This window comes from Corvus moneduloides, chromosome 5, assembly GCF_009650955.1.
Source record: "Corvus moneduloides isolate bCorMon1 chromosome 5, bCorMon1.pri, whole genome shotgun sequence".
Classification (NCBI taxonomy): Eukaryota; Metazoa; Chordata; class Aves; order Passeriformes; family Corvidae; genus Corvus; species Corvus moneduloides.
The window spans coordinates 10,107,177-10,177,957 of NC_045480.1; the positions used below are offsets into that span (position 1 = coordinate 10,107,177).

Below are 70,781 nucleotides of genomic sequence, written 5' to 3' on the forward strand. Positions count from 1 at the left end.
AAACACATGAAAACACAAAAAACACCATATGTTGGCATTGTTTTGTATCATCCCTGAGAAGGGGAAGAACAAGGAGAGAGGTTTAGGCTCTGACTGTTATTGGGGAAAGCTGAATATAGGACAAAAGGAAAAAGTGAAGATGAAGAAAAAAGCCAAAGAAGGGTAGTGCACAGACCTAGAGGAGAGAGAACTATAAATGAGCTAATAAGGACAAAATTTAATTTATCACTGTTTCCTGGCTGTGTCTGCCTTCTCAGTCTCTTGTCCAGCTCTCCTGGGCTACTTGGTGCTCAACACCCTTGTAGATCTCAAGCTCCCCTGTCCCACTGCCTTGGAAAGAATCTGGAAACATGAGTGCCACATACACTTCATGCTCTGGCCTCACCACCCTCCTGCCTCCAAGCATCAGGGTGCACCTTCACCTGTGAAGGTCAGCTCTCTCTGAGCATGGTTTGACTGCTGATTTTTTAAGACCGTTTTCCTCTTTTTGTTCTACTTGTGATACACAACATTTTGGAAGTGATGTTGTCTGTGACAACTCATCATAAAGACTACTTTTGAAGGGTATTTTGGCACACAGGGAGAATAAGGTTGCATTTCCCATGGACCTGACCAAACTGAGATGGTGCCACTGGCAACAGCTTAAAGCACCTTTTGAAAGCAAAGCAACACACTTTAAATTAAGTTACACATTGTTAAAACTAACCCTTGCCCTTTGCTGAACATTAGCATTAGGAGGTTTGCCCTGGGAATCCTCACAAGCAAGAGGTCAATGTGACAGGAGAATCAGGAATCATTTGCAGGGAATCCTAAGCTTGCAGACAGCAGCCTTAAGTGTAGAAACAGAAGACATGATTGTAGAGTGACTGAAACTTGACAAGTTCAAAAAGCCTTCTTCCTAATTTAGCAGGCAAACAGCACAGAGGTAAAGACAAAACAAATACAATTTTCAGAGGTACAGTGTGCTAGATCCATGTCCTGAGTATGGCTGAGGAATACTGTGCAATGTGAACCAGGGGTGATAGGGAAGAGCTGAGTCCTTGGCCAGCCAGGTAGGTCCCACGAGGTGAGTATGTGCATAGCGTGGTGCTGTGGGGCTGTGACGAGAGGTTGTGGCTGCAGTGATACTTTACCCGTATGTCTCCCATCCCCAGCAGTATTTGAAACATCATTTATGTTTCCAGGCCCTTTCACAGCCCTTCTCCAAGGTTAGTTTAAACACACTCAGCAAAGATAACTCATCCTGCGGTGAGAAGAAGGAAAGGATCAGAAAATGCTCCCAGCCATTTTGGTGTGTCCATGAAATGACCCTCTTGATCTGATTGCTCTTGACTCATCGCTTTCCTGCTATCGTCTCTGTCGACAAGCTCGGGGAGACAGGACCGAGTCTCGTTGCAGAAAAATAGGTGAAAAACCATGGCTCAGCAAGTTTGGTCTGGAATCGTAAAACCAAGTGATAAGTTAATTCACTGCAAGCAATGCACATCTGTGCTTAACAGATTGCCCCTTCCTGAAGTCAGAAAAACTCCTTGTGCCTGTGTTTTCTCCTCCGCCTGCCGGTGCTAATGGAGAAGTGATATTCCTGTTGCCATGGCTCTTTCCCAACAACTGCTAGATTTAATCTTCACTGACTCCCCAGACTTAATCTCCATTCTGCAGCAGGTAGGAGTTAATTTTACAATTGGGCAAGACAATTTAAGCTACAGAGATTAATTTCCAGTATCCGGCGTGGGAATGGAGGAGCAGGGAGTGGGATGTGTCTCAGCTCCGGGAAATTTGGGGAGTAGAGAGCCATATGCTCACAGCTCACCTGGGGCATGATGTCAAGGGGATACATCTTGTAGGCTGTAGAGTCAGGCGCCTCCAGAGGACAACTGGAGAACCACTGCCTGGAGGGTCTTAAATCTTGCTGTCTACCCATGGGGAGACTTACTTCCAACCCAGAGACCTAAATATAAAGCCCAGACATAGCATGAATACCCCTCTTTATCACCCTTAGATTTGAGTGGTTTTAATAATTTTTAATAGGAAAACTAAAAAAAAAAAATCCCATTTTTATTTTTGTAAATACACAATGTTTTGATTTCTACTGCTTTGAGGTGATGATAGATACCCAAACGTTCCCAAAAGAACATCTGTTGGGAAAAATGCAGCAATATCCCGGCAAAATGGAGGTTTTAACCATTTATCTTTTCTAAATAGGTAAATAGCTTCCTCACTTTCCTATGCAATCCCATTGTTGAATTTCTGGTGCAGTTGCAAATAACAGCTGTTCTCTAAATCCTTATTCCTGTTATAAAAATCTAATAAAATGTTTGCCGAGATAATTCAGAACCATGTGAGACACTCATAGAGGGCACTTATCATTCCACTCTTACCTTGATAGGCTACAGAAATACCTGAGTAGCATCTTTTCTGGCTCAGCACATTTTTAAGAAAACCATCAGATGTGCTTTCTTTTGAAAATCTGCATTAGCTCTAAAAACCTTACTGGATGGCCTAGTTTCCTGTGGAATTATAAAAAACCCAAAATTGAGCCTTGGGCAGAATGACCTTATTCTTTGCATTCTTATTCCCTGCAGCTCTTCCTTATGCTTTTTACTGCTGGGATGTGTTGGATTGCAGTCTGCATCAGTCAGTGGATAAAGTAAGGAGCTGAGTGTGAAAGCAGTAGCCATGTGGGAGACTAAACCTTTCCAAGACATAAGCTCCCATCAGCACGCACATGGTCTGTCCCACCCATCCAACCTCATCTGTTTGTCTTTCTCACAACTTGAGCAGAAGCAGGAGCATGTGCCCTGGCAGCTGCTCAGTCTGCTGGGACATGCAGGTTCTGTCTGACTCTTCTCCTGCCTAGGTCACTACTTTAAATCATCAGGCAAATATATCAAGGGTGGCTATCCATATCCTCAGCTGCAAAATAAATTATGTAGGTGGGTACCTGTTATGGATGGGAAAGGTGAGAAGACAGGACCTGCCTCCCACCATCTCTGACTCTGCTAGAGGGGACCATCCAGTCAACCTAGCCACCTCTCTTACATACTGAGGGCTTTTTTCCATGGGACTCAAACTCTGGTGGAAAAAAGATGGGCCACGGAGCTACAGAGTTTTTGCAAGGTGCCTGGCTTTCACTCCCTCCCATTGGAGCTGCTTCACTTTGTATAGGTGATTAAATATTCATTGGGCCAGGGAGAGAAAAGCAAGAGATTGAGTCTATTGCCCAGTTGTTCAGGCGCTCACCTGGGAGGAGGGAGATGCAGGGTCAAGTCCTTGCTCCAAAGATGATTTAATTATTTATACAAAGTGCAACAGCTCCAGCAAGAAGGACATACATGCCAGCAAGGCTGATGGCCCTCTCCTGCTCTGCACAAAACCTCTTACCTTTTAACTGTGGGGTGGCTTGGTGCACGTTTTCTCCTTGCCAAGAAAATGTTTCCTGTTTGCATTGTGATTTGGTAATTTATTGACCCTGCTCCCCGAAGAAGGGCTGCCTTGGGCACAGTGCTCCCTGGCAGAATTCACAGTTCATGCCCCTTGCCCGTCAGTGGCTCATTTGTCATGAGAGTTAAGAATTAGCCTTTTGCTGTGCCTCACTCCCTGGAACCTCGGCTATCTTCCCCATCTGTGCAGAGGAGGAAACCCCAGTGGCTGCAGTGAGGGCCAGGCTCTGAGAGGCAGCAGGGAACACAAATTTCTGCAGGGTTTTCCAGGGCTCACAGGAGCTGCTGTGAGGTGGGGGCAGTTAAAATAAAGAACTTCCCTACAAGAAGGAAACCTGTAAAATTCTCTCATCCTGTTTGTTTCTCCTGAAGTGTTTCCATGTGGATATTTTACACCTCTAAGGTCAGTGCCACTACTGTTATTTTTTCTCCCCGCTGGCACCATTATATAAAATTCACTGAGATGGAAAACTAATGTTTTCCCTTGCAAGGGCAGGTGGGAATGGCCTGGGTTGTGTTATCCTCAACACACAAACAATCTTAATTTCAGTAGCATCCTACAGACTTTAAAAGTGTCAAGATTAAGGCAGAGATTAAATAGCCTATTCTGCTTTACAGGAAGGGTCTTTATATAAACACCTGGCCACTAACACAGCTAGATTTCCATGGGACCTTTAAATTGAGTATGCCACCCTCAGCACACGGCATTGTTTCCATTGCGTTCTGCAGTGAATGTCATTAGGTAAAAAGACAAAATACAAGTGTGGTGTTTCAATTTACACACGTGGTTGTAAATGTAAAGTCATCCAACTCCTCATTTCACACATTTAGTTTGTTCTGCTGCTATTTGTTCTGTATGCACAAAGGAAAAGTTACTTAGCACAATAAACCACAATTCTGTACAACTATTATTTTTTCAATCAAAGCCAAACATAACAAGACTTAAAAAATAGCTATTATAAAATATTTTGTGATTATACTTACTATCAAAATCTGGTTTTGTTGATTTTGACTAATGGCTTACACACTCAACAGAGATGGTATTGTTTACTTTCTTACCCAAGTTTACATTTATTATTACTGCTAAGTTTTGTGTTAGTACATGCTGTTTTAAATTAAATGAATACCCAAATACTGTTTTGAAGTTGCTAATGGCACCATATGTACCACATTTTCTTGCATGCTATTTAAAGAAAAACTCTTAATTGTACTACCATTGCCCGAGGATATTTTTGTGGTAAGCAATTAAGATTCATTTTCCTGTTGATGTAGAAAATCACTTCATGAAAACACTGGAATATAATAACTTTTGTCCAATTTATGCATTCTTGCTTTGATAATTTGTATTAAAGGAAAAGACAACTATTGTTTAAAATCTGAGTATCTTAATAAACTTTTAATTTTTATTGCTAACTGAACAGTTCCTTCTCTATCCATAAAACAGTGAATGTAACAAAATTTAAATATTTGCTTCTAAACTTAGCCAGTGAGTCTATTTGTCCTCTGGTTTCACTGCTAAGAAGTCCACAAAAGGTGTAATATAGGCAATAGAAACCCAAAAGTTGGCTGAAGGAATTAGCATCAGGAAAACAATGAACAATCCTTTAAGTTCATCCAATATTTGGGAAAAACAGAAGGCAAGAACCTGTGCTGTTATCAGGGAGGTGAGGAGCCAGCTGCCCTGGCAGTGTCACATCTGCACCGTCAGTACAGACACCCACACCCAGCCCTCGTTTCATGGGGGTCGACACTCCCAGCTGCTGCTCGAAGCTGTGGGGCTGGTGGGAGGCAGAAAAGGGTCCTTGTTCCTCGCCAGGGCTGGACTCATCCCTGGGTTTGCAATGGCAGAGGAGGAAGAGGCTGGGAGCAATTCCGTCAGTCCCACACTTCAACATTGTTTTGGAGTGATTTGTTCTTCATGACAGGGTCAAGCTGCTGTGAAAAGGTTAAACAAACGGGCTTTGTAAGCTCCTTTTAGGGGAAAGCTGGTCAGAAGGCCCCTTTAATCAGCGATCCCCTTTAGCCCTGGGAAAAGGCACCAGCCAGACTCACTTGCATGGCCATGGGGAGCTGGGGTGAGGGTGGCGTGGAGGGTCCCTGCCCTCCTGCGGCCGCCTTTGGTTGGAGAAATTGAAATCCTGCGAGGGAAGGTGTTTGACTGGAAGTGCTGCTGTGCCTCCCCCTGTGCTGAGGTGCTGCCACAGAGGAAGAGGAGGAGAAGGAGGAGGTGGAGGCGGAGGAGGACATTCCTCTGGGGCTGGTGTCTAGCCCAGCATCCCTAATGCTGTCTGCACCCATCCTGTCAGGAGGGTAATGAGGGGAAAGTTCCCAGACTAAAATTAAAAGCACCTCGATCTTCAGAGGAGGCTCATAATAGCAGCCTCCACCTTCCCTCTGCTGTGGCTGCAGGTCTGGCACTCTGCTGGGAGAGGATCCCTCATGGCTTAATCCCTGCAGGCAGGCAAGTTTTAGTTCAGCTTCTCCTGACCTGTTTTGAGGTGTACCCAGTGCAGTACACATCTGAACTGCAACTTCTTGGAGATGCCCTAGGGCAGGCATGGTTCCTCCTTTATTCACAGGGCAGATTAATAACTAGTACTGGCTCTGCTCTCCTCCCAGGGAGAGTGGCAGCAGCCAAGGGTGGCTTCATTTCTGCTGTTGTGAGTGGGGGAGGCAGGAGGAGATGGCACTGAGGCTCCTTAGCCCAATGTGTTATATGGAAAGGGTGGGAAGATGCATGGCAAGAGCTGAGCTGGGCAGCAAGGGTTCTGTGACACTGCTCTCTCTGTCCTCAGGGCTCCCCTGCCCTTCATAGCTGAGTCACTTGTTAACTTGGGCCCCTGTCTCCTTCCCACTTACCCCATGAAGCAGCCTCCTTCCCCACCCTCCATCCCCAAGGCTTAGCTGTGAAGTGCCCAAAATCCACACACAGGCACGGGCTGTGGCTCCCTGGAGCAACATTTTCAGGAAAGCCCAGGAGCTGTTATGAGCAACCCTGCCATGTTCCTGTGCCAATTCCAGCCATGCCAGGTCCCTGTCTCTGCCTGCTTCCTCTGTTACATCCTTTCCTCCCTCACCTTGTTCTCTTCAGTTACTTTCTACTCACCACAGGATAATATGACAGTGATTTTCCGCAATGACTCCAAGCTTATTTGATTCCTGCTCTTCAGTCTGCCACTGTTTTGTCCTTCTCTCCTTACTACATCCACCATCCTAATTTTCTTTTCCTCTCTCTGCCTCACCATCCACCTGTTTCACTACCTTTTGTTTTGTGTACCCTGCCCCCCTTACACCGCAGACAAATATGAAAACAGAAAAAGTTACCACCTCCCTGCTGTTTATTGCCGTGCCCCATCAGAGGTGCCATTAATTGCTTGTATGAGCACTCCTAATCTATTCCAGTGCACAATAAAACAAATAAATGGAGTCCAAAAGTGAAACTGATCCCTCCCTCTCCATTTCCATGAAAAGGACCTCTGTGATCAGAATTTAGAGAAACAGTACTGTGCTTCCTACTTTGAGTTCTTCTCCCAGTAATTCTCTTGATTATTGAGATAAAAATGCAGCTCTCTTCCCTATCAGTTGGTCGATTTTGCATCCTTTCTGCTCCCACTGAGAGCATTTCTTAGGCAGTAATTTCAGTATCCAAAAGCCGGGTAACAATTATTCAAATAAAATAATAAAGGGGAGAACGAAAAGCTTAATACTTTTATTTAGTAACATAGTGAATTTAACAGCCTAATCACCTTCTGTGCCACTCTGATCTCTGACTGCCACACAGCTCATGCTGAAATAGCCATAATATTTCACAGAGATGGAATGGATGTGGTAAGAGGCCAATCTTGTGATACTTCTTCAAAACAGAGAAATGGACATGGTAGTGCCTGCCAGATAAGTACTTGGTACTGAGCTACTGAAGCCAGCAGTGGCTCTGCCAGTGGTTTGGGTGTGAATTAAAAGCCTGAATTCCACATGAATCAATGCATTTCTACCACCACAGTTAATCTTCAGCTGAGTTTAAACTCCATCCTGCATCAGCTGTCAGCCAGCTGAAGAGTTGCCTTGCCTCTAGGGGTGAGATGGTTTTGTAGCAATGAAGCACTGAAAGAGAAGTCAAGAAGTCATCCAACCATACAGGCCACTCTCCCACCATTCCACCCTCTGCATTAAAGTTAAGTAAATCACTTTAGATAATCTCTTATAGATATTTATTCTGATCTGCATTTCTGTAGCACAAGTCCTGGGATTTCTATCAAACCCTTTTCCTGGATACCCTCTTAAGAACCAGACTCTGTTTCTAATACTTACCCTGGTTTTCTTTGCTGCAAATTTAAGTGATTTCTCATTCTTCCTCAATTGCTTATAAATGATTACCAGCGACTTTGTAGCCACATTTTACATACAGAACACTGTTGTCCCCTGTCTTCCTACTCTTTTTTTGCTTTTCTTTTTGCAGTTTAGACAAAGGCACATCTTTCACCCCTCATGTTTTCCAGATTTCCGTTATCCTCTAGAGTCTTTCCTGTTGATCATTATGAGGGCAGCAAAGCTTCCCAACTCTGCAAGCAGCATGTCAAAATGCCATTAGGCTGGGAGCTGTGAGGCACGTACCTTGGAAAGATAAGCAGGGAGGGAACCAGTGCTCTGGAAATGAGTTGCAGCACTAAAAGGATGTGGCTTCTGTGAACAATGATAATGAAGAAAAAATGGAATCCCTACAAAAATCTGCAAATCTGGGGCAGCTATTCCCCAGAGTGACTCAGTGAGTGTGATCACACCACAACTCAAGACACCTTGTTTTCTCTGTATTGGGAATTTGGATTATTCAGCAGCCCCTGGGCAAGCGAAGACTGATGTGATATGGCCAAGGTAGGAGAGATGCACTTGGACTGTTCGAGAGCAAGTGTGTGGCCAACCCTGCTTAGCATCTGCATATCAAATCTCTTAAAAGAGGGAGAAAGGCTCTTAAAAGACAGATGAACTATCTCATGACCAGAAATAATGTTGCCACACACATCATATAGATACTTTCATCCAGATGAGTTACACAAATATTTTTGCATTAAGCTTAATTTTCTTTTCCTCATCAATAAGATGTAGATACCGCAAACATACAGTTCTACTAGTGGGGCATGGAATTGGTCCTGTAAATTATCCATAATTGCATATAGGATCAGATCTGAATTAACTCAGCTTGATGTTCAAACCTAGACCCTGAAGACAGGTGGTTTATGTTTTGGAGTACCAAAGCCTGGGCAATGAGTTCAGTATTCTCTAATTTTTTCATGTGTTCTTAATAATAATTGCTTGTAGGTCTGACTTTCCCAAAACATAATCATAAAGAACAAATTTGCAAAGTTAGTTCCAGCATTTCCTCATGCTGAAGAACTTTGTAGGTAAGATTTCACAGTGATATTAATGAATTCCCAAGCAATCAAAATTGATTTCAGAGGCTTAAATAACTTACAGAACTGGAAAAGCTCTGAAATGCAAAACCTCCAAGACGCTCAGCATATGAACAGATTTGCATGTCCCCAGTATTAAGGTCCATTAACAACCTATCACGTTGCCAGGAGACAAGCAGAGGTTACAGCCTACCTGAAAAGTGACCTCTGGTATGTATCTCACAAAGTTGTGCAAGCAAAAACAATGTTAATTTTTGGCAATAATGATATTCTAGATTTGGCACGGAAGAGTCAGATTAGCATCTCTGTTGCTGCAGAAATTATAGTTAGGTGCTTTTTTTCTAGGAGGTGGGAAATTCTGTCAGCAATATATTGATATGAGATTCCTGATAAAAGCCAACTCAGAATAATATCTCACCGACTTCAGAAGACTCCAAAAAGGGCAAAAGACACCTCATCTCCAAGAATGGAAGGATCTGGTGTATGTTTTAGTCTGGTTGTCCTTTATACATTTTATTTAAACCTGTGTCTTTTAAAAAATATTGTCGATGTGATAATATCATGTGAAAGAGCAGAGTACAGACACAGACACCAGCACTTTCTGGGTATTAAAAAGCAAAAATTCAGAGGAGTGATATGAAAGGCAGTGATAGCAAAGTAAATCAGGCAAAACCAAAATGTGGGGTAATAACAAACATACTTAGCTGGAGAAGGGCTCTGCAGAGTCCTGTTGATGAGGAAAAGAGAAAGAAGGCGTAGGTGCAGAAGTGAGAAGAGAAAATCTGCTGCAAACCGTGTGCAGCAAGTCAGCTGTGATAGGCACTTCATGGGGAATTCAGTGCCCAGGCTCAGATGCTGGATCATGGCTCACAGTGAGCGGGACACTCCTCTGTGGGGGTTTTCTCAGAGAAGTATACTTGTTCTGCTATTGATTTTTGCAACAACAACAACAAAAGCAGGTAGAAGTTTCTTGGATCTGAGCAAGGCTCTAGAACAGAGAAATGATGGAGGATGTGCACACTAGAGAAGCATCAAAACTTAATTTAAAATACCTTCACCTTTGTAAAGTCAAACCTGGAAAAGGGTAGGGAACACCTGGATGCAGGGCCTTCCTACATGACACCTGTGTATCTGGGAATTTATCTTTAATCTAGGATAGTCACCTATTTTTTTGTGAATTAATTTCAGAGTAATCTCTGTTTGGTCCAGACCCAGGGAGTGTTAGGAAAAAAAAATTAAGATCTTTATTTGAATGAAACCAAATACTGTGGAAATGTTCTCCTTTTCCTTTTCTGAACAGCCAATAAAGACAGAAACACCTCTAAAAATAACTTGGAAAAAAACCCCAAACCTAGGTGAGGAAAAAAAAGAAAAACAAAAATAAAACCTCTGCTTTGGGATAAAGCTAAAGCAGGGAAGAGACAGATTCCTGAAGTAGAATTATTGGGAAGATCCTCCTTCAACAGGGCTCTGTGAGGATACCCTCTCCCCGCATCTGTGTTCTCCTGTAAAGATGATCATCATTTTATTGGGGGGCGAGGGAAAGCGATCGAATAAAGAGCCCCCGGCGGGTGGAGACCCGGTTGCTCCTCACCCCGGCGGGGCTGTGGGGCTGCCCGGACGGGTGGCCCTGGGGCGGGGGGTGCCCGGCTGGCCGAGGGGCGCTGAGGACTCATCGAATTCACCTCCCAGCTGCGAACAGAAGCTGCTTTGGGTGGATAGAAATTTAGCCCCCTGTCTTCCAGCCCTCCCCGCCTCTCCGCTGGCGGCCCGGCTGCGCTGGTCCCGTTTTCACAACAGGGCGGCCCGGGCTCTGCTCCGCAAAGGCGTCGGGAAACGTGCGAGCCTCGCACTGCTGCTTCCTAAGGGAGGCCGTGAAACATGGGCTCCCGGCCCGAGAGGGTCTGGCAAAACGAAGCGAACTTGAAAAACAGGTTTATCTCAAAAAGTAAAATAATCAGAGTAATAAAGAGACAAAACAGACCAAAACGGATTAAATTAAAGAAAGGAAAGAAAAAGAGAAAGAAAGAGAAAGAGAAAGAGAAAGAGAAAGAGAAAGAGAAAGAGAAAGAGAAAAAGAAAGAAAGAAGGGAGGGGAAGAGAAAGGAGAGGAGAGGAGAGGAGAGGAGAGGAGAGGAGAGGAGAGGAGAGGAGAGGAGAGGAGAGGAGAGGAGAGGAGAGGAGAGGAGAGGAGAGGAGAGGAGAGGAGAGGAGAGGAGAGGAGAGGAGAGGAGAGGAGAGGAGAGGAGAGGAGAGGAGAGGAGAAGAAAAAGAAAAGAAAAGAAAAGAAAAGAAAAGAAAAGAAAAGAAAAGAAAAGAAAAGAAAAGAAAAGAAAAGAAAAGAAAAGAAAAGAAAAGAAAAGAAAAGAAAAGAAAAGAAAAGAAAAGAAAAGAAAAGAAAAGAAAAAAGAAAAGAAAAGAAAAGAAAAGAAAAGAAAAGAAAAGAAAAGAGAAAAGATATCCTTTCATCTGTCTATGCTTATTCTCAGGAGTGCAAAGGGGCGCCGGGCGCATCCTCCCGAATCCCCAGTGCCATTGGAGGAGCGAGGGGGAGCCGCAGGCGCTCCGGGGCCTGTTAGGGGACCACACTGTCAGGGGGATCTTCGGAATCTGCCCTGCCCTCCCAGGGGACGGTAGCTCCCCTCGTGGGGGAAGGCCACGACACGTCGGGACACAACCGTGGGGATCCCTGCTCTCCCATCGGAGCTGACCCCAAGCCTGGGGACGGGACTGCAGGAGCTGCAGAACCTGTGGCTGCCGAACCGGCCCGGACCCACGGGGCGGAGACAGACCCGGGTGGCATTGGAGACGGGCTGAGCATCAGCCTGGAGCCGTGGGGCCGTGGGGCCGTGCGAGGCTCTGCGTCGTCCCCTTGCCCCCGGCCGGCCCCTCCAGCGTGGCATCGGCACTTTCCCACCCTTCCCCTCCCTCCCGGCCCGTACCGCAGCTTCTTCGGCTTCCTTAAATTAACCCACAAAGGCGATCTCTCGCCCAAAAGTAGGACACAAGAATTTTATCATTGGCTGTAAAACACCGAAAAGCCTCTTTATTATGAACAACTTAGTTCCTATGCGGGGTGAGGGGCAACCTTGCCGCCCCTCTTTGACGCCAAATTTCATCCCTCTGCGCAGCCCCTTCCCCCCAGCCTCGCCCTCGGGGCCAAGGAAATGAGACCCGGCGGTACACTGCCTTCCAGGGCATGGTTTACCCAGCCTCGGAGCTCCGCACGGCGTGGGGCTCCCGAGGGGCCGAGACCCTTTCCTATCTCCCTCCCGCTTCCCCAGGGACAAGCGGCGCACCCCGGCCGAGCCCTGTGTGCCCGTCCCGGCTCTCGGCCCCGGGGCGGCTCTGCGGGCAGGAGGAGGCCGAGCAGGGCTGAGGAATAACCCCTGTTTCTCGAGAGAAATGCAGCATCTGAAGAGCTGCACGTCTGGATCGCACACCCGCACGCCCCGGGGGCCCCGTCCGGGACGCGGAGACACCGGGACAGGCCCCCAGGGCATCTGCTCTCGCTTCTCATTTGGTAACACACGCTGCAACCTGGCAAGTGCTGCCTGCTGCAGCATTTCCTACAGACGCCGTGCAGACGTTCGCCCTAATTACCATGTGAAAACTTCGACAAAATTATCTCTCGCAGTAAAACTGAAAATTGGCAAATCCAGCAGTTTTAGTACTGAGGAATTTTTCTCTCCCAAGTAAAGACTAAAGAAAACCTCAAGTGTCACCACGTTGTTGGTCTACCTAATGAAGCAAAGGCAGGAGAACTTGTGCTTTCCTGTCAGTGCTGCAAGATGCAGGACCTAGAGTTGGAGAGACCCCATGGAGTCGGGGGAAACTCAGTGGAGGCAATGCTGGATGTGAACACCCTCCTTGAAGTTAAGCACTAGCCTCCTCTTTGCAACGGGAGGGCAGGAAGGAGGGACAGCATCTCTCCGTCAATGATTAAGTGGCAAGCAAAGGGCAGAAACAGTTTCTGTGTTTCTTAGAGGCCAAACATTGCCGTAAAGAACTACATAAGTAGCTTTACAATCTGCCTTGCACAGCGACCATGGGTGGGCGGTGGGATTTTTTTCTGTTTATTTGCCTTCGGACTATTAAAAAAAAAAATATCAAGGAATAAACAAACCATGCAAATGACATTTTGTTGGGGGAAATAACAGTAGGTGGTTAGGATGACATTATAAATGTACTGAATATCTCTTGTTGCATGTTCTTGTGATTTTAATACCAAACCGAGACTTGTTTTGTTTATATGAAACAAACGTAATTGCTAGAGACTAATAACTGATGTATTTCTTTTGACTTAACAAGATTTTGCTTGTGTTAAAAATAAATGTTCAAGACAAGTAGATAGCAAAATAGAGTTGATCTAAAAATCTCTTTGTCTCTTTCAAGGTACAGAAACTGGAAATACATTGTTTGAACATACCAATGAAAACAGAGTTGGTCTTTCCACGGAGGAGATCAGGAAAAAAAAAGTCACAATAAATGATAGAAATAAACAGTATGAAACAGGTATAACAGTCAAACTCTTCAAAGGACATTTAAGTGTCCTTCTGAGAAAAAATTCAATCATACAGAAAAAAAGGGGTGCAACTGGAAGGGGGTGGTAGTCGCATCTTGGGGTGATAGAATAATTTTGACAAGTGTCAAGACTTAAAGACAATGCTCAGGGAAAAACCAGGAGAAGATCTGCAATTTCAGCACCAGAAAAAGAGCATTCCCAGTACGAGGAACAGCTAAGTCACCGCGAGGTAATGGATAGGTTTTAAAAGTGCCTGAAGATGGTGCTGTTTAGATGGCAGAAGGAAGGGCTGGGACAGCTGCAGTAAAGAGATATACTATGAAACAAATAAATAAATAATAAATGGTTCACCTAAAGTTCTGTAACTCTCCAGCAGATTACTCCAACAGCAGTTCCAAAATCTAAGCAGGGGAGATTCATTGAGAAAAGGCTTAACAAGCAACTCAGTTCTTGAGTAATTTTACTGTGATAAAACAGTTTCTGGTGAGTGAAATTTCAGTCCCTGATATTTATCAGCAGATCCCACTCTCCCACTCCAGCACAGCCAAGGTCCTTCTGCTCCCCTTCCAACACCCCACCCTGAGTACAGTTTTTAAAAACCTGTGCCTGTGCATTAACCATTCTAAGGAAAAGAGAAGTGGAAGGGAAATACTCATGGCTGACTTTTAAGCAACAGATGGTGAAGGAATTTAAAATGGAATTTCCCACCATGTACAAGCTTTAATGTTATTAAACTTGATTTTAATGTGACTGCAAAGTGATCTGTTACAGTTTATGACAGTCAATTCTACTGTCTTTTCCAGACGGGAAACCAGATTTTTTTCTGATGGTATTTATAAGGTAATTTTTTAAAGGACACCAGGAACTGGACTCACAGATTCAAAAAGAAACTCCCTGACATATGTAAGACACTTCTCTGCAGTTAGCAATAAATAATCTGAGGGGAAAGCAAGTTTTCTGGCAAAATACAGCTCTTGCAAAATTTATGCTTTGCCTTCAATTGCACAACATTTTTTAACACCATATGCCAATCTGAGAATCTCAAGCATAGTAATTAACTCCGAGCTTTTGGAACACTTCGTAAGGCCTGGATTAATCCCAACTGTATTATCTGGTGTCAGTTACTGAGTTGGAGAAGCAGCGCAGGAGTTACCAGCCAGTGAATTGTGCAATAATGACCAGATGCCATATGCCATTCCTCTATGTATATTCTACCTATAACTGATGCTAGATCCAGTTAAGGGAAAAGCCATGTTTTCTCCTGGTGCAAAGCAGAGCACCCTGCATTTTTGTGTAAAGCAATGTCTCCCATTTGTCAAGCTTTAAGTCAATCCCCTGCTGAGCCATTGTACTGAAATACATGTTGCTTTTTAAATTTTTAAATTTATTTCTTCCCAACGAAAATATTATTCTAGAGCTATCTAATGACCAGCCATAGGACCTTAACAGCTTGTTGGACTAAAGTCTTGAGTGGAAGCACAATCTTGGCATGGACGAAGGCATAGGAAGCCTTTCCTACAGTCTGTTGCTCTCGCTGGTGCTCCCTCACTGCAGCAGCTTTCACTTTGTCCCTCCCATCAAAGTGTCTGGTCTTGAATAATGAAGTCCCCAGAGCTGGGTCAGCAGTCTACATTACTCTTGCAGTAAAATCTCCGTTTCAGAGTTGTCAAGAGGACCTCATTGTCTTCTGCTCATTTCATTATCTTTTTTACTTTTGCCCCAGAAGGAAGTTGAAGCTGGCCTGAGTGTCACTGGAAGGACAGAAAATGCAACTGAATTGCTGTATGATAGTTGTTTTTTTATTGCTCCATAGCAGGAGAATGAGCTCTCCTCCACGGGCTCTTCTGACCACAGGGCTTACATTCAGCAGACAGAATCAAATCCAGTGGGAATAGGTTTGGTGAATCACTTTGCTTTTTTAGCTTGTCCTCTGGGGGAAAAAACCCAACAAAACAACACGAGAAACCCACAAAACTAGACAGTAATGATGCCATTTGTCTCATAGTCTTTGCAGGTGGGAACCAGTTGCCAGAGCAATGTGTCTGGTATCACTTGAGCCACGTAGCATTAAAAGGTCCTGCTCCGGCACCATGTGAGTCTCCCAAAAGTGCTGGGTCATAATTGAAGTCCTGCATAAATATCTTGGATGACTTTGGGAATATCAAAACACACTAAGTAGCTACCTTTAAACAACCTAACAATGTTCTGGACATGTCACCATGAACTCTCCTCACAGTCAGTGCAGGGTATTAGGCACTGCTAGGGCACAGTGCCTCTGATAAACGTGTCCTGTGCATGAGACAGACTGTGTGCTATGCTCATAAGTTTCTGTGCACATTAGGGTGTCTAGTCTGTAAGTGACTAAATTATAGATTATTTCCACTACAAATAACCCAGGTTCTCTTTTTCTGTTTTATATAACAATAAACGTGGAAGTGGTGCTGGTGGACCCAGAACATATGTGTTTCTCATTCTCCAAAAGCTTCACAGATTGTGGCTGGGAAGGAGAAAATAACTTTTCCAAAATGTAGTGAGAAAACTTCCTAGGGGGAAAAAAAAACCTAAGAAGGAACACAAACTCTGTCTTTCAAAAGAAGAACCTTGACAAGGTTGTCTCTATAGAGCAGCTTGTTCTGTGTTGTGTGAGGTTCCATTTCAGTCCCAAAGCTAGGTACCCAGCAGGACTAAGTCCCATATCAGAAACAAGGGGGCCTAAATTAAGACAACAGTAAAAGAGGGAAACATATGAAGCTCAATTTTCAGGCAGTGGAGGAACAAAGCAAGCTAAATATTTACTAGACCAAGGTGAGAGGTTGTCTTAGGTAGGGTCAGAACTTGACCACAGGATTGCCCTGATTTTACAAATTACTTGTCTCCATCTTTGTAGAGACACATGGATTTGACAATTTACTGTGCAGGATATTTTTTCAGCTAGATGTGAAATTTGAGGCAGGCTTTATGGATAATTCTGTAGGGTTTTGCTTGTTTGTTTGGGATTCTTTTGTTGTTGTTAGGGTTCTTTCCACTTTTTATTTCCTTCTTTTTATTCTTTTTTCTGTTTTTTAAATTAGACAAAAAGTCTGTGTGGCTCATGAAAAAAATCAACACTTGGAAACTGTTCTTTGAGTTCAGTTAATAACTGCTAAATCATTTTCAAAACAGGTCTGCTTCCTATTTTTTTTCCATTTCCAAATATAAAATGTGTCACTATTTTGTCTTGTGTGTTAAGATGTTAGATCAATATCTGAATAATTAAATGCAGCAGGACAATGAACAGTTTAATTAGCCTTGAGGTTTTCAGAGTATTGGCTATTAAAACTAAGTAGGAAAATTGGCTTGCTCTGAAGCCTCTTATTTATAATTTGCGACTTGGCAGAAGTACAGATCTAAGTTTAGCGTACATTTGGATTGTGCAATACAGAACTGCTAGAAGAAAATCTTAATCCACCTGGACCTCAGCAGTGGTTTTTGTCTGAGATGGGTTAGCTGCACTATGCTCTCATAACACCTGCGAGCATCTCAAGGGGTTCTGCGGCACCAGAACCGTTTTGGAGCTGTTTTACACCACAGATCTCATCTGTGCTTCACTTTGAATAAGCTTTTAGTGAGGGAAATGAGAAAAACACACCCATCAGGCCGTGTTGAGAGCATTTTGCAGAAGTCTGTGCTTGGTCAGGGGAGGGATGTAGCCCTGAGGTTCACTGTGGAAAGGTCCTTTTGGTCTGCAGTTACACCAAATCCTGCCCTGGTGTTTAAGAAATTAAAAGGTATCTACACATCATGTCTCCAGTCAAGGGTTAGTGAAGATGTTCCTCTGTGTCATCTTATTTTCACTTATGCTTTGCTTACTTCAATTGCACCTTCTGGTAAATACAGGCACACATTCTGAAAGAAGATTAAAAGAGGAAACTAAAGCAGGAGGGAGAGAAATATTTTAAACTCTTTTAAAATTAGTGCAGAGTCACCAGACACTTTTCTTATTGACTTAATTTACACAAGGAAAAGATGCAAAATGCTGATTCCCGCTAGCAAAAATACTTTCCCATGCATTGGCTCACAAGTGTACTGTTTCATACCGAGGAAGTCTGGCTAAATGTGCACATGGAAGAAACATCAGATAAGACTGCAGAATAGAAATAAGTCCAAAACAAAGAACATGTGGCCTATGGTCAAAATTTCTACCTTTAAATAGGTCAGATCCAGAGATTCCAGCTCAAGAAAAGGCACAGTTTTATAATTTATTTCCTCAGATTTCATCCAGATTCAAACTACTCTTGTCAAATGGAACCCATATAAACTTACATACCAGTTAAAAATTTCTGCAGATTCAGACTCTGTGAAAGACAGCCTTAAGATTTTTATGATTCTTTTCTTAATCACCCTGATTGTGATAGAATTTTTAATCATCTGCATCTACATACCCTGATTAATTTCTGAATAGATACAATCTTTGGGATTTATTAGTGTTCACAAAATTAGTAGTAGTAAACTAATCTGGAATATTAATCTGTATTTAAATTTAAACTAAAGAATCTATAAATCCTTGTTAGCTGTCAGAAAGGCTCCCAAAGCTCTCTAAATACTGAATGTTACTTAGAATCAGCAAGATGCAAATACTGTTAAAATCCTCATTAATCATTCCCATACATCATTAGATTTGGTCCTTACAGAAAGACATTCAGATTCCCCAGACTCAAATTTCTCAAGAATAACCTGCACTTTAATTTGTACCTCATAAGGCTAAGGTATCTTTTCTTTGAGTCAGATCTCAGTGGATTTGGGTTTGGGGTTTCTTTTGTTTTGATTTTAAACTGGCGTTAGTAGATATATGAAAAGGGAAAACTTGTGTGTAGGAACACTTGGAATTGAAGCACAAGAAAGAAAGCAACAACCCAGCATCAGGCAAAAAGATGCTGGAAAGGGAAAGGGTTATTCCAGCTAAACAAGATAAAAGCAACCAGAAAATGAAGAAATAAACATGGGTTTCTTTTCAACCTGCATCTAGAAGTTAGGTGTTTGGTTTAATGTCAATGTCCTCTACAGCGATTTTGGCAGCACTTGCAGCAGTGATCATCCCTGCCAAGAAGGGATGCACAGAGCGGGAGATAGATGACCCTCTACAGGTGTCCCTCTTGCCCCTCTGCATGGTAAAAGTCAAGATAAATCTATTAGACCTGACATCTGACTTCTGTCTGGCTCTTGCCCTGAGTGGGGACCATGGGGCACTGGAACGATGTGTTTGCTGCTGTGGAGAGCCACCTTGTTAACACACGCATCCTCCATCCCAGCAAACCCTGTGGAGACTTGGTGTGGAGACCTGGAGGTGTTCAGGCCTTTGTCCTGACAGCCAAAAGGTACTGATAAGATGTTGCTGAGTCTGTCTATCATGACTGTTAAATGTTCACTCACGAAGGCAAAATCTGTGCTTAGTGTCTCAGCAATTGCAAGCAGCTGGTGGGCATTTTTCCCTCTTGCTAAATGTAAGAGGACAGCTCCTCAGGCCTGATCAAGCCTGTGGTGACCCATCTGGGCTGCCAAGGGGATTGAATCTGCCTCACCCTAAGCAAGGAGCAAGGCAGGGTCAGGCAAGCTCTGCCAAAGGTGGAGGCAGAGTACATCATGTTTCAGCAGCTCTGAGAAACACAGCAGAGTGTTTTACCTGCTGACAGCTCCAGAGAGGAGGGATGCAAAAAGACCCCAAACCCCTGCTGCAGAGGGCTGCCAAAAGCCCCAAGTGCTGGCATCGTTCCAGCTGCTTCGCCTCTGCTGTTTTCCCTGCTGAACTGTGCAGGCAGTGAGAGGGTAGATGGGAATGAGGGAAAGACTTCTTATGTCAACTGATTTCCCCCTTTGACAAGGTAGATGTATTCCACACATTTTCTGCGTGGGGTCATTCAGATCTGTGAGGAAGCACCGTTTCAGATCACCTGGTATAAGCTTCTGAAAAGTTCCTCTTGTGCACCTCGAAAGTGCAGTTGGTGTGAACCTGAAAAGTAGATATTTGAAAAAAGTGGCTCTGGGATATAAGGGATGTAGGTGTCAACCCTTCGACCCCAACTTATCAAATGTTCTTCTCCTTTACTGCATGGAAGCCTTACTTAAGCACAAGCTTGTTAGCTTATTTAATAAGTACATGTGTGTTATGGAGTCGATGATCTGCAGAAAGTATTCCAGCTTTTGGACCCAAGGGCAAAATCCTTCTTTCCAATCTGTACAGACGATCTTTATGCTGATACTTTGCTCTTCCTAAGGGATTTCCCGTACTGAGGGAAAGAGAAATATCAGAGCTCAAATCCACCAGGTGTATCTGAAAGGAGAAACCTGCTTTGTTGTCCTCCTCATTGCGCCCCTCAGCAAGAGGCAAAATGCAAAACAGAAAATGCAGTAGAAAATATGATTGATAGTGCAAATATTTAATAAACTGACTGTTCTTTACTAAGTCTGGTGGCTTTTTGCAATGAGATGATAGTTCCATTAGCATTAACAGACTTCACAACTCAACAAAGGAATGGAGATACTTCTCAAACACTTATCTTAGGCATTTTCTGTGAGAAAGCAACATTTGAAAAGGTTTCCTTTCCACTCTTTAGATGTTTGTGATCTTGGATCACCCCTCTAGTTTCTCTTCCTTTTTTTTTTCACCAAGTGTAGTCATTTCCAATAAGGTTCATGAAGGGTTTCTGCTTTTGAAGGTCCCAAATGGCTTAAATCACTCCTAGCACAAATGCACTCTCTATTGTGGAAACTGAAACCTGCCACACCATAAGGTGATCTGTATATTAGAACCAGATATCCCTTCGCATCTGTATTTCCAAGCAGCTAAGCGGTATGTTTTGACTTAACCTGCTTTTAGAGTGGCTCATCAGATAGAGATATAGCTATAAATACTGCTAAAGGGCTGGTGTTTGCCAGACTTTTGCAAGGATGCTGGCAGGGGAGAGGAGGAAGTGTAGGCAAGAGGTATCTCTCCTCTGCAAAACACGTATCACCTACACAAACTACCACACCTGCACACCATGATGACAGGGCGCCACTTCTTCCCACTATCTAAGGAAATTGTGGTCCCTTGCCAGATGAACAACAGGGTTTTGGGGGCTTCAGGTTGGACCCCTGCTGGCTCATCACCATCCCCACTATCCCAGTGTGCTTGCTAAAGAGACCAGTCCCACCTCCAGCTGAGTGTTGACTGCATCTTCTCTGAAGAGCTGCCCTTCATCCCTCTGCACCGTGGTATGTGTTGTCATGGAGAACCAAGACATTTTCTCCAAGACAGACTGTTGGAAGGGCCATGCAAGGTGATTCACCTGACTTTTCCTATATGATGGTCACCCCATGAACGTGTGGGCAATGTTGGCTAGACATGCTCTATATTTAAGAGGGGCATAGGATGAAAAGGTTAAACACAGAAGTCTCCATTTATTTTGATTAGTCCCCTCCAGCAGATGTGGGAGGAGAATTTTGCATGAGAGAGGGACATAAAAGGGGCATTGACACCTCTTCCCACTTAGTATGGCAGACAACTAAGCTGTACCTTCAGCTCTCCTCACCCACTTCTCCAGTACTGTCTTCATTTAAATCAAGACTAACTTCCTCTGGGCAAGATACGCATTTACAAAGTGTGATATGGAAATTTTCTTGCAGCAAGGCCACTTATTGCTCCAATTTCAGTTAACTGCAGTGTAGATTTTATTATTCATAGCCAGAGGCTTGTGTAAATTTCTGGGTTGACTTCTCATGTCCTGGCAAGGGCAGAATGTGAGCTGTGGTGCTCAGGTTTCATAATGAATTACTGTGGGAACTGGCTCGCGCCATCCTAACACAACTCCAGGAGTTTGGGAAGTCAAAGGGGAGTCTTATGAGAAGGAGCTGATATGGTTGGGTTTCCTGCCGAGCCCCACTGAGATCCTGGGGAAGATAGCACTTCCCAGTGCTGCTCGACAAGAGAAAGCAAACAGAGCTTTACCACCGAGTTCACTCAGTGCTTGACCCAGCCTTCCTACTGCTTCAGGGTTTTCTAGGACTAATCAGAATGGATAACAAAATAATTCAGAACGAGAAAGTGAATGCATTTGGGGTTTCCATGGATTTACATTAGGATCTGAGTTCATTACAATATTAATTTTGACTAGGTCCAATCCTTTCTAAAGGCATTTCAACACTATTTTCATGCTGGATGAAAATGTAATTTTTGTATACCATAATAAACATATTCATATGTATGTAACTGTATATTTCTCCAGATACGTATCTCCATAAATGTTGGAGCATTGCAAAACCATTCATAATCTATTACAGAACCTTTTGTAAAATACATTCATCCCCAGATTTTAATGACTCACATAAACGCTAACTACTCATGGATTTCTATAAAGATTATTTCTGGACTGACTCAAAAATTTATGGGTTTACATTTGTATATATATCATTGGTGAAGGAATTTTTGTTTGGGAGGGAATATGTATGCTTTATTCAAATATGATTTAGAGAAGCATAATTTTCACATGACAACGGAAAACACTTTCCTTGATCTAATGGCAGTTTTAAAGGTTGAATAGTTGTCCTCTTTTATGATGAATAACTCAAAAGTCAGTGGAGAGGAGATGCTTTCTGTTTTCTATCTATGCAGAGGACACTTGCTTCTTATTAATATAAATCATAAATACATGTAATTTTTAAAATATAATAGTTTCATGTAATTTTCACAAGTTTTCTTGAACATTAGAGTATCCCCATGGTATATACACGATTTGAAATATTTTACTATCAAGGTGGAAAAGCTAGTATGATTTTTACTCCAATGTTAATAATATTTGGGGGCTAACTTTGATCCATGCATCAATTTTCCTTTTACACAACTGTAAAAGTACAAAGGATGTTTTGTAGTGTAAGTTCTTAATACTTTCTTTGATTGAAATTGGCTCTGTCCTGGAATTAATCTAAAACTCCTGAGTCAATCAGATTTAAGAAGGTATGAGTTTTTATGAAATTCACTAAGCTCCAACAGTTTTTGAAGTTTGATCTAAGAATCCAATCTATCAACACATGTGGACGTTCATTACAGTCCTTTACAATGTTTAATGGTCTGCTAAAATCATTCAAGATTGGATGAAGGAAAGGGAACAGCATTTTAATTTTTACTTCAGAATCCTCAGCTTCAAGTTTTGGTAGAAAATCTTCCGATTCAAACTGTAGATACACACAAACAAACTAAAGACTACCTTGTTAATAAAAAAATACTTTGATTTTTCCCTTATGTTGCATAACACAAAAATCAAATGTTATTTCAAAATTGAGAGTTATATTCTCTAGTGACAGTGCAAGTTTTGTTTTTTCAGTTCCCTAGATCTTTTTATTTAGGAAAAAAATGAATTGTGTGCAGTGCTTCATTTCAGGAAACCTTAACTTTCTGGGGGAAAATTATTCCAAAATTTTTACTTGGTAATAGGTTAATGTTCTGAAAAGCTTTGGAAAGTCACGGGTTTTTTTTACAGTGTCTCTGTATTTTCCAACGTGATTGTTAACAGAACAAAATATCCATAGTTTGGCCTGGTAAGGATCTCTTTCCATAATGCTCTTTTGTCTGTATAACAATAATAAAAGCTTTATTGGCACCTATTTCACATGACTTCCATAATTCTCCTGTGGCTGACCCTAACCAGTACCAATAAAACCATGCATTTTCTCACTGTACATTAAAAAAAAAAAAAAAAAAAAAAAAGGTAAAAATTTTATAAGGAAATCTATGCCAAAGACCTTACTAGAAAAGTCACTTTAAGACTGGATTTTATTGTAATTGTATCTCATTTTCAGTAGGGACTACTTTTTTATTTTATGATATCATATAATTTACTGGTGATTTATTTTCTCCCTCTCTCCCCATCTCCAGTCAAACAATTAAATATTTCTGAAAGAGCCCTGGAATTTTAACACAAGGGAATAGATATCCCCCAAAACCATCCTCGAACCATTTTCTTAGTTAATATGTTCAGGTACCCAAGGACATTCTCCAGTTCGATAATTTATCAGGGGTTAAAATAGCCCTCACTTAGCAAGAAGCCAGCTCTTAAGAGATGCTATTCATGCTGCCAGTTGTATGGCATCTCTAACGAGCAATAAATAGGCATCGCGGACACTCAGGACATGCCACAGGCTGGGAGTTTCCATCCAAAGCACTTAGTGACTATCTGTGAATAATGAACACATTCATGGGACACAGCATGGGTTGTGCAGCGTCCTTGAAAGGGGAAAAGTTCTCTTCCAGTATCCCTGATGGTGAAGAATGCAGCTGGATTAGGTTTATTAAGAAAGTACAGTGGAAAGAAAAACAATTTTCTCTGTTTCCCCGTCTTCAGGGACCCGTTAAAATTTACCGCAAATTCAGAAGGAATCCACAAAGTGTTGCTGCACTTAAGTGCTATTTAACTCACATTTGAGGGGCTTTAGGGTTTTCTACATGCAAGAAAAAGTTTCCCACTGCCGTGTCCTCCTCCTTTGCCGCAGAGGCCACTCAAAATGGGGTATCGCCGTGAGATGCGCATGGGACCTCCATCCAGGCGGGGGGCTGGCAGGGACACCCCTCTGGAAAGCCCCCTCTGCTTGTCCCTGCGAGCCTCAGCGGGGCATAACCCACCACCCCTGGGTCCTGCTCGGCACCGGCCCCTTTTTGAGGACGGCAGAGCCGGAGCCGGGACCTGGCGAACTCTATAGGGATGAGACCCGCCCGGGGAGGAGAATTTGGGTGGCTCCCCGGGAAGGTGAGCGGGCCCCCGCCTCCCGAAGGGAGCAGAGAGAGTGGAAGGTGTTACACAGAGGTTTAGAGGGGGTACAATCATCTTCTTGTTGATCAGTATTTCATGGGGGATGTTTGTTTGTTTATTTATTTTGTTGTTTTCTTGTTTTAGTATTGCTTTTAAGTAGGTATCCGAACCATCCCACCACCTCTGCTCCTCTGAGGGAGCTTTGGACCCGAAAAAGCAACACTGCTTTCTAGGAACAGGTTTTGCCTTTTGGTGGCTCCCGACTACTTACTGAAGGTGCTAATATAGTCATTATTTGTTTTATTTTTATACCTAAGCACCTAAAGAGAACATGGCTGAAACAGTATTTTTATTTATAAGTATACGCATACATATATACATATATATGTGTGTGTATGTGTACGCTTATGAATTATATATATATAAAAATATAAAAATATATATTTATATACATATATATATATATATACATACATCAAGCAGAGGCAGATATTGGCCAATTCCCTTACCCCCAGCGATGCCGTCTCATCTCTTAGGAAGGTGTCAGCAACTGAGCGATCTGTTCAGCACTGCTTTTTTTTTGACACGGAGAAGGGAGCATGGTGCCCGTGCCCAAAGCCACCTCTGCCCGCAGCGCTGGGGGTCAATAGCCCCCGCAAAGGTCCGGGCTCCGAACGCTCGCGGCCCTTAAAAGCAAAGAGGAGCAGAGGTTAGGGGTGCGAGCGATAAAGGCTGCCTTTCATTTTGCTTCTACTTTACGACACACCGAGGCAGTGAAGGGAGAGCGAGGGGAGGCATCAAACACCAGCAAGGTAATTGCATTCACATTGCGGGAAGCCGTTCCGCTCCCTGCGGGAGGCGGCCGGGCAGCGGCGGGAGTGGCTGGCCCGCCAGCACCGTGACTCACTGGAGGCTCTTGTCACACTCACACACGCGTTTTCGGCCCCAAATATAGCCTTCCGTCTGCCGATTCCCTACGGAGCCCGGCCCCAAATGTCCACTTCTTCCTGCCCTCTGCGTGGCAGCCGGCTGTCGAGCACACCCTGACAGAGGCTCAGGAGCCGTCGGAGATGGCGACGGGGGGATATCCCACGGGCATTCCACACCATGTGGCCAGCGGGCATCCCAGGCCGGGGTGGGCACGAACTGGAAGCCAGGACTGTTCGGCCGAAGAGACCCCGCCGGCAGCGGGCCGGGGCCACAGGCCGCGCCCGTCCCGCACCTCGCAGAGCCGCGCTGGACCTGGAAGTCTCCGACGCCTCGGAGAAAAACATGTACCTGGGAAAGAAACAGAGCCGAAGAGGGAAAAAATAAGGGGCCCCACCACCTGTAGTCTAAGCACGGTCTCAAGGCCAACTCTGTAGAAAACACGTGGTTTTTCTCCCTCCTGACCCACGGGAGGCATCAGGACCTGCCCATTCCCCTCCATTCCCCTGCCTGCAAAAAATAAAGATTTACCGTGGCGCAAAAAGGTGGCTGTGGAAGAGAAGGCTGTTGGGGAAGGAGAGGTTTCGCTTCGCCGCAACCACGCTGAATCCCGCCGGAGACGGCCCGGGAACTGCGGCACGTCCCCTGCCCGGCGCGGGGGTAGCCCGGGGTGATGGCAAAGCCCTCGGCACCCCTCCGTCCCCGCTACCTCCGGGCAGGTGACTCCGAAAGGCGTTAAGGCAGGAGCCAAGGATGTCTTTCCAACATTAAATTACGAAAAATACCGTCACTGGGTGCTTTTCCTGCTTCCTGCCCTGATGGATGGCTGCAGGAGACACACGCCCTTTTTAGTCTCGTCATAATAGGCACTAAGAATATCAACCACGAAATGTTAGTAATGTCACTACAGCGATGCAAACAGTGTGTAAACGTAACTACGAGCTTAAAAAAAATCCCCAATAAACGCGGACATGCATGTACAAGTGTTGTGTTTGCAGGTATAGAATTGTACTCATCCTGGTTCTGTGTTTCAGGAATACATCTGAGATACACGATTTTCACAAGCACAGTTCAGCATTACTGCACACCAAACAGTGTGTTATACTGAAGAAATCCGGAGAGGGGGAAAGCAAGAGCAAATTTACTCATGGTGATTTTATTAAACTATTTATAAGTAGAAAGCAAACAATATTAAGTAAGTTGCATGATCACACTGGAGGGACACGTCCTAAAATATGGGTAGGGGACACATAGATGTGCATATTGTATATATGAAATGCGGGCCGCATTTTTCTCTTTATTCCGGAAAGCACACATGTATTTTTTTAGTCTGCCAGTCAAATAGAGCTGACGGTTTACGTATGCATAAGAACTATCGGCCAAACTCATATTTCCTATGCAGGAACAAGCAGAATGCGCAGAGCATAAAAGTCGTATTTGTTAACGTCACTTCTGTGCAACAAGTGACAAATGCTCTGTCGCCCGGTTTACAATTCACTAGACTGCCCTCGGTCTCTGCCTAAGTAAGAGCGAAAGCCAAATGTGCCGCTATATACTCCTGCTTTTCCAGAGCCCATTTCAGAGCTCCGACTGGTTACATCTTTCTGGAGCCGTTGGAAGCTGCATTATTCCCTTATCTTCGTTCTTCTTTTTTTTTTTTTTTTTTTTTTTTTTTTTTTTTTTTTTTTTTAATTTTTCTTTCAAAAATAGGCCCTGACCTCAAAGGTCCCCACTGCTACTCCGAGAAAGGGAGCGAGACCGCTCCGTAGCCGGGAGGCCGGCTCCGCTCCCGGCTGCTCCCGTGCCCGGCCGGACACTCCCTCTGGGCAGCAACCCGCGTCCCGTTCCACAGAGGGAGGGGAGGCGGGGCTTGGGAAAGGGGTACTTGTCCAGGAGTACCGCAAAGGGGAACAAGGAGGGATCCTCCGGCAAAGAAGAGGAGCAGAGGAGGAGGAGAGGATTGATCTGCAGATGAGCATCGCAGGGGCATCTGTGTACTCACCCAAACCTCCACGAGTCTCCGACGTGCACTCTGGACCGACTCGCCCCTCTACTAACCTGGCTCGCCCGGTCCCAAGGGAAAAGGCAGAGGGAACCCTACTGCTTCGGCGTCCCGCAGCGAGGGGGGCTTTTGTGGGGTTGCTGGGGTCCATGTCTCAAGGCGGGCTCCAGAGGGTTGCAAAAAGGGGGCGGGGGGAGGAAGACTTTGCAGCTTCCCACAGAAGGGGATTACAGTAAGAATAACGATAAAAAAGTCGGGCTGAAGAGGGGTAACGTCAGGAACCACGGGCTCGTTCCTGGAGGGGGCAGCGCACTGCTGCAGCCTGCCCGGCCGGGGCGGCGGGAGACAGGGAGTCCCGGACGGCTCCTTCTCCGATGAGCAGGGCTGGCTGTCTTTCTAAATAAACTATACAGACATCGTATGTGCATCTATAAAAATATACCTGTATATGTATATACATATAGATAAAGGCAAATAAAACGGACCTCGGGAAACTCCTTAGAGGAGAGTCCTCTTCCCTTCCCTAGAAGGCACCCTCCCCTCCACCGGCGGGACACCCACTGCCTGCTCACGGAGGCAGTCGCCGCTCTGCCACTCTCCCAAAACCGACTCAAAGGCCTCAACCAGGGGGCTCCGGGCTGAGGACAACCTCACCGCTCCGCCGACAGCCCGCGGCGGCGGCGACCGGGCCCGCGGGGCAGGAGCCGGCTCTCTGGGCGGCGGAGGGCGCATCTCCTCCGTCCATCGCCGCCGCCGCCACACGAAAGCGCTCGGCGGGGGGCGGGCGGGGGGTGATTATTATTAATGATATTAATGATATTAATGATATTAATGATATTAATATAGGCGCGATGTCCGCGGCGCCGATTGGCTGCCGGGACTGCCCGCTGAGCCCGCTGTAGCCAATGGGAGGGCCGGGATGTGGAGAGGCCAAGCCCCCCCGGCTGCGGCCCGTGTGCCGGGGCAGCCGCCGCCGCCCCCCCGCTCCGGGATTTGCTCCCTAATTGACCTAAATAAGGAGCTCGTGAACGGCGGCCCCGGAGCGGCGCGCGCACACACGGACACACAGACACACACACGGACACACAGACACACACACGGACACACAGACACGCACGGACACAGACGCACACACGGACACGCACACACAAACAGACACACGCAGACGCCCGGCAGCGCCCGGCGCCCGCCGCTTCCCCCGCGCAGATCCCATTCGACGCGGCGCTCCGCCCACCGCAGGATCCCCCGCTCCTGCCCGCCGTTTAACTCGCATGACATTTTTATTTCGTTATTAGCGTTTTCGCACAGAATCTGGCGCCTCCGATGGGTTGTCGGGCTGCTTTTTTTTTTTTTTTTCCTTCCCCGTTCCCTTCCCCTCCTCCCCCTCCCCCCTCCCCTCCTAGCTTGCAGGAAATGATGGCAAACCGCGATCTGAAATGATTACTCCGGAAAAAAACGCTTTTATACCAGGAGAGCATCCACGGGGCTAGGCAGAGGCGAGAGGCGGCCGCGGGGCAGCGGGGAGCCGAGGAGCCAGCCGCCGGCGGAGCCGGGACCCCCTCCCGCAGTTCTCTCCGACGATGCCGGACGAAGCCACGGAAAACGCCGGCTCCACCTCCGCCCGCGTCTCGTCCTTCTTCATCGAGGACCTGCTGGGCACCGAGGGCACGGCGGGCGGCGGGGCGCGGCGGGCGGCGGCGGGCGGCGGCGGGCGCGGGGGTGCGCGCTGCGGGCCGCACTCTCCGCTGCGCATCGGCGCCCCGGGCTGTCCCCTCCGCGACGCCGCCGTCGGCTGGTACCGCCGGGCGCACGCCGCCTTCCTGGGCTGCGCCAGCCCCGACAGTAAGTCGCCTTTCCCCACCCTTCACCGCCGGGCCCTGCCGGGGCTGGGGTGGGGGGTGTTCCTGCTCCGGCCGGGGTGGGGAGGTCCGGGTCCCGCCGCGGCCGCCCGGAGCAGGCCGGAGGGGGATGCCCGGAGTGCCCCCGCAGCCCCCGCCCTGCCTCCCCGTATTCGGCCGCCCGGGGCAAATCTCCGGAAATGCTCCCTGTGTGTCAGACACCTGGAGCCTCCGCCCCGCCGCCCGAAGTGTAAACAGGGATTCTTGGCTTGCTTGGAGATTTTTTTTTCTTTCCCTTTCCCCCCCGTCTCTTTTTCTTCTCTCTTTCCTCTCTCCATTTTTTTTTTAAATTTTTTTTTTTAAGAGGCAGGTCTGCCTTTTTTTATTTTTTTTTTTACTTCCCATTAAGCCACAAAGCTGGGAGCACAATCCCCCAGCAGCGCAGTGGAGAGTTTGGGAAGCCGGGGAAGCAGCTGGGCTCGGTCCCAGCTGCCCCTGCCGCCCCATCCCGTAGAGCCAGCCCCGCTGCCCTCCGCCCGCAGCGCGGCCTCTCGCTGCAGGGATCCCGATGGAGCGGGTTCTGGAGCAGAAGCCTGGGTTTGGGGCAGAAATTAACATGTGATAGAGTGTATGGGCTGCCATCAGTGGTTATTTTCTATCTACTGATAGAAAAAACATTGTGCCTCGGCGCATCTCTGTGATCCTATACGAGTCTGTAGAGATCTCACAATTGCTCAATAAGGAAAAGAGGCGTGATTTGTAATCCAAATAGTTTCTTTTCACAGTAATGGGTTTATTAATATTTTTAATTTCTCTCAAAGGTACATATAGAAACAGAAAAGTACTCCAAAAACAACTGCTTTCCCCCCCCCCCACCTCTTTTTCTTTTCTTTTTCTTTTTTTTTTTTTTTTAATTTTCTGGTTTTCCTCTGTTCTATAGAGAAAGAAATATTTTTTTCCCTTTTAAAATTGTGGTTGGAATGCACAGTGTTGGGAACTCCACGGAGATATGTCCCGATACTAGAATAGTTGTCCTGATCCATTAGCTTTTGAAGTCCAGAATAATGGGCAGTGAATTATTTCTTTTTTTATCCCTCTTATATACTCCTTATATACACACGGACGCACTGTTATGCTTACCACTCTGACACAATGTACTTACTCACAAATGTACTTGTGTGTATGTGAGTAAATACAGATGTGTGTATATAAATGAGAGGTCACACATATCCGTGTGTGTACATACAGATATAAAAAGTATACACACACTTTTGTGCATGTACACGTGTGTATATATACATGGGTACGTTTTATGATTCGGAAACAGTCTATATGTGTTATACACATACGTAGGAGTGCGTTTGTGTGTGTGCACACATAGGCAGATTGATGAGCATGTCCATAGATCAGTATAGTTATATATATGTAATACAAGGTTTGTGTTTCCATATAAGCATGCGTGTGTGTATACACTCAGAAACGTTTGGGAGTTTATCTCAGGAGGCAGAGAAATGGCAGGAGCCTTTTCCCGGGCCCCTCGCTTCCCGGCCTTGCTCTCCTCGCAGCCGCGTTGTTTCCCCTCCCGGTGAGCGAGGCGCGGGGTGGGCGGGCTGTGTGGTGCCCCTGCTCCCTCAATCTCTGCAACAGCCCTCTGCCTCTCTCCGCAGCCAGCGACCGAGACTCGCCCGAGCTGCCCGAGGAGCCGGCGGAGCGGGCGGCCGGTGGCGGGCGGGCGGCGGCGAGAGGCCCGGCGGGCGGGCGGCCGGGGCCGGGAGGCCGCGAGGAGGAGGAGGAGCGCGGCGAGGAGCCGGGGGAGCCGGAGCAACGCGCCGCCGGCCGCAAGAAGAAGACGCGCACGGTGTTCAGCCGTAGCCAGGTGTTCCAGCTGGAGTCCACCTTCGACGTGAAGCGCTACTTGAGCAGCTCCGAGCGGGCCGGGCTGGCCGCCTCGCTGCACCTCACTGAAACCCAGGTGAAGATCTGGTTCCAGAACCGCCGCAACAAGTGGAAGCGGCAGCTGGCCGCAGACCTGGAAGCGGCCAACCTCTCCCACGCAGCCCAAAGGATAGTGCGGGTCCCCATTTTGTACCACGAGAACTCGCCGGCGAGCGCCTTGGGCTTCACCCTGCCGCACATGTCGCCCCCCTTGGTGGGCTTCTCCAGCGGCGTCAGCTATCCCCTGGGCACCTTCCCCGCCGCCTCCCTCCCTTTCCTACGGTCGCAGATGACAGGACTCGTCTGAGCGCCCACCTCTGCCGGGACCGCGGCCCCCTCGCCCCCTCCCTCGGCTTCCAGCTCCACCCCCATTCCTCCACGGACTTTTTATTTTCAACTTACACGTTTCTCGATTTTCTGCTTTTGACCTTTTTTTTTTTTTTTAACGTGCAATAAACTTACTCTTGGGGTTAACTCGGAGCGACGTGCGGCAGCCGGAGGGAGCCGAAAGGACTGCAAAAACCCCAGCCATGCACCGGGATCAGGTCGGCGGGGCTCCCACCGCCGTGCATCCAAAGAAAATCCAGCCCCGTGGCAGCGGCTAAACCCTCACCGCCGCCCCGGCCCCAGGGTGACACAGACCGGCGTTTTCCGGGGGGCAACAGACTCCCCCGACCCTTCCTCCTGCGACCCGCAGAGCTGCCGAGCGTGATACGAATGTACGGAACAGCCGGCGCTTTCCGGCCTCGCCGCCCCCAGCCCGCGGGCGGCCAAGCCTCGGGGCCCCCGCCGCGGCCAGGAGACCTTCCCCGGGACCTCTGGTGCCCCGGGCCAGCGCTCCTACAGGGAAACCTTGAAGTCTCCCCGCTGCCCCAGCAGCTTTCCGTGCAGAGCCGGGGATCCTGCTGATCCCGGCCTCCAGCAGCTTCTCTAGGGCCCTTTGTTTTAGCCACTTAATTCGTACAGATCCCCCTCCCATTGTTACTCACATTTCCATACTATCGACACCCAAGCATGTGCTGGTGCCCCCTGGTCCTTCTCGATGCAGGAGTTTGATTTGAAACAACTTGAAGTCAAATTGTTGAAAAGAATTTGCCCTGCTGAAATCCGAGCTGTGAGGATTTGGTTTCTTTGTTTTCATTTTATTTCCCTGGCAAATTATCAGCTAAAATACACGGGTTTATATATACATATATATGTATGTAATTCCACATACTGTATTTTACAAGTGGATTCGCCACTTTTTTTTTTTTGGTCTCCTGAAGAAGTTGAGGAAAGTGCACCTCGACTTATCTGTCTCTTACGGGATTGGTTTGTGTAATCGATTAATAATTCACTGGCAATTAAAAAGGAAGGAAAGAAAAATAATCAGATGGGAACAGACTGGGGAGCTGTATGGCCGGTTATGCGAGCGAACCTGCAACATGGTATTATATGAAGTATTATGCATGCCAAGTTATTGATTTTTTTTTTAATAACTGTTTTTTTCTCCCCTCCTACTCACTCTTAAAATTAATTTCGGGACCATCATTGTTTCTAAAAGTTTGAATTTCTTTTTCCAAATATTAAGGGGGAAATGACCTTATAAAACTCGGCCTTGGTGGAAAGTCAAGCTTTGATTGTATGTTTTAGGGCATAATCAGCTGCAATTGAACCAACCAGCTCGGAGCACTTGGTGTCCCTTCAGGTCCTGGATCTGTTGGGGAACGTGCATGCGGACCTGTCTCCCGAGAAGGAAGGGCAGTCTAATTCTTACTATTTCCTACACTTTTCATTATAATTGGAGCAATCTTGCTTTTTCTGGCTATGAAATTGATCAGCAAGATGTGGTGAAGCTTCAGCTTTGATACTAAATCTGAGAAGAAGGGTCAGGGGTGGATTATAACCTCGACACAATTTTGGGCTTTCCTCCCTCTATTTTTTTCTTTTCCTTTTCTTTTTCTTTTTCTTTTTTTTTTTTCTTTTTTTTTTTCGTTTTCTTTTTTTTTTTCATTTTTTCTTCTGCTTTGGCCCGAAGTATGGCTTTGAGCACCAGCCCGTGCAGTTGAAGTCAGGACGTTGCAAGCCTCAAAACCACTCGAGAATTACATATATATGTATACATATATATATTTGTAGGTTCCGGAGAAAAGTACTAAATTGCCGGGATACTGGTTTCGACTTAAGCCCCGTTTCTGGAAGCTGTTGTCTTTTGGGGTTATTCTTTTTCTTTTCTTTTCTTTTCTTTCTTTTTTTTTTTTTTTTTTTTTTTCAGCTGCTGCTGCTCTCCTTCTGAAATCTCCGGACATATTCTGCTGCCGTTTTCTTGGCATATCCATCAAACACCCGAATTTGAGATGAAAACTTTTAAAGCCTGGTCCCCGAGCGGTGTAAGAAGGACTGGGAAGTGGCGAAGTTGAGGATATCGGTGCCCTGGACAGGACCCGCCGGCAGCGGGGGAAAGTGGCTGGGCTGGACTTCAGCCTTTTCCTGCCAGAGGAGGTGACTTGGGGTGATGTTTCTTCCTCAGGGTGCAAGCACTTGATTTTGATGCCGTTCAAAGATTGCCTGCCCCTGGAAGAAAGCGGCTAGACCGTTTTTCCCTTCAAATGCAGCTCCCCAGATCTCCCAGTGTTACCTACTGGAGTGAAATCCTGACTCACTACAGTCATATCAAAGTAGATTGTAATCCAACGAGAAATTTAACACACCTGCCACTCTCCACATGCCTTTTCTTTGGAGTAACATATGAGATTATTATACTTCTGATTCTACTAAATATTCTTTTCTTGAAGTTAAGGAACTGGCAGGGCTAAATGATCAATCGGATTTTTAAAATGTGTTTTGACATTAGTATGTTTGTTTTTTAAAGATGTGCTGATTATATCAATAAACAGATTTTTTTCATACACTGTATTTGTAACTTATGATCATGGTAAAATATTAAAAGGTGCAAGACGTGAAATTATCTAAGAAAAAGTGCTTACTTATGCCTTATTCTGCAGAAAATGATTTATAGTGGCTTATTAAAAGTATGTGCTGAAAGTAGGAACATACACACCTCAGGTTTCTTTACCTTATAGCTTTTTTTAATGATACTTTTCCCTGTACCTGATGGCAAGAAATTTCTGTAGGATGCAGAGAAATAGCTAGCAATAGATGCAGTCCCTGATGTATGTGCATTGACTATTTCAAAACAGGCAAAATTCCCCAGACCCAAACATCCAAGCCCAACCCACAAATCAGGACAGCAAATTCTTCAGTTTTCTTCCTTGTGTGTATTTTTTATTAAACAAATAAAAAAGGTAAGAGTCACACGCTTTGTGCTGCTTCTGCAAAGAGAAAACTCTAAGAAAAATGTTGATGGACTGTAAAGCTCGAAGTCCTTTAGCAAAGGCTGTTTGTGACATACAGAGACATACGTTGCTGCTTTATAGATCAAAGCAACCTCAGAATAGCTTTAAAATAAATCCAGTTATACTACAGCTGTAATATTATTATGCAGCATAAATCCTTTTCTGTTGACATTTATTTAATGAATGTTGCTACAACAGCTTAGCTAGATGGCACTCCAGAGGCGAGGCAAAGAAAAACCTTGCCAGATTACTCACAAAGACAACTTGTGTTTATTGGACGCTAATAAAAATAATCAGTGAAAAGATTTTTTTTTTTAAGCAAAGCAAATGACAATCAAAATAGAGTCTGAACTGCCCTTTTGAAATAAATTCCTAGTGTAGCTGCAGTAAGATGTTATTATTAATTACACTTTAAATGAAAATGATCGATATACTGGAAAGCACCTTGTTAAATGGCTACTTTGCAAATGGTACATTGCTCACCGGCTTAAGATGGCCCATAACTTTTCTCGTAGGCACGAGTCTAAAATATTCATGCAAATCAATACTTGATAAATCTCATAGGTGCGTGCTGGCTCCACTGTTCAACAATATATTTGGATCGATTCTGGTTTTTTTCCTTTTCCTCTGCATTATCTTGGAATAGTCTGTCTGTGCCCCCTGCCAATGTGCCCCGTGCTCACCATTGACCGGAGAGAGACTCGCTCCAGACTCCAGCGGACTCACAGTGTTTAGTGCTGTCAGCCTCAGATCCAGGCAATATTCTTACATTTCCCTTCCCATTCCAAATGAATGTAACTTTATGGTGGATGTCTTAATGCTTCCTTTATCTATCCTGAGTTTCTCAAGTCTGCTTACTATTTAATTTCTGTGTAGTGAGATACATGGAAGTCTATTCAAAAAGATACAAATGAAAACTTAGATGTGCACCTAAAATTTAAAGTTTCTTTCTTTTTCTTTTCTCTTTTCTTTTCTTTTCTTTTCTTTTCTTTTCTTTTCTTTTCTTTTCTTTTCTTTTCTTTTCTTTTCTTTTCTTTTCTTTTCTCTTTTCTTTTCTTTTCTTTTCTTTTCTTTTCTTTTCTTTTCTTTTCTTTTCTTTTCTTTTCTTTTCTTTTCTTTTCTTTTCTTTTCTTTTCTTCTTTCTTTTCTTCTTTTCTCTCCCTCTCTCTTTCCTCTTTGGCAATTCCAGTCTACTGAACAGTCGTGAATTACTAGCTTTATTCGGAAGTCCCCTCCAGGATTTTTCCGCAGGTATCAAGCACAGTGTCTAGAGGAAGGCGATTTAGCTGAGAACCGTGAACTGACCTCAGAGAGAAACAAAGAGTTTCGAAAAGGGATGCTCTGTCCCGGGGTCACAGCATGGCCCCATCTGCCTGTGCCCCAACACCTCTTGGGCCGGAGCACTCCTCTGAGAGTGCCCAGCTCCCTAGAACAGCCAGTTACTGTGCGACTTTTGTAGCTGCCTTCCTGGGGATCTCCAGGAAGAGTTGCTTTCCAGCTAGCGATACCGTTGTCTCTGCCCTCCCTCCCCCGCTCCCTCCCCGGGATGCCCAGCGCAGGCGAGGGATGTTCCCGCTGCCCCGAACCTCTGCCTGCCCCAGGAGGGCGGCGGCAGGGTGGTTTGAGACCACAACAGCAAACGGCAATTCATGTCCAGCCACGGCTGAACCGCTAAAGCGAGTTTTATTTAGGGACCAGCAGCGCCAAGGTGCCCAAACCCGCCTAGTGATTTTAATGAACTTTTCGGACAGCGCTTCTGCTCCGGACCCACTCGCCACGGTTGTGTCCCGGGAGAGCACGGGAGGTGGTTTAAAGAGCGCTGTGAGGTGCCGCTGTGTCTGCAATTGCCAGGGTCTTACTTGCAAGAGGATATGAAATCCAGGGAGTGACTTTTACCCTCGAGTACCTCGGGGGATAAACCAAGCTCGATTCCGTAAACCAAGCAAAACCAGACTTCGGCGTTTCTGTACCATCTAATCAGATTTCATTTCCATCAGGTTTAAAGTAAGAGAGTTCTTGTGCTCTGAGCGAAAATGGAAAAATAGATATGTATGACGAGTGATTTCTGGTAAAAAGCTTTCCCAGGTGAAAGGTTTCCACTCTGCACGATGTTAGCTTCTAGTGCAGGATTATATTATTAAAAGGGAAAGGTTCTCTCTTCCTGCCCTGCCGCTGTGAGGTACCGGCCTCCGTGTCCTTACGCGTCCCGGACAACGAGGTTCTCCACAAATAAAATGCAAATGAAGCGTGGGCTGAAAAAGCACCAGTGTCGGAATATCTCTACCTATTGCAGGAAAAACTGTTGCTTGTAACCGGCAGCCTTTCGGAGCCCGGGAGAGAACCGCGATGGTGCGGAGCGGTGCTGAGGGGGAGCAGCCGCGAGGGAATCCACTCTCTGGCCTCTCTGACCCCGGATCCTCTTTGCTGGCTCTGATTCTCTCAGAATGCGAAGGCCAAGGCCAAAGCCGCCCCTGCCCAGGGCCGCTCCTACAAGAAGCTCTTCCCGGGGCTGCTCCACGCATCCCGGGAACCATTTGTTGGAAAAAGCCCCTGAATTTTGGGAAAGACTCCCGCCCCTCTGCCCTGTCGGACACTGTTCCCCACATAAAGTATGGATCAGATGCGGGGCGGGGGCTCGGACTGTGTTACTGGGGGCCTGGAGTGGGCCCGGGGGGTTCCGCTGCCTTCCCCCGCCGCAGTCCCGCTCCCTCCGAAGGAGGACTGTTCGCAGGTGATTGGGTTGTGCAGGACACGCTCTAGCTGTTGGTCTTTATTTCCCCTCGAAGATAAGGTGACCTAGCAGAGGGCATGAGGAGCTCGGTAAGGATCTGGCTTGTAGAACACGCTGCAGGGGGACCCCGCTCCCCGCCCTCCCCATCCTCTTGTGGCCAGTGAATTGATTCCAACTTGTCCCAGGGGCTGAAGAGATCTAGCTCTGTAGTGTGCTCCGTCTGCACGAAGTTTGTCGGGGAAAAAAACCCCCAGCAAACCGAAAACGGTTTTGAAAAGTGGCCAAATGGGGCTGGGAAAGGATGACAAACCTTTCTACCCCAGTGCAGGATGTTACCCGGCCGCATCTCCCAGGGCTGGGCTTGGACTGCTCGGCAAGTGGAGGGGGCCGTGGTGAAAAAAAATATTGGGTGATAAAACTTATGTCTCCTTCTTCACTTTCCATCTTATTTCTATCTTTTTCAACTTTAACTTTTTCTTCTAAGAAAATGTCTTCTAGGAAAATACACTGAGTCAAGGCATTTGCTTTTTAGGAGGGACTTTTTCTTTCCTTTTGGAACTAGAAGGGAAATGGTTTGCAGCAAGAACAGATGTGATCACCTGGGACGTGCCTCACTCACAGACAGAGGGGAGACCAAGACAGGAGCGCAAAGAGGGGCCCGACCTGGCATCCAAGTCTCCCATGCTCCTAGTTTTACCATCTCAGACTGAATTTCTTAAACTATATTTTCAGCTGCTTCTTCACATTTTGTACCTCTCTACCGCGGCCCTTCCCTTGGCCCTTCCCTCGCCCTCTCTTAAATAGATATTTTGCTCTGATAAAACCACCAGTTCGTATAGAAGACTGCAAGACAAATGCAACAAGTTTGGGCCTGTGGCCAATAATCGTGTTGATGGAAGATGGATATATTTCTTTTTCGACTGGCAGAAAAATGTGCAGCTCTCCAGCAGACGGCTGCATTAAAATTTGAGTGCATTCATAAATTGAAAAAAAAATTACATGAAAAAGAGCAGAAACCTGCTCTCTCAAGTACCAGTGCGTTAAAGATTAACGCAGTCCAAAGCCTTAAGATGCCCCCTGATTTTAGCTCATGGACTCTCTGGCATCACAATATTTAAAAGCCTGTCAGCACTTCTATTGTCAACTCTTTTTCAAGGGGTTCTCGCTTGCCCTCAGCAGTTTTCGTGGTGGAAACCTCGAGATTCGGACTAAAAGCCCTCTTAAAAGCCGGTTGGAAGCATTCCCCTGGCTTTACACGGGGTCGCAGAGACGGAGAGGTTTCCCTGTGATCCGCAACTGACGGTGGCTCTAAAATCGCTGGAAGTCCTGCCTCGAGTAGTGCAAACGGGTTTTAAAACACTACAGTGCTGGGAGGTAGTGGGAAGCAAAAGTCCTCAAGATAGTACAGAAACACATCGATCCTTTCCCAAGTTCCACAGCTCAGATGAGCGCTTCTCCATCTCCCAAAGGCACACCTTGGTGAACTCACATACCCCCACGCTGCCGGCCAGCACTCTCTCCTTTGAAAGCTACAGAAGAGCTCTGCTGACCCGCGGGGAGGAGGGGAGGATGTACAGGGGATGGTGAGGTGTGGGGGAGCGTGTGGAAGTTATGTGTGGATTTTGGGGTGGCCTGACACCACGGGGCTCCTTGGGAGGAAAAAAGGGTCCCTTTCTCTCCAGGGAAACCATGTGTACTCAGTCTGAGAGTCTACAGGTGAAAGGACTACAGGGAAGAGACGTTGGCTGTAGGAACTACTCTTCCACAGTCTACCCCACTGCAGAACAGCGGCACGGACAATCTTAAGCAAATGCCTTCAGCCGACTGCCTGGGGTCGTGCCAGGTACTGTACAAACACGGGGAAGGGGTTCGCGGCTCCCAGCTTCCCTTTTCCCTCCTTCCCTCCCTGCCTGCCATGGCTGCTTTTCCTCGCCGGCCTCCGCCTCATTCCCCTGATTTTATTTCCAATCTTCTCCCTCCGCTCTTCTCCCTCAGTGCAGAGATCTCCGTTCTACCATCCCATCTCCTCTTCGCCTTTGCCGTGGGCTCTGGCTCTGCCTTCCCTCTGCCCACTTACAGTGAAGGGCCTAGGCTGGAGGGCAGCCAGCCCTGTCCTGCCGCGGCTGCCCAGGCCACTCTTTCGGGACATCTTGCCGTGCCCCCCGCCCCTCCCTTCCTCTCCGCTTCCCTCTAGTTCCTTCTCCTTTTCCTTCTCTCCACTCTGCAGCCTCCCCTCCCACTTTCCTTTCCCTGCACGGCTCCCCCCGTCGTCAGTCCTTTGGCTCCCCCTAGCTCCATCCCCTCCCTCCGCCACCCGGACCCCTCCTCCTACCCGGACCCATCCTTCCCTCCGCCCCGGCTGCGGCCCTCCCGCCACCGCCTCCAGTCCTGCGGCTCGGCTCGGCTCGGCTCGGCTCGGCTCGGCTCGGCTCGGACACGCTCGGCTCGGACACGCTCGGCTCGGACACGCTCGGCTCGCCGCGCCATGGTGCAGCTCGGGGGCGGCCGCCGAGCCCCACCAGCCCCGGCCGCGCCGCCGGCCTTCAGCATCGACAGCATCCTGCAGCCCGGCCCCCGCCGCCCGGCCAGGGAGCAGGGCACAGCCCGCTGCGCGCTGCCGGAGGAAGAGGAAGAGGAGGAAGAGGAGGGAGAGGGGCCTGAGGAGCAAGACCCCAGTAAAGGCTCCAGCGACTCGGGTACGGAGCCAGCAGCCGCCTCAGGCTGTCCCGCACGTCGGGCCGCAGTCCGGCCCCCACCCAGGCGGTACCTGGGCAGCCCCAGCACCGCCGGGCCGGGCCCGCGCACACGCAGACACAGACACACAGACACACACACAGACACACAGAGACACAGACACAGACACGTACACACGGGCACAGTCACAGACACACACAGACACAGACACACGCACACACAAACACAGAAAGGCACACGCAGACACACACACGCACAGGCAGGAGGAGGGGAGGCTCCGCGGGCGGACGCGGGGAGATGCCGCCGCACACGCACCAACCTGCTTCCAGGGTGTTGTGCCCCCCTCCCGGCTTCCTGGGGCTGTCTGTGCCGTGTCATACCGGGGGCAGAGGGATTTCCTCGGATCCTTATGGAAGCGCCTCACCCTCCTGCTCCCCTCTGGAGGGTGTGGGACCGCGGCCAGCCCTCGGCAGCCCCCTCCCCATCCTGTCCCCCACCCTCTCCCTGCGCTCCGCCGGGCCGTGCGTGCATGCGGGGCGAGGGTGCGGGCGGCGGCGGGGACTGATGCTGTGCTTTGCCCTTGCAGGCAGCGAGTCCCGCCGGCTCCGGGCAGAAGGGAAGAGCCGCAGCTTCCGCTCCGAGGGCGGGGATACGGGGTCCCCGCTCCCCACGGAGAGGCTACACATCCCCCGGCAGCCGCCGCAGAGAGAGGCCGGGGGCTGCGGCTCGGAGAACGGCAGATCGTCGGCGGCGGGCGGCAGGAAGAAGACGCGGACCATCTTCTCCAAGAGCCAGGTGTTCCAGCTGGAGTCCACCTTCGATGTGAAGCGCTACCTGAGCAGCTCCGAGCGGGCCGGGCTGGCCGCCGCGCTGCACCTCACTGAGACCCAGGTGAAGATCTGGTTCCAGAACCGCCGCAACAAGCTCAAGAGACAAATGTCGTCCGAGCCCGAGGGCCAGGGGCCGGGGCCCGCCGAGCCTCCCGGGGAGCCGCAGGTCCCCGCTGCCGCCGCGGCTCTCTCCTTCCCGTCCCTCTACAAGGACAGCCCCCTGCTTAGCCGCTGCTTGCTGCCGCTGCCTTTTCCCCTGCTCTGCCCGGGCAGCGCCATCCCCTACCTCTGCCTCCCCGGGCCGGGCAAACACTTCAGCCTGGTGGACGGGGACGTATAGCCTCTCCCCCGGCCCCCGACCTTCTCTTGCCGGGGGCCGCCCGATTTTATTTATGACCCCGCTGTGCCGGTGAAGTGTCCGTCTTTTCCACAGCAGCCCCCCGGCCCACGGAGGGGCCGCCCGGGCTCCCCCCACGCGTGTCCGTGGGCTGCTGACACGTTGCTAAAGCTCGAAAGGGGGCTGCCAACCAGCCCTCTCTCTTGCAGCGCTTTTTCTGTGGTCAGGACCGAGGAGATAACACGGAGCCACCAAAGAAACCGGGACGTGCTCTGCCTGCCTCCCTTCCAAATTTTCCCGTTCCCGTATTACAGGAAGGCCAATACTCTTCCTCAGTCCACGGGGACTGTGTCCCCACGTCCGTCCCGAGCGCTGTGGCCGTCTCTCTACCGTGAACCGAGTCACATTTAATACAGATTGGTAATGCCGAAGGCCGCTGTGTGCTCCTCTATCTCAAACTCTCCACCTCTAATATCCCTCAGAGTAGCTTCTCCCCATCTTTAGCATTATCAAAATGTAGACACCTTTCCTCAGATCTGGTTCTTAAACTGTGACTTTCTTGCCTTTTTTCCCCTTCGGAAGAAACATCCCAAGCTCCCTCTTACACGTTTCGTGCTAACTGATTCTCAGACTGAGGCTCGTGTGATGTTTTTACAGAACAAGACAAGCTGTCTCTTGTGCTAATCCCGCCCTCCGAAATCTCGTGGGACGCTTTTACCTGCTATCCTAGAGTAAAGAAGTGAGGTTTTAAAATTTTTTATATATACATATAAATTTGCAAACGCTTTTGTTCTCCTTTGGTTTCTAAGTTTACAAGCTTTATATCCCAAGGTTGGAAATAAACGTTTTCAGAAAGTTGAAACTCCTGCCTTCTCAATAATCACTACTAGGTATTATCAAAGGAAAGATATTTCCTAGAGTGCATCGATAGTTTTCATTTTAAAAATAAAGAGCACAATTTAAAAATAAAACCACAATCGTGGCATTACGAAATTCACCCTTGCATGGGCGAGTGGCAACTCATCGAATTTCCCAGTGCGGAAAAAAGCGCGATAGTGGTTTCATCTAGATAAGAAGGGGTTTTCTTTCCTTTCCCCACTCTTCTTCCGTTTGTCTTTCCGTGGGCAATTGACGCAGATGAGCAAAGATCCCCTAGCCCAGCGAAGGGACCCCGGCGCAGGCAAATCCCTCGGCTCGGGGCCGCTGCCAGGGTTCGCTCCCAGCCGGGGAGGTGCCGCAGCCGCGGCTGCCGCGGGCGTCCTGCAGCCGGGAGCCGGTGCCGCTGCACTCCCGGCGCCAGCCGAGCTCGGGAAAGCGCCTTCCGCGGCTGTCTGAAGTTTTCTCGCCTTTGCGGTGGTCTAGGAGTGTTGTTTGACCTCCCCTCTCGCTTTTAAATCCGTTTCGAATTAGTGTCAAGTAGCAAGAGGAGTCTCACAGGGTGCCCTTGCTCTGGAAAAAAAAAAAAAATAGTTATAGAGGCTGTGGCAAGGGTGGTGTAACCAAGTGGACACGCTTAAGGGGACCTGCCGGGTGCACGTCATAGCTCAGGTTTCCCCAAACTGCCACTCCCGGGAAGGTACAGGCGACGAACTGACGGTCTGGATCGCAGGACCCATGCTTCCTTTCTGGTCTGAATTTATAATGATAGTTAAAGAAATTAAAATCATCTGAGTCTGCGAGTCGCTCTGTGGCTAACAAACACTTAGAGACACATACAAGTGATGATGTCCTTATTTCCTCGGGTGATGATCTGTGGTTCCTGTTTGTATTTTGTAACTGATGATCTATATCGGAACCTTCCTTTGATTGTTTGTTCTAATATTTCCCATGTCGATAAGCCCTTACTCGACTACTGTCAACAGATTAATCAATACCAGTAGACGCAAGTCCACCTTTTTCTAAATCCCTACCAACGGAAGTTTAATCAGATGCAACAGCTGTACACTAAGGTCCCTTTCTTTAGTTCTTTAACATGGAACTTTATTTAAAGACACTGTCCTTCCACATGACTGCATCCTCGGATGCCTCCTTGGTGAAAAAGAACTGTATCAGAAATCGTTATTCGGCAATTCATCTACTTTTCACCGCATTTATCAAACCATTTTCAGTCTTCTCTCTGTTTTATCATTTTTCCCTCCAAATTGTTGCTGGAGCTACAGAAGCAGCTGAAGGAAAATACAGACCCACAAAAACGGAGGGAGGTTCGTTTTTTTCAATAGAAACAACGGGAAGAGTAAAAGTACTGCACGCAAGAGTAGTCAGCACGCAGTCAGGTTTCACAACTTGCAGCTGACGGACGGACCCCAAAGCCACGATCGTTAGGAGTTAATGAACAACGAACGCCTGACACACTCCTGTAGCTAGGCAAAGTAAATAACTATCCCAAAATATTCGTTTCCCATCAAGATATAAGTGGTGGTTCTGAGAGTATTGGCCAAAAGTATTATCCAAACTGTTGCTGCATAGGGTAGCACGGCCAGTAGCAAGGGGGCTTTCTCTGAAGAAAAACAAGTTCAGGATGCATTGGGATTGCCAGCCGAGCAGTCAGTGCTGATCACACTGAGTTTTACTGACATTTCTTTTACAGCTCAAAACAACTCTGTTTGCAATTATAAATTGCTCCCTACTACAACAGGGGATTGCTGCAAGCAGGACATTTAGTACTGCCTAACCTGTTGGTGGGCCACTTCAAGGAATGAAACACCACAACAAAACTAAAGAAGCAAACAGGCAAACAGACTCCAAACAAACCCCAAACAACCCCCCAAACCAACCAATCAAAAATCAACCAAAAAAATTCAAACTTCAACAAATAAAAACCCAAAAAACCCAAACCAAAACCCCCAAACCCTCAAACACCCAAAAGCTCTGTGAGAGCTAGGAAACAGTTTGAGGGGGAAAAAAAATCCAAACAAACAAATAAACAAACAAACAAACCAAACCAAACCAAACCAGAAAATCAACCCCAGCTCCAAACAGTGATTAGCTCCAAACAGAGCTGATTAGCTACTGGAACTGAGATTTAAAAATGTGCTGTGAAGGTTTGATGCAATGAAAACAGATAGTGCAACTGCTTGAGAAGTGTGTGGAAGACACACTGTTCTTCCATATTATCTATTAAAAGCTCATATAAAATGTTATTTTTTAAAAAATGATTATAACAATAAGTAGAAGCCCAGGCTGTGCTGGGAGATCCCTTGTGTTAGGTATGGCACATATGTATCAACAGGCTGCCTTGGAATGGTCTGTAAACTGAATAGCAAAGAAAGATATGGCTAAGACCTGGCACCGGAATCTTCCAAAGGAAAGATGGTAATTAAATACAACATTTATCAGCAGGAAAATATATTTAGAAAGTAGTACATACACAAATGCATTGCTCATTGAAAGAGTGCAATAAAAGGGCTTAAAAAATCTCATCAATCTTTCTCTACTCCATCTATTCATAAAACCCCCACAAGGCTTATTCTAAGTGCAGCAGCTCCAGAAAACTTGATTTTCATTTCACCTGTTATGCTGTAAAATTCTCTGGGTTTAGGATGAACAATTACACAAATTTTCTTGTATGAAATGTGCTGAGAATTAGAAAATTCAATTATTTCTGCTGGACAGTATGCCTTCTTACTTCTCTGCTCTGTCAGCAGGTTTTTGAAAACTCCCATAGGACTGGTTTCCCACTGGAGTCTCCTAATCAGGCACTAGTTACCATTTTGTTTTGTTTTTCTTTGCTGTTTCATCACATACATATACACCCTGATGGACCAGCACAAGGATACTGTGCCAGCCCTTCTTGGCAGCTCCCCTGGTGTTTAGACTTCTGCTCCTGACGGGGCTGGGGCTCACATGCACAAGGTGAGGGAAGGTGTACTAAGGCTAGAGAGAGGAGTTACTCAGCATAGCTCTATGGCCTTTCTAGGTGTTGATCTAGAATATGAAAACTTTCCTGCTTCTTCTCCCCTTTCCATGGATTTGTTATATTTTACTTTTTCTTTTTGGGCTAACTTGAAATTGTAACTTGTCTTTTCTTCCCCTTTTTAAGGAAAGGATTGAACTTGCTGCACATTTTATATGTTCATATGCAAAAGAAGGGTTTCATCTGCCTTAGAGGGAGGCTTGTAGTGTTACCCCAAAAAGTGGTAATGTTTCATGTTCTGCAAGGAAGCCACCAGTGATTGACACTAGAGGAATTAGATGAAGAAAAAGGAGTCATAGCTTTTTCTCCCAGGGGAGACTCATTTAAATCTAGAGAAGATTAATAAAATTTAAGGAAGATAATAATTCATTGCAGAGTCTCAGAAAAAGAACAACATGGATAATCCAAATTCATTATGAACAAGAAGATGTAACTTTGGAGAGGCACACAGTAAAGATGCTCTCTCTGCATCTTCTGTGCAGTGAACATCTAACTACACTATTTTTTGGAAAGCCAGTAGTTTATTTCCTTTTCCTATTCATGTGAATACATGCAGTGGGCTCCTTTTGCAGGTTAAACTTGGGCTTGGTCTGATTCTGCTTTCCCTTCTGCTTTTCCCTTGATGAAAAGGCAAGGATAAGACCTCTAGAATATATCTGACTTAGAGCAGAATTTGTCAGATTGAGTCTTCAGGATATTTTCCTTTTAAAAAAATCTGAAATTTTAATAGCCTTAGAGTTGCAAGGTGAAATAGTAACTATATTGAAAAAATAGGTATAGATTTACTGGAGAGGCTTGGAAAAGCCTGAAACTCATTGCTTTATTCATCTACATTTGTCTCAACACTGATGTTTAACATGCTCTTGCATCCAGAGGTGTGGTTGTCAATGAGCTCCTCTGTCACTTTAAAGTAGAGATCATATAAATAGCTTAAAATAAAAACCTGTAAAATGTTTATTACTAAAAATAGGGTCCATCAAACATCATAATTTCAGGAACATTTATCTTGCATCCCATTCTGTGTTTTATGAATAAAAGCCTTTTATTTCAGACAATAATTTAACTTTAGAGAAAAACAGTGAGTTCTGGAATGGGAAATGGCGATTGCAATATAATCAGTGCATAGGGGTTACAATCATACCTGCCTCTTCTCTGCTCTCAACACATCAATTACATTGGTGCTGGTCTTTATATATACTCCAAGAGAGACCAGAAAACTTTACCAGACATTCTAGGAAAAGAAACCTAAAGGAATGTCCAGTGTGAACACAGCACAAATTCCCAGCTGTATCATCATAATCAAGTTATTTAGCACACTAAGCAACTGAGAATATACAAGCAGAGAAAGTCTGCAAGATCAGAAAATGTGCCGTTAAAAGGAGCAGGAGAGGAAGACATGGAGAGGTCTGAAGGTGGCTCTGAGGGCAGAAGCACAGCAGCAGGTTAAGAGATTTCCAAGCAAAATTTTGTTGTGCCCAGCTGTGAGATTTTTAGGCCCTAGTGGGCAGTGGAGGCTGCTTTCACAAGCAGCTATGTGGTCAGAGTATCAAGAGTTGTATCTGGAGTCAGCAACCCAATAAACCAGTTACAAATCACTAGTCTACCAGGACAGTTGGGTATTGTGCCAGACCAGAAATGATGGGGGAGTCTGAGGACAAAGGTAGTGGCAGAGCATTGTGTGAAGACCGCATTGTACAGATCCACCTTTGAATTTTGGTTCCTCAGTCTGCTGCAGTCATGTGTGTCCTTTGGGACAGTGATTTCTGAGCTGTCCTGGTTGGAGCAGAGGCCACCCTAGCTTGCTCAAAGGTTTTTTGTCAGTTTCTGACTTGTTACACAGAAAGATGTGACACTTTATTAAATAACAGATTCTGTCCCACAGTTTTGATTTTTTCATTACTTTCACACTTAGATTTAGAGATCATAAGTATAACATTTATAGAGGATGCATCATATGTAAAATCATCTGGGGAAGTTTTCTTTCATGGCTGTCTTCTATTTTGAATTTAAATTATTGAACCAGTATGGCTCTTTTCAAGTGGGGATGTCATTTAATAATTGATGAACATCAACACTTGATTGAATCTGGATGAGCTTTCATCCTGGCTGTTCTCCTCAAATCTGCCAGATCCAGATCATCATTTCTTTTAACAGCCAGCTATAGGGCAGCTACAAGAACCTCAGCTCTGCCTATGCATTTTATCTGGGAACACTCAAAGTTTTGTGGCCACCAGTGAGAAAATAAAAGTTACACACAGAGCCAACATGACTGTGAGATTGGTGTGAACTCTTAGTTCCTTCTAAGAACCATGAACAAAATCTTTTACTGAAAAATAATCCCTGTATGCTGTTATTATGTCTCTCTAAAGTAACACCAATGCTGAAATCAGAAAGATTTGTCTGCTAGTTAACCATAACGTTCTCTGTATTCCAGTCTGCTGGGAGATCAGCATAAACATGTAGAGACTATGAGATATAGACACTTTCTAAAGTTACTCCTGACAACATAAATATTCCCTTTTCCCATTTTTGTAAATGAGTGACAAGTTTAGATCTATTTTGCAAATGAATAGCTGGGACCCATGGATAAATGTCTTTCACTCTTTCCGTGCAATGGTTGGAACATCTACTGAATTTTTCACTGTCTTACTGATTTGTAGTGAATCCTTTGTGTGAACTGATAAAGATCTGAACATTCCCACGTTCTTTCATGCAAACAGATTTATAATATCTTCCCACTGATTCCTAATTATCATCTGAGTAAATACCTGGTGCTCCTGTATTTTCAGGTATGTTTGTATGTGTTTTAGCATATAATAAAACACTGAAAAACGCTATAAGGTGTGGCAGTGCAGGTGGCTCCAGCCACTCTTTTTCCTGAGGAGAACTCAGACCACCAGCTGTGGTGGTCAGCAACCCAAGTTTAGCATGTCAGTCATGGTGAGAATCCATGGTTCCTTTGTTCTGCCTTTTGCATGTTTTCCCCTGATTGGTTAACATTTTGTCTTCCTCTTTTATGTATGAAGTTATGTATATTCATTTTCCTTCTTTAATACATATTTGTTCTAGAATGTTCCTTGTTCCTCGACGCCCCATTGGATCCTTCCCTGAGTCCCTCCTAAGTGTTGTTCCCATTGGTTCCCTTGCTGTCAATCCCACCTGCTTGTCTCTATCCCATTGGCTGAGATCCCTTTCCCCACCTATCGTACTCAGTATAAGATCCCTGGACCCTCCCCCCAATTGGCCTCTTCGTCCCTGTCTTTTCAGGGGAGTAAGCCTGCGTGGAAGACGTACAGAGAGTCCCCTCTCTTTACTTCTTTGCCTTCCCCTGTGTGCCTGCTAAACAGGAACAGGAGGATACAGCCCCTTTGGGGTGAGGAGCTCTGCCCCTTTTTCATTGTGTGTTGGGCACTGAGTGCTGCCTTCAGAGGGGTTTCAGCGTTGACCTCTGGGCTTTGTGTTGGCACGCGAGGGGTAAAACCCCCTTCTGCCAGCTCCCAGTGGCTGAAAACCCTTCCAATGAGGTTAAAAAAGTTTTGTTTTAGCAGTCTCCAATGTTTTGTACATGTAGGATTGTTTCATGACTTCTGTGACCCATACAGTGACATAACTCTCTGCCCTTTTGTAAAGCACAAGGGAAGCAACCTGGAGCTGCTATGGTATATTACTGTGTAATTTCAATGTTTGCTTACAGAGTCATTAATTATAATGAAATTATAGATGCAAATAACCCTAATTACTCTGTAGGAAATGTTATGTGGTAGGATGTGCATGTGTTTTTAAAAGACACTGCAATTTGTGGATTTGTAACTAAATATCTGCATTCAATATCCATTCTTAAATAATTACTTCACATATGTGTCTGCTTCCCTAGACTGCCAAACCTGACATTTTAGTGGGTAAGGAGAATGGCACTAGTTTGTATACCCTTGTGTTAACAAGCTTTTAATAACTGTGTGGTAAAGTTGTAAATGGGATGCAGGCAAAATAGATGAAAAGATAACAGCTAAATTAAAATGTACGTATATTTAGCATTATAAGCTTACAGATTGCATCATAAAACCTGTGAAAACCTATCTGGAAAATTCAGTTATATTTTCATATTGAGAAGTTCACAGAACTAAAAACATACCAAGCAACAACTGTTTCTTAGCATTTCCATGGTGTTACTTTGTTAGAAGAATATGATAATAAAATAATAATTATTTTTTGACAGAAATTCTGATTTAGAAATGCAAAATATTTTAAAAATAGATATTAAAACTAGCAACTTAGTTATTAAGATAAATGTCACCTTTATTGAAACTCAATCTCTCAGTCATTTGCATGTCTCAAGGGAGGCAGAGAGTCTAAAAGCATTGCTATCAGAAATAGCAGATGACTGATACAGTTAAGACATCAGTCCCCTTTGTCACGTCATTGGACTCTGATCTTAATCAATGGGGAAATGTCCCCTAATATGCCTAGTTGTCCCATTATTGAAAAATCTTTTGCCTTGGGTCAGATGCCAGGATCAATGAATCCTCATGTTTTCTGTTGAATTTGCTGAGTTCATGTGTGGAAGGGGTTACTTAGGGTGGTGACTGCAGTAGCAAGGGACAGCATATGAACTGAAAGCACCTTCCACAGTAAATCTGGCTGGGGATTGCTGTAAGCAAACACCCAGAAACATTGTAAGTGAAAGCAATTTGGGGAGAGGCTCTGGGAACTTCTGAAAGGCATGCATATGTAAACATGTGGCTTTTCAGTCTGAGGCTGTATTTTGGAGAAGTGCTATTGTCAGGCTGCATTAGATCACTCTGACCCTCACAGATCTGTTTGGAGGCTGAGTAACACATCTAGCAAACTAGATGGTTCATTGGGGTATTGATACCAAAGTAAGTCAAGTGGCTTGGAACAAGTCTCTTCTGATCTTTTATTTTCCAAAAAGAATGTGAGTCCTTCTCACAATAAAAATGGTGAGAAACCAATGGTTTAATTTGCTGGGTGCAAGACCTGAGATGCATGGTACACCAGGCTCTTAGAAATGGCTAAAGAAAAGGAGAAGCTCTTGCATTTTGTGAAAGGTTGTGTGTGCTAATTTTCCAGTGCTGTTTCTGCTTTCTGCTACAAGGATCTGAAGAATACAGTGTTTATATTCTCAGGCTGTTTTATGTATTCAGATTATTCCAAGAAAAATACTTTATGAATATATAAAAAACTACAATGAAATGTCAGATTCACATATCAAACATAACACACCTCCAACATGAATGAAATTAAGGAGCAGAGACTTATCTGTAACAGACTATGTAGGTCAAATCCTCTTCCAATGTCACACAGCATCGGCTTTGCAAAAATTAAAATTAACACAATAATATATAGGTCTGTGAAATGGGATTGAGTCTCATTCCTAAAAAGATTATATATGGCTTTTGGCTATGTTTGAGAGTGTGTACATTCCAGCTTAGTTTTTAGTAAAAGTAATACTTGCACCTGACACCACTCTTCTAGTGGTGGTGGAACTGATCTATAATTGCAATTATTCTCCTCCTGGGTGATTTAGTTCAACTCCCTGTGCCATGCAGGATATTCTCCTACACTATTTCTACTACTTATCTAATCTATTATTGAGTAGTTCTGGTGATGGTGCCTCAATTACCTCCATTAACTCTCTCCCAATGCTTAACTGCTTTGTCGGATATGATTCCCTCCCTCCCCACAATGAACGGCTTGGATTGTGTGACCCTAGTTTTAGGCTATAGTTCTTGGTTTGATCACTTTCACATTCTTAGAATCCCCCACTTTGAAAAGGTTTACAGTGTCATCAGGACTTGTGTAATGTCTTCCATCCTCAGGTTTATGAGCTGGGATCCCGTCCAGTCCTTCTGCCATTGATGTAGCTTTTCTTAACCCTTTCCTGAAGTATTTATTGTGTGTGTTTTGCCTTGTTTTCCCAAGTGCACAGACAGAAATGCTCATACTGCAGTGAAGTAGTACCTAAGCTGGTGATGTACAAAGTCTAAAAAAGCTTGCTATATCCCCTTTTCTTCATATTTCAGTGACACATTACACTGCAACGTGATGATAATTCTGTTATTTTTTTAAGGTCTGTGTTTTAATATGTTGTTTACTTTTGTTTATAGAATGTATCTTATCAACCCACCTATTCTCCTATCTCTTCACCTACCCATCTCTTGTCTGCCTGTCAATATATCTATCTCACTCCCACTCCTGATGTGCAATCTCTCCACAGTGTATCAACATCACCACGTATTTTGCTCACAGAAGCAGATCTATGGCTCCTACCCTTAAATTGAAGTAAGCAGCATTTCTCTCAAGAGTGTCTGCCGGTGACCCCACTGCTCTAAATATTATGTCCAAGGGAAAATGCTAAAGAAGAAATATGGTTTATTATGTGTTTAGCATAGCAAAATGGGATCCATCATGGCAATGATCTTAATGCTACAAACACAATTGTATCACATATCAGCGATGATGCTGATGGTGTGGTTAGAGATCCTCTGCTGAGAAGACACGAAGTAACCTGAAATCTACTCCAGTTTCCTCCCCGTGTATGCTGGAGAACAATGCCCAGTTAGGGAGGTCCTTGATGTCACCACATACAGATATGCAAACCAGAACCTGTCAGTGATTGAGGCCTGGACCCAGACTGGCAGGGAATCTGAATCCTTTATTCAAAGGAATGAGCTGGTTTTATACGCTTTTCCAAGGCACAGTATTTCCTTACATGGTAATTCTTACTATGTGACCTATCCTGTGTTGCCACATCAGCAACACACTTCCTTCTATGGGGTGATCCCTCGCTGTTCACCTGTCTGTCAGCTTCCAGCAGGCTCCTCTCCATAGGGGTCTGCCGTGTGACACCTCCTCCCCCAGGGGCCGGTGGAGACAAACCTCTCTCTGTGCTGCCATGTGCTCCTCTGTGCTGCCATGTGCCTCTGCAGGTACATGCCACAGCCTGCAACTCAACTCCATCCCATCTCTTCCCACAGAACCATCTTCTATCAGAGAAGATTTCCATGGTTACATATATAATCTTTATTACATCTGCATGTAATACACTTCTGAGCATTTTGCTGTGTTTCTCTGTTACCTGTGAACAGACGAGAATGACTGGAAGAGTAGCATAATTCCTTAGGGAAGAAAGTGGAAGATAGATGTGAGGGCAGCATACATACCATTAGGGCTGGCTGATCTTTAGCAGAGGTGTAGTGTGGACTCAGATTTATGCTAATTTCCTTCTATCACTGCTGTGGGAGAAAAGGGCTGTCAAATGTAAAGTGTATCATGTGTTCACCACTCAGAGCTGGTGCTGGTGCTCTCCCATTGCTACGGCTTCTGACCAGCAGATCTGTCAGGATGTCAGGGCACTTTAGGACTTAATTTGGCCTTATATAATATATACTGTCTTGTCATGCATTTAGTAGGCAATATTTAACCAGGGATGAAAAGGGGAGTATTAAAGAAGAGGGATAACCAGACAAGCTGCTCAGGGTTATGTGGGAGATCTGTGACAGGGTGAAGATGAGATTCCAGGCCTACAGAAATTTGATATGCTGACAGGTGGAAGACAATCTTAATGGCTAGTGTATCAAAGTTGATGTTTCCTTTTTATTATTTCTCCTCAGACTGAAATACTGGCTATAGATCTGGTGAGAATTCTTTCAGGAAAATATTTCTTTAAATGTGAATGCTGATTCATCTGAAACCCATTATGGGAAAGGAAGCATTTGGCTGAAATAATTGGCTCTTGGTCATTCTGAACACTGCAAAATCATCAGAATTTTTGGATGCAATATTTTCAAAATGACAAGTGTTAATTTTAGGATTTGAAACAATGTTTTTCTTTTTTTTTCCAAAAGAGGAAAAAGAATTACAGATCGCCTGAATGAAATTTCAAATGTCTGAAGTAGAAACAAAATATTGACAAATTAGAGAAACTAACTTTCAAATATTTGTGATTATTTTTCCATTTTTGACAGCTTTATTTGGAAGATGAATATTTTAAAAATTACAATATTAGTGAGCATGTAAAATGATTTCATTAACAGACCAAAAAGATCAATAGGGATTAAAGAGGAGCAAAATTCAGATGCATTTGAGCACTTTTCTCTTGTTTCACCATTCAAAACTGTGTTTGGTTTTTGGATTTAAGGCTGTCTTCTTGTCATGTTAGGGGCCAACCTAACCCAAAGTCATGCTTTGGGTTCTCAAGTTATCTGGATACCCACAAAATCCAGACTCCACAGCCACATTTTGCTGCATAAGTAAATGCATGACGACTGTTCAAGCAGTATTTCCAACGGCAGTATGGTGAAATCAGTGTTGATTTTAATTATGCTTTGGAAGTACCCTCTGGATTAGCTTACAAGAAAAAAGTTGAGGAGGAGTTCAACATTAAGTGTGCAAGTGTAAGGAATGGAGTCTGACACGATGAGCAAGAAATCGCTCTGCATAGCCCAGCTTCGTATGCTTTGAAATACCTTCATGACCACTCTCCAGAGCATGAAATAAAGGTCTTAGTGTGACTTCAACTCTGCTAAGAGTGTATGCTTTTCACCTTATGGTTCCCTGAAGAGAGTGAGAAATCGTGCCCTTTCTCCATGGCTTAAGCAACCCTGCTGAAGAAGTGGCACATACTCACATTTTTTATGAACGGTTGAGATAATGTAAGCTCTTGAGAACCTGGAATGCAGAAACTGAACAGAGCAGCAGTTTTCACACTCCTGGGGAGGAGACAGAAACCTGTTTCAAAATATTTTAAAATCTATAAATATCAGATTTAGTGTCATTAAAATTCAAATTGTAGATCCAGAGAGGACAAACCATTGTCATTGGAAACCATATTCCTTTAATAGTTAAGGGCTCAATTCTGCAAGCTCTCCAGATGGAAAAAACTTCTGTTGGAGTAATTCTGAGAAAAATCTTCCAGGATTGGGACCCCACTTGCCTGTAAAGCAAGGTAAGAAGTACCAATGGCATGAAAAGTCACTATCAATAGTAAAGTAGTTTTTATGCCAGGAACCGAATAAATGACTCCTGAAAAAGAAGTCAGTAATTCACAGTTTTAATTGGCTCTGTATAAATGGAAAGAGAACTCAAAGGAGGAGAAGGGAACAGCACATAGTTAAACATTTGGAGAAAGATTCAGCAAAAGTTACCAGTCTGTATAACTACTAGTGACATTTCTTTCCTGTTAGATTACAATGTGTTTAATTTACGTTATAACTTATGTATTGGATATTACCAACGGTGATATTCTGGTTTTAAATTAATGTGATCAAAATGAGTTCATTAAACAACCATCAAAATAGAGTCTTGTATAGAAAATATAGAGCAAGTCAAACTGGCTGAAAATGCGTGATGTGGATTCAAGTTGATCTCAGTGTAGTGGATGGCCATTTGTGATCAGGTGCAAGGATTTAAAGCTGTGGTAACTTCAGTTAATCAATGTGTCTGTTCCTGAGTTATGACAGAAGGGTTCACACCAGAGCCTGGAGTTACAGAGGATTCAAACTTCATTTCTTCAGGCTTCATGAACAAATGGCAGAGCTATGAACTAGATCCTATGTAAATGATTAAGCTTAAGTGATTAGAACATTTGTGACACTAGTTATAGATAATTTAGTGTCTAAAATCTAATCTGATTTACTAATGAACTCTTGATTTAACATCTCTTGTGATCTGACACGCCTGGCTGAGTATTTTTAAGATTTCTGCTGACGGAGGGACCAGTAAAGATTCATACAGTTGTTCACACTTACATGTTGTCTTTCAGACAAACAATTGATATAATCAGCCACTATACTCAGAAATATTTTTTTTCTTCTGTAGAAAAGAGACCTTAAAGGTAGTTTCATTGTCTGTCTGAAGTCCTTCTGGTGAAAGAAGATGTGGTCTGACTTTGCCTTTCAACATGCTCCACCTCTTTGAAGTCTGAACTCAATAGAAAAACAATCTTGAGACTTCTTTAAGTAATAGTGTTGGAGAACTGGTCTTTGGTCACTTCTTGACTTCGTGAGGGCATAAGATTGACTAACACAGGTCCTGTTCTGTACAGGACATGTCCAAAAATCTAGTTCTGTGAAAATATGTCTAATAAGATTCCTAGCTGAACATTACATTTGCCCAATTTATTAGTAAATCAACCAAGGAATCCACATATGCATTTCTACAATCTATCCTTATAAAAGTATTCAGTAAGTACTCACAGGGAAGAAAACCCCGCTGAGCTAGTTAATCATTATTTTGAGAGCAAAGAAAAAGGAGAGCTAAACTATAATTATAACCTTGGTGATAATGTATGTAGGAATCTTTCTTAATCCAGGCTAATCTTGTTCCATGTTCTTGCCTACTATAAAAATCTGAATGATTTTTGACAAGATCCAAAGTTTTGTCAGTTGTTAAGAATTAATTGAAAAAATTACTAGAGCACAGCAGCCATTTCAAAGGGACTGACCCAGAACCAATTAGAATTTTGTAACAATTGACCATTCACCACAAAACAGTTATCATGAGCTTTGGCCTCTGAAGTGTGGTGTTGGGGGTGGGGGAGAATCAGATTAAAGAAACTTTAATTTTTCCCCCTTTAACTAAAATATCGTTAGTAGCAGCTTTCTCAACACAACTATCAATCAACTTATGTGGGTTTTAAAGGCTGTGCTCAGCTTGCAGGAACAGCGGTACAGAGTATAATGGATGCTTATCCCCTGGCTTTAGAAGATACACAATATAGGTTACTATCTTGAAAAAACAGGTCAGACATAGGAACATTCTTTATCAAATTGCTGTTGACAGGCCAAACAAGAGATTGAAGAACACCACAAAAAGGTTCTTTCATCTAAAGACAACAGAGTTTATAATTGGTCATTCTTTCGTCCTTCATCCTCTCCTCAGCAGGAAAAAGAAAATTCCTAGAGCAGTTTCTTGAACATGGTGAGCACGAGGGTAGGCTGGTGTACACTGAGAAATAGGTTCAGTGTTCAGTCTTTTCTCTTAATGTTCCAGCTACTGAGTGGGCAGGAAAAGCCAACAGTGGTCTTAAATGTTAAAAAGGAATGAGAACAAGGTAGAACTTTGTGCTGGATTATAAATATTTTGGGACAACAAATATGCAATTGCTTTGAAACAGGAAAATAAAATCAAAGGCATAAGTGTTTGATGGTTTATTCTACATTATGTGTAATATTCTGTCTCCTACCTTCAGTCCAAAGAAAAGGTATGTAGTAGGTATGTAACACAGAAATATGTTGTGTACATTCATAGGAATACAATACATAGAAATATGTGTGTTATCACATCATATGTTTTACTATATACTGCATATATGTACACATACAAGTGTAAAAACATAAATATACTAGACAGATTGAAAAGGATGCTAGAGTCAAGTAATTTGTGTTGAAGACTTTTTCCAGAGGATCACTACATTTAAGATGAAAAAGAGAACTCTGTGATTCTGATTTTCTGACTGTTTCAGGCTGTTATATTTCACTCAGTTAACTCTCAGTTAAGTTGCCTTGGACTGGTGATGCATATTCCCCAGGAGATGTTTGAAAACTTAATTTGAAAATACCAGAGATTGAAATTTTACTATCCCCTTTGGTGTTTTCCTCTAGCAGTCAATCCTTCATGAGGAATAGCTAAAAAAAAAGAGTTCAGAGCAATTAAATCACTGTCCCACAAACACTTACACTTTTGCTTACCCTGACATATGTGAGTAGCTCCACTGAACTCAGTATAAAGAGAAATCAATAGAACTGGTCATGTGTATCAAATTAAATATACGAATAAGTGGGTTTAGATTTAAAGCCTGAAACTGGCTTGGAAAAGTCTACAATAATATTTTTACATATTTTATAAATGAAATTCATCCTGAAGAAGATTCATCCAAGAGATTCAAAGAGTGCATGAATAGATCCAACCATTACCCTACAAAAAAGCTCATCTCTCGCCATGTTTCTTTAGCTCTGGGTCAGTGTTCTGAGTGGCAATAGCAGGAAAAAGCCCAAACTGCACAAGATAAAGATCCATATGGATCCTGTAAGCATGCTTCCCAAAAGGAGCAATGACCATATAGGCTAAATGCCAGCTCAAAAGGCAAGGCCCCTCAGTTTGGTTATACATCTACATAAAGTATCTGTTCAGGAACTGAGTTTTGTTTGTAGAAGCCATAGAATAAAAACACTGGTTACAAGATTTAGAGAGGGGGAAAGGCTGTTATATGTTTTTTAAGAACATGTAAAGATCTTTGCTGACAAGGGAGCCTCTGTAGGGAAACTCCCTAGGTTGGAAGCACAGGACTGCACAGCCTCCTTGTTTTTGAAGGTAAGCAAACCAGGTCCTGGATGATGGGAAGCTTGCTGATGGAGACTGTTTTTAGGGTGACTTATAGTATGAGGTCTTCCCATCTTTCAGGTGGAGGATGATGTTGGTAGTTGGGAATAGCTAAATTGATGTTGCTACATGGGAATAGCTAAAGAGAGAAAGTTTGTGACAAATTAAGGAGTCTAAAGGTGCTTTACTTCTTTAGGTTTCTTGCATCAAACCTGGAAAATTTGTGAACTGTGTTCTATATTGTTTTACTGTACATGGCTTTGAGTAAAACCATTCTAAGAGAGTAAGGAATCCTGTCATCTCCTTTCTATGAAATTCAGGGTATTCAAAGGCAGGAGAGGAGATGAAATTTCATTTGAAGAAAAGCTTTGGCCATTCTTAGTGGCGCAGTACTGGCCAAACACCCTAATGGAGCAGGGTAAAAGGAGATCTGCAGAACAAGGACTTCTTGGCTTCCTTGCTTGTTTAATGTGGGACTCTCACTCGAGCTTGGTTTCTAGATGTGCATAATTCCAGTCACTTCAGTGGATTTATTTCCAATTCATTTAATGTCATTGTGAAAAGAAACAGACACAAAGTTTGCTTTGGCACTGCACATTGCGTTGCGTCACTGTCTAGCAAGCTTCCCATTGCACATTTTTTGAATAGGATGCATCTGCCAGCCCAATACAAACAAAAATAACTTGCATGTGTCTTATGTTAAAGCTGAATGAGAAACGTGATGCCACATCAGTGTTGTCCATTCACCACTTAAACCCCTGTTGCCTTATAAAAGATATCAGAGACACTCTATGCATATTTTTTCCTTTCCATCTTAAATCATAAAGGTTGGGAGCAAATACTAAAAAGTTTCCATTAAGATAATGTTTATTTTTGCCTGGCATCGAGACCCTTTTGCACCATTTTGCCATACTCCTCTGCATAGCATAATCAGTCTTGGAATCTTTTCTGGCCTTATTTTAATGGTCGTATCTTGGTGGGAGTTAATTAGAAAAATCCTGAAAATCTCAGTTTGCATGCAATCTGGAAAATCTGTGATGCTCCAGAGGTTGTGCAGACTCCCTAGTGATCTTTCTATGACTTAGATGTTTATTTCCCCTTCTTTTTCTTTCTATCTGATCTAGTTCACACATTTATCTGCTAAGTTTTTGCTTTTATGTTTCTCCACTCATGCCTTAAAGCCATTGGATGCTCCCAAACAAGCTTTCTGGAAAGAGTTCTATTCTATTCCTATGCTGGGAGCAGAGTGCAGTTTGCAGGATTCCCTGATCTTGCTCTCAGACTATTCAGTGCAGCCTTGCTAGTCCTGTCTTGAGCTCACCCCCCCTCTGCGTGAGCTGGACTGTGAGCTCTGAGACAGGCTAGTAGTTGCTTCCATGCAAGTGTTTCAACTGGAAAATTGATTCAAAACTCGACCTGCCGCAATAAAGTGTGTTTTGTTTGACTAATTTGTCATCTGTGACAATATCAATGAAGTGGTAACTTGGTGGCAGTCTAAAACAGATTTTACTGTTCATCACTGTTGATCTAAAAAAGTGAGACAAATAGTGTGTTTTCCTTAATCTGTAAAGGGATGGGAAACAAAGAAAATTTCTACCAAAACTAGGAGATGAAACAAGCCCAGTGAATAACAAGTTGTGTCTTAATCTCCAGCCCACCCTCATCCTTATGATTGTCACTGGTAGGTGACTTTTTGCTTTTCATGACTGCAGGAATAGTCTCTTAATTTGGATTCCCATCCAGTCTTATCTCCCTTTTTCTGTGATGCATTATTCACCAGAAAACTGAGAGGCTGTGAGGGCTCATGTACTCCATGACAAGCTGACATTGTTGTGACATCTCACTATGTCACACTTCATGTCAGGGAGCAGATAAGAGCATGAGGAAATGTGAAACAATTTATCCATTACTCAGAAGTTATATCTCATACTATCATTTTCTAGCAGCTTTTCCTAGTGCTATTTTTTTCTCATGTTTGCCAGCCAGAACTGATGTTTTACAGCCTTCATCAGCTTCTCTCAATGACAGACCTCCTATCTGTAGTGCTGACCGTAATGGCAATAGCAGAAGTGAATGAAATTTGTATTTCTTCTTCTGTTATTCTAAGGAAGTGCTAAAATAGACAAGGCTTGTGGGTTGATGCAAGTTGTAGCTGCCATTGTTGCCTTTCCTTTTATAATGTTCCCTTTTATTGTGATTACCGAGTTAATGCTATTTAGCAGTACATGATAGAAAATTTTTCCCATCTGACTATTTCTGCAGGTTTGAATTACGGGGTGGAGTAGTAATGTATATTTATCACAATGTCTTCTTTATGTACTTCCAGCTGTAGCAGAGAGCAACTCACAAATAACTCATGAGAGTTTGCCATCTCTTTTCTATAAGAGGAATGTCTGGAAAGAGACTGTGATTGCCCCAATGTTCATCATGAGAAATCAGTTATTCCCATCTAAATAAAAAATGCTTGGAGGTTTTCAGTTCATGCATTGTGTTCAGTCCACATGCACACAAGAATTCTCCATGGGAGTTGTTGATCAGTGGTAATTGCTCAGGTAAATAATGTATTATTGAGCCCATGGCTGTGTATGCCAGTGAAGATTTATGAATGCAAATAGTGAACTTGGCTCCTGCAAGCACTCATGGTGAGTCTCAGCATTTGTTTTTCCAGGGTGTCTCTGCTTATGAAACCTGAAGTTATAGATCAATTCTGAAGTATCAGGATACGAACAAATATGAATTTCCTACAGTACAAGTGAATCAGTGCAGTGACTGGAGTCACAGAACAGCAATGAACATCCAGCTTGGATGGTCAGCTGCAGGGGAAACATTACTGCTGGAGAGATGGTAAGTAGATGAAAACCTTTTGATCATACTCTGGACTTTAGACTTGTTCAGAACCAAAGGAAACAGCAGCAGAAAAAATGCTGAAATGCCACCACCAAGGAAAGGAAATATAAAATCAAGAAGAAAGGAAGCTAACAGATCAACACACTCTTACCCAGAATATGAAGCGTTCTGCAAATAACTGTAAAGCTGTGGTGTGAAGCATGGATGCTACTACAAATAATTTGAAATATCTGAGGGTGGAAATTAAAAATGAGAATTCTAAATTTGGCAGCATGCTGAGACTCCCGACAAGGTGCCAAGCACATTTAGCTTTTATTGATTTACTCAAACTGTCCCAGGAGTATTTACAGCTTCACTGTCTCAGGTTCCTGTAATGCCCATACTCAACTCATTGCCAGGTCTGTAGTAGAGGTATAGACAGCAGAAGAAATAGCAAGTTTGAATGTAAGGGGTTTTCCTTCCAGTTGATTTTTTTATCTATGGTAAATACAAACACAGAATACTTTGAAGGCTTTCTGTGCTACTAGGAAGAAAAGTATGACTTGGCAGATGTCAGAGATGAGAGATGTCTGGAGGCAAGATCAGCTTTTGCTGCTGACTCTCTGCCTTCTGTGGGGAAAGAGGATGAGTTGCTCAGCTCCTCACCTGCCTGTCCATGGGTGAAAAGGCTCCCCATGGCAGTCGTCTGAAGTACTGCTCAGACACTGAGGACAGGCTTTTTAAAGAGTTTGGACCTCTGCACATCCTACCCTCCTGACTTCAGTCTGAATGCCTGGATCCCTTATATGCATTATAGCTGGACTACAATTGTACAAACGTGCCACAAAGTAAATGTGTTTCCTTCAAATTGCCTTTAATCTAAATTTAAATTGGAGGCTATGATGGCAAACAGATTAGAGAGAGGAACCAAAAAGGCAGCTTTGAACAGCTAAGATAGAGCAAATGTCACATATTTTGGTTGCTTGCAGCAACAGCAGACTGTTTGTCCTTGAGTGTAGGGTGAGGTAACAGTTCACCCCAGCTGTGTCTCTATGGCCACCCACACAAACAGATCCAGGATATGGTGTGTAGTTATGGAGCAGCATGGGAGAAAGAAAAGGCAGGAACACATGTGGGCAACCTGGAGGTTAGAAAGTGAGGTCACAATGTTGAATGCAGAAGATAGATTCTTTTCAATGATATCGTGCTTTCCAAGAGGGAATATTAGACAATTTGAAACTGCTATTCCTTGTGTTTTCCCCTCTAAAAAGTGGATTTTCTGCACTATAAATACGAGGAGAGAGATCTGTAATTTCTTTTTATTTTTGATCCAAGTAAAATGAGGAAGTTTAGGTTGAATGAGAACAAGAAAAGTATTTTTCCATTCAACCTGGATGTCTACAGAAAGAAAATTTAAATAAAATAGCACATTTTTTTTCCCCTGAGAAATGTTTTGGTCAAAACGATTGAGATCAACAGTTTGGTGAGTCACTGACATAAACAAGAAAAGTTTGTCTTAGAAACTCAGAAGGTGACTTAGCTGTATTTTCCACATCCAAACTAAAATCTGTTGCACCTAGGCTTCTTCCTTTACATGGCACAAGAGGCATAGCTGTAAGGTCTTTGACAATATAAATGAAATGAATTATGGATTTGTCATATCATAGTTAGGAAATCTACTTACAGGTACAGTTGGGTCATTTGGCATCAAGTCTGGGCTAAGGGGTTTGATGAGAATTAGGATGCTCTTAAAAAGGCTGAGTCAGTTTAAGAAAGTAAAGTTTAAGAAAGTAAAACATTTTGTTAATATCCGAAGAAAAAAATAAAGAAGTTGATCCTTCAGCAATTATTTTTGGCATAAAGGAGAAAAGAGTATGAATACTTGTGGAGCTGCCTGCTCTGCCTGTCCTTGAGGCAGCTCTCCAATGGGATGTGGTGGTGGGAGTACCCCTCACACCCCGTGTTCCAAGAAGAGCAGCTGAAACAAACATGCTGGAGCCTGCACCAGCACTGAAGGAGCCAGGACCTCTGCTCCAAAGGAATGTCCATTGCTGTGCTGCTTCTTTCAACAGTCCTACAAACCTGTTCTTCGGGATGTTCTGGGTTTAAAGAAGCCTTTCTCACTGTATTGCAGCTACTTTCTCACTGTATTGCAGCTGCTTTCTCTGGTTTCTCCTTCAGCAGGAATACGTTAAAACACATTCATGGAGAACAAGTTGGAAAAAAACCCAAAAGAAATACAAATGCCCGTTGGGAACATTTTTACAGAGCATGGACTTGTACATTTGTGAGCAGTGTGGTCAGCACGTGAATGGCAAAAAATCGAGACTTGCTCCCGTATTTTGTCATTGTGTCTTAACCAGGCAACATAACTTGCTGAAGTTTCCTGTTACTTCCCCAGCTCTGTGTTGTCTGCTAGTTTTTCCTTTTACGTGTGGGTTTCTTCTTGGTTTACCTAGTATATGGTCGGGCATGATGAGTTCAAGCAAAAGCAAAGGCAATGCAAAACACCCAATTACATGGTTGCATGATATTACCAGTTTCCAGTTTTCTTGAATGCATCAGAGCTATGAAGGGTTTGAACTCTTAAACTGCTCTGCCAGTTGGTACCAGCAGAGAGGGCTTCAGGAAGCAATGGCTCCCTTCAATACTATGGTTTGAACTAACATCCCTATATACTGGATTTGTCTTTCTTTTCTAAACAAAATAGTTTAAATACATTAAATTTAATTTAAACTTAAAAAATTAAAAATCCAGACACTTTATTAATGTGGGTGAAATATTTGGGTTCTTCATATTAAGAGAATAGCTGATTAAAGTAAGCTACTTCCCCTTTTACCTTAATTAGCTCAATGTGCAAAAAAAGTCATCTGATACTTGAATCTGCCAACTTTGGCTATTATTTACTTTTCTGGTGGAATTAGTGGGCACCTCCGAGATCTGACAAAGGATTCAGTGAAATCAGCAGAATTAAGTATCCTCTGGTATTTTAATCTAGCTGTGGTGACCACTGTGTGGATTTCAAGTTCCCTATTCTGCTTCTTGGAGGCAACTGAGTTAAGTACATCTTGTCTGAACCAGGGGGAAGAATGTGGTCCTGATGTACTCTCACCTTTCAAAGAGAATCCTTCCCATCAGCTTCATTCCTGCTTGAAGCTTGCAAAGCAGGTGAGTATTCATAACCTATTTCTTATCTTCCTGTTGTGCCTAAAGGAAAGATGAAAAGAGCTCTGGCTGTGCCTTATTTTCTTACCTTCTCACTTTCTGAAGCCCTGAACCAGCAGGCTTCCCCAAGATTTCCAAGGGAAACACTCTCCATAAAGCTGCACAGCCTGCAATGCCAGCTGTGAGCCCAGAGCAACGCTTGGAGGTGCAGGGAGAGAAAGATGGTTCCTTTCCTAATGAGTTTCCATTAATGGATAATTTATAGTGCAGATAATGAAAATATTGATTTGGGCTCTTTAACTCTGAAATATTACATTTAGCTTGAGGCAATAAAGGCTGTTTGTTATAGTGGTGATAATGACACTGTGGATTCAGCAATGCTTTTTGTCATCTATGGGTTTCCACACAAAACAGGGAAAAAGTATTTTCAAAAGTCATGAAGGTATGACAGGCAAGGGATTGATTTTTGTAAGAGATTAATGATGGTATTTCTAGAGAAATCCCTTACTCGATGACACTTAAGGATAGGAATAGGTGTCTCAAGCACATGGCAGTCCCCAGCATCAAGGCCATAGGTGATGGTACAGATATCCTCTGGTGAAGGCTGGCCTCCCACTTGGAAGAATTATTTTCATTATTAGAGTATCCTGATTTGGAAATGAACATTAGGAACTGAGTAGTCTCCAGAGTCTCAGCCTTGTGCCTGCAAGCTGACGGATGGCTTTGCCAGGCACTCCGCTCTCTGACTGTACAAAAATGGGGTGTGCCATAAGCTCAAATGCAGGTGGCTGCCTTTGGAAAAATGAATCCTTCCACTTCTGTTTGCCAAAGAGCCAAGATTATGTCTCTGATTTATCTCAAAAGGCTGCTGGGAAAGCACATCCAGTGGTGTTTGTAAAATGATATTGAATTGAAGCAGATACAGTTTGCCTTGAAGGGAAATGCTTCTATGAAATGTACTGATATTTTCAGAAGATGAATCTGAGTTCTCAGTATTTTCTCTACACAACGTATAACTTACTGATCAGTCTTTTTCTGCTGTTTTCAAAGAATTCAACAGCCTGTCATGGCCTGTATGTGAAGTGCTGCAACATCTGACACTGCTATGGTCCCACACTGGTGGAGAATGCTGAAGCAGACTGTACACAGATAGAAATAGTGCTGGCTATATAATGGGAATAGCTAGATCTATTTCCATCATTCAGTCTCCTGAAGTTTTGACAGCTTGAGCAAACTAATGAACACAAAAGTGGCAGACATACTGGTTCACTAATATTGGGTTACCAATCTTTGCCTTAAATCCCCATTAACGCTTCTTCCCTTGCCTGCTAATGCGAGGATAACAGATAGCAGCCAGACTTGCTGGCTCTACCCATGTGCAAAACTTCTAAACATTGGGCCATTTTTGTCTCCCGCTGCACTTTGCTATAAAACCACAAGGTTAACACGACCTTCTGGCCCATTCCATTTTGTGTCTTGAGTCAAGCTTTGTTAGAGACAAAAATCTATGTTATATTCCATCTGATCAAAGTACTTCTTGCCATCTGTATTCATTTAGCAATAGCTAAGACTAGAGAGCATTACAGTGGTATTTTGTATATAATATTGATTGCCTTCATTTGTAGCTATTATAGACACCAGACACTGTTCAGTTTTAAAGTTAAGCGTCAGATTTCCGATCTGCAGTCTCCAGGTGCTTGCTTTCCCACCCCCTTCCTTCCACAGAAGCTTTCAAAGACTCTGTTTGAATGATCTCCCTTTGAAATGATTGAAATTGTGTTGCATATTATACATTGCAGTTATCTTTTCATAATTTCATCTGTTGCTATATTGGTTAATTTCCCAACCTCTGCAGTGGAGAAATGTGTTTAAATCTATGATTTTATTAATGTCTCCACCAGATGTATCTGTTTGTGCTTGGTTGCTATTATTATCAGTAGCTGTACATTTTGCATCATTGGAGAATGTTTTTATGGAGGAAATCCCTCTTAGTTTAGCTCTGTATTTTTGCTCTGGTTGTGTTCAGCTCCTGCTTCAGAGCTGGCAGCATGGTCACAGACCTGTCTGCCTGCATCTTGGTATGAGTAGGTGCTCAAAGCCAGCCTAACTGACAAGTAATTAGATGAGTTCTGGCCATGGAAATACGTGTCAGTGGTAAAGGAAAAGATTACTGAAGCATGGGATATTTTCAGCAAACATGGATTTTGCACTTCAACATACCAGGTTAAAATGTAAACTGTTTTCTGGGTTGAGCCTAAAAAGATGAAATCAACTGGTTTTATTAGAAATAGTTCAAAAAGAAAAAAAATGTAATATCAATGAAAATTTGTTAATTAAATTTATTATTTCTGCCTGCTGCCATTTAGCACAAACTTCTGCAAGGGTTAATCAGAACATGGCTCAGCAAAGCATTTAAGCACAAAATCAGTTTTAGACCTGTGAATAGATGCATTTATCTTCTAAAAAGCAGACCATCACCCACACCAAGAGAAAACATGTTTGATCCATTAGTATCTGTTTAAAGTTACAAAATACCCAGATGAATCTGTCATGAAATCTTGGAATGACAGCTTCCATGTAATCATACACAGGAGTTCTATAATTGACACTGGGGGTGAGTTTCTGAGCCAGCAAAGACTTGGAAGGTGCTACTGTGAGAGCTACTTTACAAAACCTGGGGAAAACAGAAACAATTCCCAATAGGATCAGGAACAAGTGGATGCTCTCAAGTACTTCAGAATATTAACAGCCCCATCCTTCCAAATCAGTGAAAGGAATACACTTTGGGGTACTAGCATTTTATTCATAGAATCATAGCATGGAACCATAGAAAGGCTTGGGTTAGAAAGGACCTTAAAGATTGTCCAGTCTCAACCCCCCTGCCAGGGACAGGATGCCACCCTCTAGACCACTTTGCTCAAGGCCCCATCCAACCCGGACTTGAACACTTCCAGGGATGGAGCACCCACAACTTTTCTGGGCAACCTGTTTTGAGTGTCTCACCACCCTCTGAGTACAGAATTTCTTTCTGACATGCTATCTCAACCTCTCCTCTTTGAATTTTAAACCATACCCTCTTGTAGTGCTGATGTACCTGCATGCACGTTGCAAGCTGCAGTGCTCTGTCCCTGGGATGAGAGCAGAAGTGGAAGGTGCCTGTTGCCTCCATGTGTTTGGCAGATGTGAGAGGGTAACCATGTCTGTAAGTCTGCTGCCTCTAATGTGACTCTGGGGAGTCTCTTCTGGAGCATCTGTAGAAGACCCCATCCAAAAATGAACCTTAGCTGTTGTGCAGAAAGTCTGCTCCCAGCCCTGGCTTCTTGCTGCCATGCATGGCTGATTAAAAACCCACTGGAGTACAGAGTAGAAATGGCTAGATCTCAATTTTAATGGCCTGAATGAACTTCAGACTTAAACAGCTTAATTTTCAGAAGAAGATGAAAAATCAACTGAAAGATTCAGTGAAGATTTGATTTATTAATTATCAGACACCTGGCCCGTGAAATGAAATTTAGTGCAGGCAGCACTCAGCTGGATGAGCTGTTTGGGTAAAAGCTGTATCTGGATAACAGCAGATTTGTTTTCATTGCTGCTCTTTAAAGGGGTTTGGATGGTAGAAGAGCAACTTTGCATCAATAAGTCATTGCTACCAGTATGCACTTTAATAACCTCTAATACAATAATGACAAACCCAGGAAACAGAACTTCAAATGCTAATGAAAAGATTGATTATTTCCATAAGTATGCTGCATCATTCAGTAAAGAACAAAAATGCATAGGAAAGATTTTCAAAAGACTATTCCCTGCAAACAGACAAAATTTATTGAGGAATATCTAATGACAATCAAGCACCTATTTTGATATAACTGATTTCAATAAAGCTTCATTCATTGCAGAAATATAAATGTCTTCCCTTTTTTTCCCTTGTCTCTTCCTGAATCAAGAAGTCCACATTTCCCTAATAAAATCCTTCACAATCACAGTTCCCATATATAGGGCAGTACTGAAATAGTGATATGATTGTTCACCACTTGGATTGCTAACACTTCCCCTCTGCTGAACACCAGGAAAAGACTGCTCTAAAAAGCATTAAAAACAAATGGCTGCCCCACTTCTAGGGCAGGTTCATTCAGCGAAAGACAGGCATTGAATATGTCAGGAAAGATATCTTAAAAAAACAAATAGGCTCTAAGCCATCCCACAAATATTGCTCCTTTGCTGAATATAAGTCTTTGGCTTAGAATCACCATCCCTGGAAGTGCTGAAGAAATGACTGGATGTGGCACTTAGTGCTATGGTCTAGTTGACAAGGGGGTGATCAGTCAAAGGATGGACCTGATGATCTTGGAGGTCTTTTCCAACCCCTAATGATTCTGTGACATTGCAGCAGAATTGCTCAGTTTTATCCTAAGAAGGGTGCACTGGTTGGCTTATCCACAATAAGCAAGGAGCAGTGTCATGGGACAAGAGTAAGAACTGAAACCTCGGTGCTGCAAGTGAAAGAGGAAAACAAAGTGTCTATGCTCACCTGCCAACTTCCACAATACCTGGCTGTCTGTTAAAGGACTTTGTGACTGCTGGCAAACATGAAAGATAACATTACCAAACTTTTATTTTAAAAATGTGGAACTGTTAAGACACACATTAGGAAGTAGCTCATTAATAACTTGAAAAATTTTAAAAATACAGGCAATACATGGGAAAGCTACCTGTGAAATGAGTTGTATGCACTTCTAGGTTGCTAGGACCCTGTGATAGAACAGAGTGTAGTTTTTGGTCAGGGATGGTGAAATGTGCCTCCGTGCCAGAGGATTTTGGAGGACATATGCATGCCTTGGTCCGCAGCTTTAAGCAGCAGATTTGCTCAGTACTTTTGCATTCCTCAAACCTCATATCTAAAGAGATGATTGAGATCAAGAACTTCTCGTCAAGGAACTTTCCAGACACCCTCCAGTGTAGTGTCACAGTAGCTGAAATGTCCAGAAGGGGATGTTTAAAATGTGGAGCCAAATTCAAGACATCTCCAGGCAAGGGATAGGCATTTGCAAGGCTTCAAACACAGGGAACAGTCCTTGGGAGTGTTTTCCACAGTGTAATAAAATGTCAAATAATCATGACTAAAGTAGATATATTGTCTATTTGACTGTAATAGCTGTTGTCCAAAAAAGGCACCTGGCAGAATTAGGACTAGAGGAAAAAAAAGTGCTATAAATGATGTATCTCTGTTAAAATCTAGAGCTATTCTGTAATATTCCATAATTCTGTCACTATCAGCTGAGGGTCTTGGCTTGGAGTCAGGGCCAAATCTCCTAGTCCTTGGTAGCAAAACTTAATGGCCGTGTTTACACTGGATTTTACATTGGTCTTAACAGAGAAAGAATTGGGCCAACAGTGCTTCATTTATCGTGGTAGTTATACTGTTGTGGTAGGATGTGGTATTTCTATGTTTCTGCAGTATGAGATGTGTGTGAGCAGATATCAAATGTGACAGACAAATAGCAAGTCTCTGTTTCCTAGGGTTCCTGTATGTTTGTGTAAAACATTTGTGGACAGTGTGAGGGACAATGCAGCACAGACCCTGAACTTTTAGAAGTTTATCACCTCTTGGAACAGAAAAAACAATGGGGGAGGGTAGTTTTTGTCCTTACATTCCTTTATTCTGAGTCTTATATTCATCTTTGTCTAGTTCCCACAACAAAACTTCAGTGCTATGATTATAATGACTCCACATTGACATTAATGTCAAATTAGGGAGGAATTTTTGTGGTGTGCCCAGAATTGAACAGCATGATTGCATGCTTCATCATCCAGACTACAAAAGGGAGTGGCACTTTATAAAATATGAGCAAATAAAATTGATGGAAATGATAGCACGTAACTCTGGGAAGAAAATGGGGATGAAGACTAAAGGTACCCTCTGAATTAAGCAAATTGGTTTCATGTTGACCTACCTGAAAATGTAATTGCACTAACCATTAAAAAAGAAAACACCAAAAAATATCATTCCTCTGCCATCTAATACTGTTTAGGACATGGAAAGAGGTCATCTGCTTTCACTTCACTATTACTTGTTTGTAATCATTGAGGGATCTTTAAGGATCTGGCCAAGAGCCAGTTTTCCAACAAAATGAGAAATGAGGGCAATTAAAAAATGGAAGCAGATGATTGCCTGCATATTAAAAATCAAAGGAAATCGAGAACCTTGTCTTTGAACAATAAGAAATATTTTGGCCCAGAGTGTGGTATTTAGCTTGGTGGAGACAAAAAGCCACTTCATCAATATTAGCTCAGTGAAGTGCGTTTGGCAAAGACCTAACAAGTTATCAGCTGTTATCCTCTGTTGAGCTGGGGGAAAGGAGACATTCCTCTCAGGATAAAAATTCATTTCTACATTGCCATAATATAAGTCCTCTGTTTCTGATCTGTTTTCTATCCTTTCTCCTACTGACTAGAAATTGAGATGTGTGTAATAGCATAAAACATGGCATTGAACTTCAGGCCTTTTCACCAGTTGCTTCAACTATTTGGATTCTGAGACTGGTTCTTAGGGACACATTTTTGTACTGACACACATATATAAATGACCCTTAGCACTGGAGGGAAGGGGGTTATGAAGAACGCTCTTTAAAAATCTGGCTACACACTCATTAAATTCACTGTTCTTGGCATCATGTCACTTGTGATCTAGTGGGCTCCATTCAACTTCCATCCTAAGGCCTCTGCATAAAGAGTCACTGTGATTGTTTTTAATGCTGTGGCAGGAACAGATGGCAAACATATTTTAAAGTGCTAAAAATATGGAAGGGCAGTAGAAATCTACATGGGAGACATCTATTAAGCACCCACAGCTGTGACCATTTTTTTTTTTTTAAATAATAATAAAAATAATATACGGAAGCCCAGTCCCTAAGAGAAAAATTTCCCTTGAAATCAGTTGGCATTTTGGATTTGCCTGGGTTACAGCAAAGGACAGGATAAACTTCCACTTGTAGTTTCCAGTTTGTCTCAGTCATACTAATGAAAAGGAACAAGGAGAGGGACAGCTGAACCCCGACTTGCTGTGGTAGACCAGCATGCAGAGGGCAGCCCCTATAGATCACTGTACAGACACCGTGTTTCGTCACTCTGAATGGGTTCCTATCACAAGATTTTTACAGCCTTCGCAGATGTTTCAAGTTTCTGTCCATCTATCACGCTCTGGGAGGATGATTTCTCTCGGAAGATGCCCCGTGGCTCAAGCAGCAATCTGTATGCGTATCTGTCAGGCTGAAAAGGCTAACGCCCATCCACTCTGTCACATGCTGTAATCTTGCAAGTGCAAAGACAGAAACATACAGAAAAAATGCAGGATGGTTCTTAATGAGTTGCTTGTCACAGGCTAATGACAAAGCCGAAGGAGGAGCCTCAAGGCCAGAATTTGGTTCTTAACTTTTGCTGAGGAGCTTTTTGCTGGGAGCCTAAGAAAGGCCATTAAGAAAGAGGAGCGCTGTGCCTGTAAGAGAGAGGTTATTTTCGCAAAGAGGGTGTAGGGGGTGCTGCTTCTGTTCTCTCCAGTGCTGGCAACTGGTGGCCAGTAACTCATTTCTGAGTGACATCAGCTCCCAGGCAAGTCCATCTACCCTCCCAATGCTTTTGGCCCTGGGGGTGCCTTTCTGCCCTTGCATGGCACTGTGGCTGCCAGAACAGTGGTTCTGGTCCAAAACCAGAATACTCTTGGACATGGGACAGGTCAGACAGCCCATAGGACTGTGGGGTAGGCAGGGTGCTCCCCAGAGGGGTTAG

At 44.2% G+C, this 70,781-nt stretch overlaps 3 protein-coding genes and 1 long non-coding RNA gene across 5 annotated transcripts; 2 read left to right on the forward strand and 2 right to left on the reverse strand.

The window, feature by feature from the left end:
* Positions 1 to 7,134: 7,134 nt before the first annotated feature.
* Positions 7,135 to 10,117, reverse strand: LOC116444460. Its single transcript, XR_004240326.1, has 2 exons — positions 8,052 to 10,117; positions 7,135 to 7,541 (listed from the first exon to the last, which is right to left on the reverse strand). It is a non-coding gene; the product is annotated as an uncharacterized LOC116444460 (long non-coding RNA).
* A 7,477-nt stretch (positions 10,118 to 17,594) lies between these two features.
* On the reverse strand, positions 17,595 to 25,915 carry LOC116444082. Its single transcript, XM_032109146.1, has 5 exons — positions 25,898 to 25,915; positions 25,586 to 25,759; positions 25,057 to 25,405; positions 24,637 to 24,813; positions 17,595 to 19,356 (listed from the first exon to the last, which is right to left on the reverse strand). The coding sequence occupies exons 1-4, from the start codon at positions 25,913 to 25,915 to the stop codon at positions 24,671 to 24,673; spliced, it is 684 nt and encodes a 227-aa protein (XP_031965037.1). The 3' UTR covers positions 17,595 to 19,356; positions 24,637 to 24,670.
* A 2,105-nt stretch (positions 25,916 to 28,020) lies between these two features.
* LOC116444459 (homeobox protein HMX1) lies at positions 28,021 to 33,776 on the forward strand. The gene is made up of 2 exons (XM_032109881.1): positions 28,021 to 28,898; positions 30,562 to 33,776. The coding sequence occupies exons 1-2, from the start codon at positions 28,637 to 28,639 to the stop codon at positions 31,134 to 31,136; spliced, it is 837 nt and encodes a 278-aa protein (XP_031965772.1). The 5' UTR covers positions 28,021 to 28,636; the 3' UTR covers positions 31,137 to 33,776.
* Positions 33,777 to 39,290: 5,514 nt separating this feature from the next.
* On the forward strand, positions 39,291 to 41,749 carry LOC116444580 (homeobox protein HMX1-like). 2 transcript variants are annotated; one of them, XM_032110113.1, is made up of 2 exons: positions 39,291 to 39,591; positions 40,176 to 41,749. In XM_032110113.1, the coding sequence occupies exons 1-2, from the start codon at positions 39,381 to 39,383 to the stop codon at positions 40,757 to 40,759; spliced, it is 795 nt and encodes a 264-aa protein (XP_031966004.1). In that variant the 5' UTR covers positions 39,291 to 39,380; the 3' UTR covers positions 40,760 to 41,749. The 2 variants fall into 2 exon arrangements, with proteins under 2 accessions (XP_031966004.1, XP_031966005.1); XM_032110114.1 differs by lacking the exon at positions 39,291 to 39,591 and adding an exon at positions 39,790 to 40,034.
* Positions 41,750 to 70,781: the final 29,032 nt, after the last annotated feature.

Bases quoted from the DNA above. Each gene is read 5' to 3' on its own strand.
- LOC116444082 (XM_032109146.1), bottom strand. The intron at 25,406-25,585 runs GTAAATCTTTAT...TTTCTTTCCCAG, and splicing joins AGCCACCTTTTTGCGCCACG to GTACATGTTTTTCTCCGAGG. The intron at 24,814-25,056 runs GTGAGTGTGACA...TTTGCTTTTAAG, and splicing joins TTGGGGCCGAAAACGCGTGT to GGCCGCGAGCGTTCGGAGCC.
- LOC116444459 (XM_032109881.1), top strand. From the start codon at position 28,637: ATGCCGGACGAAGCCACGGAAAACGCCGGCTCCACCTCCGCCCGCGTC. The intron at 28,899-30,561 runs GTAAGTCGCCTT...CTCTCTCCGCAG, and splicing joins GGGCTGCGCCAGCCCCGACA to CCAGCGACCGAGACTCGCCC.
- LOC116444580 (XM_032110113.1), top strand. From the start codon at position 39,381: ATGGTGCAGCTCGGGGGCGGCCGCCGAGCCCCACCAGCCCCGGCCGCG. The intron at 39,592-40,175 runs GTACGGAGCCAG...TTGCCCTTGCAG, and splicing joins TAAAGGCTCCAGCGACTCGG to GCAGCGAGTCCCGCCGGCTC.